Source organism: Hakea prostrata, chromosome 1 (genome assembly GCF_041222555.1).
Source record: "Hakea prostrata isolate BN-2017 chromosome 1, UWA_Hpros_2, whole genome shotgun sequence".
Classification (NCBI taxonomy): domain Eukaryota; kingdom Viridiplantae; phylum Streptophyta; class Magnoliopsida; order Proteales; family Proteaceae; genus Hakea; species Hakea prostrata.
The window spans coordinates 14,836,894-14,902,574 of NC_142600.1; the positions used below are offsets into that span (position 1 = coordinate 14,836,894).

The 65,681-nt window shown below is 35.3% G+C and overlaps 8 protein-coding genes across 9 annotated transcripts; all 8 read left to right on the plus strand.

Annotated features, from left to right (window-relative positions):
• Nucleotides 1-7,609: 7,609 nt before the first annotated feature.
• On the plus strand, nt 7,610-19,798 carry LOC149027743 (peroxisomal nicotinamide adenine dinucleotide carrier-like). The gene is made up of 11 exons (XM_089165454.1): nt 7,610-7,940; nt 8,091-8,168; nt 8,270-8,344; nt 8,796-8,926; nt 9,531-9,585; nt 11,848-11,958; nt 16,752-16,820; nt 16,903-17,010; nt 17,106-17,174; nt 18,408-18,462; nt 19,094-19,798. The coding sequence occupies exons 1-11, from the start codon at nt 7,860-7,862 to the stop codon at nt 19,291-19,293; spliced, it is 1,032 nt and encodes a 343-aa protein (XP_089021580.1). The 5' UTR covers nt 7,610-7,859; the 3' UTR covers nt 19,294-19,798.
• Nucleotides 19,799-19,937: 139 nt separating this feature from the next.
• Nucleotides 19,938-22,806, plus strand: RPL4 (ribosomal protein L4). Of its 2 annotated transcripts, none has more exons than XM_089165469.1 (2): nt 19,938-20,916; nt 22,189-22,806. In XM_089165469.1, the coding sequence occupies exons 1-2, from the start codon at nt 20,016-20,018 to the stop codon at nt 22,191-22,193; spliced, it is 906 nt and encodes a 301-aa protein (XP_089021595.1). In that variant the 5' UTR covers nt 19,938-20,015; the 3' UTR covers nt 22,194-22,806. The 2 variants fall into 2 exon arrangements, with proteins under 2 accessions (XP_089021595.1, XP_089021588.1); XM_089165462.1 differs by having other exon boundaries at nt 22,177-22,804.
• A 2,525-nt stretch (nt 22,807-25,331) lies between these two features.
• Nucleotides 25,332-27,156, plus strand: LOC149027745 (7-deoxyloganetin glucosyltransferase-like). Its single transcript, XM_089165446.1, has 2 exons — nt 25,332-25,921; nt 26,025-27,156. The coding sequence occupies exons 1-2, from the start codon at nt 25,399-25,401 to the stop codon at nt 26,957-26,959; spliced, it is 1,458 nt and encodes a 485-aa protein (XP_089021572.1). The 5' UTR covers nt 25,332-25,398; the 3' UTR covers nt 26,960-27,156.
• Nucleotides 27,157-32,243: 5,087 nt separating this feature from the next.
• LOC149027746 (7-deoxyloganetin glucosyltransferase-like) lies at nt 32,244-34,124 on the plus strand. Its single transcript, XM_089147353.1, is given in 3 exon segments — nt 32,244-32,843; nt 32,933-33,468; nt 33,471-34,124. Coding segments are annotated over 3 exon segments (1,458 nt in total). The 5' UTR covers nt 32,244-32,320; the 3' UTR covers nt 33,870-34,124.
• A 9,340-nt stretch (nt 34,125-43,464) lies between these two features.
• Nucleotides 43,465-45,251, plus strand: LOC149027747 (7-deoxyloganetin glucosyltransferase-like). The gene is made up of 2 exons (XM_089147361.1): nt 43,465-44,059; nt 44,149-45,251. Exons 1-2 carry the CDS (start codon nt 43,537-43,539, stop codon nt 45,081-45,083), a joined length of 1,458 nt encoding a protein of 485 aa, XP_089003487.1. The 5' UTR covers nt 43,465-43,536; the 3' UTR covers nt 45,084-45,251.
• A 3,767-nt stretch (nt 45,252-49,018) lies between these two features.
• LOC149027748 (7-deoxyloganetin glucosyltransferase-like) lies at nt 49,019-50,587 on the plus strand. The gene is made up of 2 exons (XM_089147370.1): nt 49,019-49,541; nt 49,653-50,587. Exons 1-2 carry the CDS (start codon nt 49,019-49,021, stop codon nt 50,585-50,587), a joined length of 1,458 nt encoding a protein of 485 aa, XP_089003496.1.
• A 3,262-nt stretch (nt 50,588-53,849) lies between these two features.
• LOC149027749 (7-deoxyloganetin glucosyltransferase-like) lies at nt 53,850-55,695 on the plus strand. The gene is made up of 2 exons (XM_089147378.1): nt 53,850-54,444; nt 54,558-55,695. The coding sequence occupies exons 1-2, from the start codon at nt 53,922-53,924 to the stop codon at nt 55,490-55,492; spliced, it is 1,458 nt and encodes a 485-aa protein (XP_089003504.1). The 5' UTR covers nt 53,850-53,921; the 3' UTR covers nt 55,493-55,695.
• A 6,852-nt stretch (nt 55,696-62,547) lies between these two features.
• LOC149027750 (7-deoxyloganetin glucosyltransferase-like) lies at nt 62,548-64,164 on the plus strand. Its single transcript, XM_089147388.1, has 2 exons — nt 62,548-63,070; nt 63,182-64,164. Exons 1-2 carry the CDS (start codon nt 62,548-62,550, stop codon nt 64,114-64,116), a joined length of 1,458 nt encoding a protein of 485 aa, XP_089003514.1. The 3' UTR covers nt 64,117-64,164.
• Nucleotides 64,165-65,681: the final 1,517 nt, after the last annotated feature.

A 65,681-nucleotide genomic window follows, 5' to 3' on the forward strand; every position in this document is an offset into this window, starting at 1 on the left:
CTGCAAACATCTTTCTACTCTCATTTGAAAAATTATCTTTGGATTCCTCAAATAAATTTACTTCGCTTACTTGAAGATTTAAGGGTATTGTTGTTGTAAAAATATACTTGGAACTCCCTAGTTCATTTCTGGTTCAGTTTTGGTTTCTGAATATAAAACAAGTGTAAGAATGTGTCGCCTCTAGGGACTGGAAGCCACCTCCAATGATCAAGTCAGATTAGGTAAGAAAATCAAAGTCTCCTTCTTGATGAATAAATGCTCAAGAAAATGAAGAAGAGACTGTTGTTCAAGATTCAATGCAGAAGATTAATGGCTGGAATATTTAAGTATTATCGTTGCTCATGCGTAGAGATGATATATATAGCTGGTCCAATACTCATGTGGGCTTTGACACTTCACAACCCTACAATCATCATGGCTTGGATGAAGGGTAGAGATAGCTTATTGGAAAGGCTTGTTCATCAAGTCAACAACACAATTTGATGGACAACTGGAGATCTCATTGTGAAATCAAGGGGTCAGCATCAAGGTTGGTCTTGATGTAACATCAATCCTTAGTTGGGAGACAAAACATGAAGACATAGTACTCAAGACTGGCCTTGGAGGATGAGAAGTTTTATCGCCAGCAACGAGCATTTAATGATTCTCAGTACATTCAATGTTGAAATTAATGATCTGATTGACGTCTGGCAGAGATATACCGAATCTCCTATCAACATTATTTTTTTGGGGAAGTCACACGGACACGGTGACAGCTATGTGTCATTACAATGCCCACTTATTAGCTTCTCAGCAGACACCTCTTTCGAGAAATGCCTCATCTGAAAAGCGTTAGTTGAACTATCTTGGACCATATTTGAGCCATTGGTTTTATTCAAATGGTATGTTGTTGTTCAATGACTTGAACCATAATGAACATAACATGTATTTAATTTGATAACTCCAAAATTAAAGGAAAGGTTGATACAAAGGGTAAATCATTCACGGAATGAAGATGGATTAGCTGCACATTGATTTATTTTTATTTTATTGATTAAAACAATTATATATATATATAGTCGCTTATTTTGTTTTACCTTCTAAATAGATAATGCTATAATACATATGAAGATTAATTAAAATTATCATATCTAATTTTTATCTATTTTGATTTTTTTACATTTATGTCCGTTGTACATAGTAAAATCTTGATAAAAATATAAATATTATGATATTCTTGATATTGTTTGAAATTGAAAAAAAATGAAAGAAAAAATAAAAATATTTTACTTTATTTTGTTAAAAAAATGTTTATTATTTGATTAGATGTTTTTATTAGTGGTTTAAAGTTATGGTTGTTTCGGATTGAAAAAAATGTATCTTTTACTCTCTTTCTAAAAAGATATTTATTTATTTATTTGATTTTATGCTTTTAAAGAAAAAAATATATAAAGGGTACCAAGAATTTGTGAAAAATAAATAAAATGAGAAAAAAATAGTATAAAATATATGACATTTAAACAAAAATAATGATACAATAGTCAAGTGAAAGATTTGCAATGAAACTGGAGTACAGAATTTCTAATAGATCTCTTAATACTTTGCCTACAGAGTTCAAACATTCGATAAAACTTGTCAAAACTAAATTGGATCAACTCTCAACCAAATAAACCAATTACAATAAATATTAATATATGACATTAGTTATAAGGTTGTTGGATGTATTATGAAGGCAAATAATATTTCGAACTGTATAATCTGAAATATTTAATTAAATGAACACAATAAAATATTTAAAATTGTGATGTTTATTATAAATGCTAATCATGTGAGACGTTTTAATAGTATATCATTTATTTTTTATTGTTTCTTAGTAATTTTGAACTATTTTGTTCATACACTATGCATGATATTTATTAGAAAAACTTGAGGGACACTCCAAGATAATTGGCGAAAATCATAATACCCCAAAACTATGTCAAATTGGCAATGACTTCCTTCTTCTTCTTTTTTTTCCATTAGAAACATTGATTAATTAAAATAAATGACAAATATACCTTAGTTGTATTGTTCTATATCTTATAATATAAATAAAGAATTAAAGATAAATCAACAATATGAAATTAACGATTCAATCTTTTTGGGGGCAACATTGTAAAGTAATAAGAAATTAATAGTAATGTATGAATTATGAGATTATTTAAGGATGACTTAATGAAATTTGCTATCGGGAGTGTACCATTGTAAAATTTTAAAAGACATCTTTGGTTGTCTTTGTCAAGTTGACATCTTTTTGGGGTGTCCATCATTTTTGCAAAATGTTTTGAGGTGTCTCTTAAATTTTTTTTTTCATAAGAAATAAATTATGCATGATTGAGGATAATAAATAATAATACAAAAATCACATTAATAATCAAAATGTTTGAGGCTATTGTGTCTAGTTATTATATGCATTTAGTTATAATTCAACACAATGATTTTTAATTTATTTTTGTTTGAAGAATATGATTGACATACTGGAGGAAATTGATATACTACTAACCTGTAAGAAGAAAATATCAGGTAAATTTTTATTTATAATGTCATAACAAAATGAATTAAATTATACTATTTATTATTAATTAGTTGAATGATTTTTCAAATTCTTCAATTCTGATGGTTTAGTTGTTGTCAATTATGAGTAGAAACCAGTGAGGAAGGGTATATTGGGAGCAACTTTTGTTACGGGTGAGCAAGGTAGGTACTAATTGTTGTATTTCTTTTCTTTTTCTTATTTTCATTATAAAATGACCCTTTTAACGAAATATATATTAGATGCTTATAGCCTATTCTTTTAATTATGAATTACAGCTTAGAAGTTTACTAAGATAGAAAAAAGAACTATAATTTTGAATATTATTATATAAATTAGCTTACTAAAGTTTCAAATTTACAATTGTAGAGTAAAGTTATGTTGAAATTGTTATGGTATAAAGTTAATTTGATAAGAATACTTTATTTATATTATAGTAAAAAATTATATGTGCAACTATATATGATAAAAAAATGAAAGCAAAATATTGAAGCATAAATTTGAAAAAAATAAAGATAAGAAGACCATATAAATTTATCTATAAATTTCAAAATAATTAATTGATGTCTATAATATCATATATTCTATTTTTAATTGTATTGGTTAATCTAAATAACAACTTTTGTTGTTATTTAATTCATATCATTTTAATGGTTAGATGTTCTTTTGATATGATTTTATGTTTGTTTGCTTTTTTATATTAACTTTTAAAAATTTATCTTTTTTTAATGCTTATATTTCATTATTTATTAAGAAAAATATATATCTTACAAAATATCAAGATTCGTATCTTAACTCATATTCTATTATATAAAAAAATAAAAAGAATAAAAAAATGAAGTTGTTTGGTCAATACAATCGTAAGAAAGTTTTAAGGAAATGAATAGATTATTATAAAAAAAAACGAATGTAGAACCAAACTAAATTACTAAAGGAATGTCTCTTAAAATCAAGACATTGTTGGATTAGAATGTAAAAAAGGCAAATCGAGAACAAAAGGAAAATGACAAAAAATCTTTGCCGGCAATTTTAGTGTCATTCACTCAATAGATAATAAAACGCTTATATCGTAAAGGGAAAAAATCCTCCCACCCAACTTATGGTTTCTATATCCACCCCATGCCATTTTAAAAAAGATGTATTTTACTAAGTCGTCCTTAAATAATCCCCATTAGCGTGGAATGGGTTGGTTCTGATTGTGGCATTTGGTTGTCTTTCTAATTCAGTTATGTCATGTTCCTGCTAGTATTCAAATCAATTAAAAAAAGATGGCGCAGCAAGAAGCACTGGTAGATTCAAAATTATTATGTCATACCGAGGTCCGTTCATACTTGAAAGTTAACTTACAGCAGATCTTGGGTATTTGATTATGATACTAATAGAGTTTTGTTTGCATTACAGGACTTTATGAGACATTTGTTAATCAATTAGTACTTCCGATGCTCGGTACATTTCAATTGTAATAAAAAAATATAGGCGGCCTACTCAATTTCGTGAGCACGTGAAATCTAATCATAAAGACGCATTGAGGAATGTAAGGTAGCATCAGTGGTTGGTGGATGAGATGCAGCTAAAGAGTGAAGAATCACTCTTAACTTCTATTTCATTTATTTAACTATTCACCTTCCTTAGGAAGTCCCTGACACCATTTCCATCAACAGTCAATGAATCATCTCATTGTAACCAAAATCACAATAGACTCTATCCTAGAAGGTAGCTTATTTCGTTCATAAGTTGCTTTAAATATAGATTTTGAAAAAACTGGCTGATCATTTATCAATCTAGGAACACCAAGACCACCATCTAATCCAAGTTTCATTGGTATCTGCTTGTGCTTGACCTCAAGGCACTCATATCAAATTAAGTCTTTCCTTAGATTTTTTATTCCATTAAAAAGAGGTTAATTTGCCATTATCACTCTTTCCAAAGAAACATGCCTCCCACAATTGTCATTTGTTCATTTCTTAACGCCCTGTCACCAACTCTCTAAGGAGAGAATATTAGCGATGGGGTGGCTGTTGATATTTTTTAATCTTACCTCTCCAAGAAAACAAGTAAAGGTGTTCATTTTAAATCATCTAAAAACTGTAGTAGTTCTGTTATAAAAAAAATATGTAATTGTTATAAACTGTGATAGTGCAAAGATCAGTTATTCACATGTGGCAGTCAACAATCTATCTCATCTTTAGTTTTGTTTAGAGTTTAATTTAGGGGTTCACTCTAAAGATAATTAGGAGCAAATACAGATATCAAACAAATGTAAAAAGGTTTGTTGAGGAAAAATGTTTCTCACTCCCCTTCAAAGTCCTTTTTTTTTTTTGTCATTTTCCATTTTCTTTTTATTGTTTTCTCACTTTTTTTTGGGAGGGTAAAAGCCGAGTAGAGGGGGAGGGGAGATTATGAACCTAATAAGAATTCTTAACAGAGTGGGGAAAACATCATGAGATATGATATTTTGTACCTTTATCATAACATTAATTCTTGCTCGAAAATGTAGCTACACTTCAAAAAATGCATTAAAGAATATCGTTATAAAGCGAAAACATTTCGACCTAACTAGTCAACGTTCTAATGAATGATGCCTCTCAACAATTGTTGATGTCACAATGACTGCCGATTGCTCGTACTCTCGAGTCACTATAACATCTTCCACCCTTTAATATAAATTTTATTTATTTTTTAAATAAAAACCCTCCAATATAAAGAAAGAAAAAGATTACAAAACTAGAAGTTGTTTCTCGTAATTTCAGCCCATCTTATTAAAGAGGTTATATTTATACAATATATTTTAATGCGATTTCCAAAGGGCCTACCTCATTCTATGCTGACAGTTGTGATTTATGAAAGACATCTTTATTTTTAATCAACATTTGGGGGATAAAATGGAAATTAAGGCAATGTATACCTGTAAACTACCACACTACAAATATGACCATGGAGTCATGGAGGTGTCATGAGACATCTTTGTGAACAATTATTTTTTCTTTTCAAATTACCATGAAAATGTCATTTTTACTTAAGAAAAGTCTCATTATAAGTGAAATTTAGTAAAGAAAAAATTCTAATGGTGCAACCTCAACCCACCAACCTCAATTTGGCATTGGGCCTAAGGTGGTGGGGTAGTGCTATTGTTCAGTAGCACCACAACAATGTTTCTGCGAATACTTTTGCACTAGTGACCATACAAGTAATGGGTGTGAGTGAATGTATGGGGTCTTAATGAAAAAATGTGCAAGAGGTTCACTTAGATTGGGTAAGAGAGGGAGTCTGGATCAGCGACCTTGGCGAGGAGCACTTCATGACCACAAAGATCAGTGGGGCCCATGGTGAAAAACATTTTTTAGAAAAAATTAATTTTTATACAACTATGAGTTTTAATGCGATTTCCAAAGGCCTACGGGGAGATGATCCGGATTCTAAGAGAGGGATTGTGATGCTTAGTGAAAGACATCCTTATTTTTGAATAAAGGAGGTGGGAAAAAGGGGTAAAAATTAAAAAAGTGTATACTTTACTTCCACACTTTAAATTATAAAATGATAGATTGGAGTTCTTGGAGGTGGCATGAGAAACTTGCTAATGCGAACAAACCTTCCCTCTCCAAATTACCTTAAAACCCCACTACTTAGGGACGTTTAAAGAAAGTTGAAAATAAAAATGGGACCATCCCTCACTTTCACAACACCCTTCATTTTGGCCTTGGCCTCACCAGGTGGGGGTAGTCCTTTTGTCCACCCCACCTTTACAAACAAATACAGCCTAATAAAAATAAATTGAAAGGAAGAAGAAATATTCATTGTAGAGGTGTACCAGTCAGCACTATTTAACATTTCTATCCGTTAGCACTATTTCTTCCTTTGCTCCAGTCCGATGCTCATGGCTTTTTGAAAAACTTAGGATCTGGATTGTATGAAAGGTCAAATAAAGTCCAAGATTTAATTTGAAAATAAAACGTAAATTAAGAGGTAAAATGGTCATATCAACCCCAAAGGTTAATACAATCATTTGAAAAAAAGGTTACTTGAATCATAATGTTTGTTTTTTAATTTTTTGGTAGGAGACATAATGTTTGCTTGTTAACGCCTAATAATGGTGCCAGCGTTAAGGATCATAATGATTTATTTTTTTTTTGAAAGGATGCAATGTATTTAAGGTGATTTTTTTTTTTGTTGGTAAAAAGTGTATATAATGAGGCAGGAAAGAGGCCCAAATTTCTTTATAAATAAGAGTGTCAGTCGATACGGTTTTGGTATAGTACTAATTTTGAATATTGAAAATCAAAATCGTATCGTACCAAATTTACACGGTATGGTATGGTTTCGATATTTGCAAAACTTGATTGGTACGGTTTTGGTATAAAATTAGTGTAAAAGAATGGTTTAAACATGATATCTAGTATGATACAATTTGCGTACGAACGAACCCATGCTACTTTTGTTATTAATTCATTAAAATCCTAATGAAAATGCGATCAAACAATTGATAAATTTTGATATTAATAAAAATAAAACAAGTAAATCTAAGAAGATGGGTAAATGATGAAACAAAAAATTGAAACAGGAAATTAAGGATAAGGTAAAGGTAAAGTGTTTTTTAATTGTAAAATTACATTTTATATCCCTTAATTTGGTACAAAGATTGGTTTTAGACAGATCAACGGTATGAGTAGATAAACGTTTTGGGTACACAATAAAAATCGCTGTAATTTTGAACAGCATGATTTTGGATACACAATTTACACCCTTTATTGATAAATACATAGTTTCCTCCCCATTCATTTTTCTAATTTATTTATCAATAAAAAGAGGAGAAAAATATTTACCATGTCATTTTCCATCAGGAATCCAAAACGATGGGATTTTGAAATTTTGGTTGAATAACTGATCTTTGACCGTGGGTGGATCCGGGTATCACACGGTTGACGTGCATGTACATCGTGATTCATGAGGGCAAAATAATTTCGACATTTCGAGTCTTTGGCGAGGGTAATTTGGTCCGGTAATAACATACAATATTAATAGCGTACAAGCAAGAAAGCCAACTACACGGGTTTAATTTGATTATGAGTGGGGAAGACTAAAAGCAAAAGGACGACTCTGATAGAGAAAGGCATGTCTCGCTCTCTGATGGAGAACGAAATGAAATTACAACATTATACCCAAACTCTGAGATATTCATACTCGTTCTTCAAGAATCCTGCTTCTGCTCCTCTCCCTGTCTCCCTTTCTACCTGGTTTTCTTATTCATCTCTCACAATTGATCGATAATCTCGAGTTTCTATTCCGTTTTTCATTTATATTGTTGGGAAAGATGTCAGATGCTCTTATTAATGGCTTGGCTGGTGCTGGAGGAGGAATCTTCGCTCAGCTAATCACGTATCCCTTACAAACTGTATACTTCTGCTCTTTTTTTTTTTTTGGCATATTTTGTTTGGGTTTGGATCTTCTCGTTTCTGATTTGGTAATTGTCGCCTTCTTCTTTAATCCTTCTTCTTTAAGGTTCTATTTCGTTATTTTTCACAAAAAAGTTGCTCCAAACTAGGTTAACACTCTTCAACAAACTGACCGAGATCCAAAGAAATCGCAGGGGAACCTCGGAACGGTTGAACTAATATGCCAGGTATTGTAATGCAACAATTACTTTTACTGAATTACTGGGTTTTGGTTTTTACATATAGATTGATGTGCATTTTTCTCTTGGGTTTGATTTAATGGGTCCAGGTTGCTAAACAAGAAGGATGGGGGCGTTTATATGGAGGCCTGACACCCTCGTTGGTTGGAACTGCTGCATCGCAAGTAAGCGCATTATGCTCCCTTGTTCGTTATTCGGTGCAATTTTTACTGTTCAAGTGCTGAAAAATTAATGCTTAAAATGTGTTGTTTACCGTATAAAAATATGTAGATCAACATTGAAGACTCCATATAAGTTCTATGATAGACGGGACTGTCTTACAGTCTCATACACCAGATGGATTTCAATTACTTATAAGTACTTATTTTGGTATCTGGAAGGACACTAAATTTAAAAACTGTTCGAAAAGAAACTAAGACAAATAAGATATTGACTGAAAACTGACTCTTAAGGGATTTTCTTATTGACACTGCTTAAGGTGTGAAATAATTTAATTTGTAAACTTTTTTTTTGGCCCTTCAGTTTAATACACTCCCTTCCCCCCCCCTCTGGGTTTACATAATTTTGGAATTAAAATTTTTTTTGGGCTCATTTCATCATTTTATATTTGTACAGGGTGTTTACTACTATTTCTATCAAATATTCAGGAACAAGGCAGAAGCTTCTGCACGTGAGCGCTTTAAGAAAGGGACAGGTGATGGATCAGTTGGAATGTTGTCGTCACTTGTGGTGGCTGCATTATCTGGGTATTATTCTAATGCACTATCTTCAGAGAATTTCTTAGTCTTTTCTTCATTTGTTTCCATGTTATACCTCAACTATTCCTTACTATTATGCTATGAATTTATCTACCCTACAGTTTGAATTTTTTTTGCCACACATTGGTTATCATGGAATTCCTGTGTACACTGCAAGCAGAGTTGACACCATCCTATTCTCACTAGGCACCTCTAATACTCTTTAGTTCAAAATTAATGCAACTTATGGTTATACGATCAACACATAGGTACCTTCAACCAACTGCTCAAAGTAATGATGGATTATGATTGTATGTAGAAGATACTTGCAACTATTCTCCATAATACTGCTATGAGACTATAGATTTTATTAAATTTAACGACACCTTTGAAGGGTTATATATGGATTCCCCTGACTAGGGCTTTATGCTTTAGTTTGTTGCTTAAAGTCCTGCCTGTCTTAGCATTTCTTTTGTTCCACTAAATGGTAACTATCTTCTTCAAACCAGAGATGTTTGGTGAATACTTGATTGAAAGCTTCCAGCTTCCATTCCTCTTCATCTCATCATGTGGCTTCCTTCTTATAATATTGTGTGATATCATCTTGTTGCAGGTGTGTGAATGTGCTGTTGACCAACCCAATATGGGTAGTTGTTACACGGATGCAGGTAAAAATTTAATTGATTTTCAGACCCATTCTCCTTTAGGGCTCTAAACTTCATTGTTTGATTAGAACTGTTTATTCATTTTGATTCTCGTTTCTGCCTTCCTTATTTTGTAAACATTCTCATTTCAATTATTAGATTGATTAGGTATTCTTAAAGATCAATTTTAATAATTAACATGGCCACTGATTTTCTAGCTTGATTATTTGGTTACTAGATGATGAAGTCCCCTTTTGCTTAATGGTTTGAATGTTCATTGCTTATTTACTCAACTAGGAATAGGTTCAACTTTTTCAAACTCCCCCTCCCCGCCCTCATCTCTTTAATTGCTAAAGAAGAAGACCACATCTCTCGCTCTCTCCCTATGTTTTCATCTTTATTTTTCTTATGAACTTTGTGATAATGAGTAGCTAGTTCATTTTCTTTGGGATGTTGATGAACCATGCTTATTTCATTAATTTGATTGTTCTGTATCTTCTAGTTGATTGTGTTTGAGTTTGGCCAAAGATATTCTATAGCTCAGCAAACTAAGCATGCCAAGCTTCCGCGAAGGACAATAGTCTTGCGAAGATAGGGCATATCTAGGAAGACCATCCCTAATTTGCTTTGAAGTATAGAGTTATATCGGTTAGGGAAAAGCATTGGGGATTCGAAATCCCAAAGATCTTCACATATTCATAGTTAACGTTTTTGCATTAATTAGTAGATTTAGTTTAAATTTAGTTTTGTTGAATTCAATCTTAGTGACTTAGCCTTTTAGTTCCCCATAGTTCGACCCCGTACTTTTTGCTTGCTAGATTAGTATATGATTTTATTTTTGATTGGTTAGCGACACGATCAAATTTTGGCCCCTAGGAACCCCATAAAGAAAAAAAAGAAAAGAAAGAAAATGGAAGGTAAAATACAATGAATAGGTTCATTTCTCCAAACCCCACACAAAAAAAAAAAAAAAAAAAGAGGGAGAAACATAATGAAAAAGAAAAAAGATACAATGGGTTCAGTTATAACAAAACATCTTTTGCTCCTTGGTAAACCATTTGACCTGATAATACTCTATTACTGAGTTAAAGGTGGCCCCTACAATGAATTTCCTGAATTTTAGCCTCCAATCCCTCTTTGGTTGGATTTCTGTTTTTAATTTCAGATTGATTTCTTAATATAAGTCAATGAATGGTTTTTGGTCAAGAGACTGAAACTGTTTCGTTGCATTAATTGAAAATATTGCAAGAATAAGAAGCCCATTGGTGGTTCCGATCTTAATTGCGGAGTCTTATTTATGCTATTCTTTCTCTTCTTTCTTCACTGCTGCATCCCACCCCCTTTTCTTGAACCATCCAACTCTGAACGATCAAGCGTGTAAGCTGGGGGTCTGGAATGTGTGAAGACGGAGTAGCCACAGTGAGAAGCTGTTGCACTTCAGCATATGGTAGGGCTACAGTGGCAGGGTGGCTGAGGCTTGCAGCAAACTGGTGTGTGGGGGATTGTGTAAACGGGGTGCTACAGGGGTTCCGGGAGCTGTGGGAGGAGCGTTAGCATGGTCATGGAAGGTTGGGATGGCAGCTCAGAGAGCTGTCTTCTCCATTTTTAACCAAAATGAGATAGACAAAAAAGAGTAGATGAGGTTTGGTTGAGAGATTTAAGTTTAGTTGAATAGAAGTTGGGAATACTCTGTTCAACTTGATTCAATTTCTCAGAGACTGGGTGCAAGAATCACACCAGACAGCTTAAGAAATTGAAAAAGAATCAGAAATCCAACCAAAGAGAGCCTTAATCTGAGAAAAGCTGTAGACTAATTTGCACTAATATAAATGAGTCCCAGGTTCTGTTTTGAAATGACTCCGACACCTGACAGTTAAAAATTGTTCACATACCCTTGGATAATCCTTGACACATTTTTCTGCTTTGAGCATGTAAAAGCCCATTCCATTTTGGCAAAAGGAGCCGCTTTTCCAACTGTTGACTATTTAAATAAAAACAATGTTTATGCGTCACTACATTTGTAGGGAATATGGGTAATAATAGATTTGAACGAAGTTGGCTATGTAAGGGAATAGTGTATATGGTTAATCCAGAGGTTACCTGATTTTTGCATGATCTAAATCCTCATGTAAGCTATTCATGTGGCTCAAAATGTCCTGTCACTACATACTTCAAAGCCATTGATATGATAACATGAATATGTCTTTGTTACCAATCATTATTGTCCTGTTATTCAGCCTGGGTTGATTTATAAAATTTATTTGTGTTTCTTTTTTGCCCTTGCAGACTCACACAAAAGCCTCATCAGAACAGAAGTCTTCTGAGAATCCTTCAGGTACACTAGATGAAGCAATTCTTGCTGCAGTGGAGCCTCCTCCATATGGGACTAGCCATGCTGTACGTATAATTATTAGCTCAGTAACGACTCCATTATAAATGTGGTGGATTCATATGAAAATCATTTCTTCTTGAATACCACAAAATTGTGGTTTGTGAATGATATTCTATCTATTGGTTTGAAAGAGATTTTGTAGTTTGTTATTGTTATCATCAACAAGACTATCATTTTTGGTCAGAAAATCAGGTTTTCCTCTGAGTGCTGAAGTTTCATGGCAATTTCTTCAACAGTAATATTGAAAGAGAGATGATTATCAGAAAATTAGTTTATGATTATATACGTGATGTAGCCCTAGATTGCAAGGGAACACTGGGGTCTAGTTAGCTAATATCTTGTATAAACCAGCCAATTTCGGCTTGGCCAGAAGTGGCACTTGAGGATTAGGGTTGATGGTGGGATTTATGTCTAGTTGATTTAGGTAGAATTGATGTAAGCCCAATTTTAGGGTTAGGGTTTTGATGATGATTCCCTTAAAATTAAGGGCTGCCCAGAATCTTCCTGCAAAGAAGACTAATATTCTAGGATGCTTAGGGTGGGTTTAGGGTTCTCAAGGGTTTTGATAGGGGATCTAGGAAGGTTTGGCCAGGTTTAGGGTAAAAGGGGAAAGAGTTTTAGAGCTTGAAAATTTTCTGTAATGCTGTTTCCAGATCTGATTTTAACAAGAGGGTTTGAAAAAATAGGGCTTTAGAGTTACGGTTAGGTGGGAGAATGGACTGTTATTGCTGTTTTGTAATTTCAGATTTAGTTGTAATGATTTTAGAGTGTGGGTGAGGGTCTAGGTTGAACTAGGGTTTAGGCCTAGAGGTTGAAGAAGAGTTCCAGAAATTTAGTGAAGAAGATGCAGTGCAGAATTTTTAGAAGTTTTAGGGTTTTAGGTTTTAGATGGAATTAAGGGTAGGGATGGGGTTAGGAGTGATATGGGATCTAAATAGGAAGGAAAGGGGAGGCAAAGGAGGTGGGGATTAGAGACTTAACAGGGGAGGGAAACTTCTGCTGCTGCAGGGAAGAAGAAATGGAGAGAGGGCAGATAGGGTGGGAGAAGTGGGGAGGGTTTTGCGCCCCATATGGGAGGGCTGGGGAAGGGTTAGGTGGTCATAGGGATGACGAGAAGGGGCTGGAATGTCTACAAGGGCTGGGGGAATCTGCTGCCAGGTCACAGCAGCAAGGGGGAAGGCGAGCTAGGGTTGTGCAGGGTCAGGGGCAGGGGCAGGGGGTGGGGGTGCATTGTGTGGTAGGGAAGAGAGGGGAAGGTGCTGGAGTTGCTTTCCTAGGTTATTTGAAGAACACTTTCTGGAAATTCTGAATGTGCTGAGTATAACTTTACTAAAATCCGCCAAGTCCCCTTCAACAAGAACCCTGGTCCTCAACTCAATAATTTTTTCATTTAATAATCAGACTTAACTTACAAAGAAAGAATAGGCTTTAATTTATTGCCTACTAAGAAGAATGAGACACTAAGTGGGCCTTCATAGATTAGGATCCCTCCACATAATCTTGACCCTTAGAAATAAAAGCTAAGCACCCAAAAGTCCTTGATGGACATATGCTGAAATAAAAGTTTTAACCAACTTAAACTCTAATAAGTGCATCCTTAAATTCTGTTTTAACTAAAACTTAATTATCACATGTGCTAGAGTTTAAAATAACTAAGGACTCAATAACTAACTCAACTACTAGCTCAAAACAAGACTCTTCAACCAACTTGGACTCTAGAAATTAGACTAAAATTAAATTCCAACAACTAATTAGGGTAGAAATTGACCAAAATTCCCCTCCTAGGGTTTTGGCCAGCCTAGGGAGGCTTCTTAGAGCCATCTTGTGGGGCCCACTTAGAGTTTCAGCTGGGGTTCCAAATCGTGTTTCCATGAAGATATTATGTTGAAAGTTACAACTAAATCAGGTTATTCAATCAAAAGTTATGTTGGGTTCCTAGTAGAAATAGGATTGAAAGGTAAAAGGGTAATTCAGGCAATTGGTTTGGTGGATGGTTAGTAACACCTTGTATATGCCCTATGGTTTCCTAGGCAAAAAGGTGGTTTTTCAACCACCTTAATTGCCTTCGCTTTGTTGACATGCAGTTTTTCAGCCGCTTTTTCGTCTAATCGCTACCGCTTTGTCGCCTTACTACTACCTAGACACTAAAGTGATCGCTTTTTTGACATTTTGTACATAATAATATTTTTTTCTTGATTTTTTTGAAATCAAATTTAACTCTACAAAGCTGTTTATGAATTTAATAGTTAGTCATTTTGGAATTGGGAATCAATGGATCATTAAATGGGTAAGGCACTCATTTGGCATTACACTATCATAGAGGTAAGTAAAAATGTAAAATTACTACTTTCATTTTCATACTTACAATTTGATATAGTTCATAGTCATAGTTTATGATGCTTGATTAGATGGACTTATGTTTTTTTTTTTTTTTGGATAATTTTACACAATTGTGATTCTTGAATGCTTGTTTTTTTGGGCTGAATGTGATTCTTGAATGTTTGTTTAATTTATAATCATAGAAAAAAATTCGAGGGAAACTCAAGTTTCGACTAGGTGAAAATGGGAAAAACTGGAAAATTTCGAGGAAACTTAGGATTTTTTGTGCAAGTTTCAACAAGTTTTAGGGAGTATTTTAGGGTGGGACTGCATTTAAGCTATTTAGAGTATAAAGAACACATTGGCTGTATTTTGCTAAAAAAAGTCAATTTAGATATGTCATTTAATGTACATAACATAAATGTAGAGTTGTTCGAGAAGTACGCTATAAACTTATCTACTTTAAGTACATAACATTTAATATGTAAGTTCTAACTTCAAAACATCAAATACAAAGTAACTAACAATAAAAGGAAAGTACAACTCAGTGCTAAGAGGAGTGTCTCGGTGGATCCATCTTATGAGCCGAGTAGTACTATGTTTGTAACATCTTCTCCTCCAACCAACGAACATAGACATCCCATGACATTTTATGCATATGGTTGTTAAGGTAATCGACAACTGTAACTTTATAACTCTGATCATCAACATGCCTAAGATAACTAATTTGAGGGAATACGCAATTTGGATTGGGAAATCCTGATGGAGGGGGTATTTGAGGAAATGAACAACAACAACAACAACAACAACAAAGCCCCAACAAATGGGGCGGCACGGTCTTGCCCTCCAAGTGTCGGGCCAGCAGTACAGGCCAAGCTACTATCCTTTCTCACCACTTCTCCTAAGGTTATCTTAGGTCTACCCCTAGCTCTTCTAGTTCCTTCAATATGGATTATATCACTTCTCCGTACTATTCGAGGAAATTGAAAATATGGGAAAGCTACGAAACTTGCAAGGAAAGAGTCCTAGGTTTCCACGAAAATTTTCGAGTTTCCATGAAATTTCCCATGTTTCCCACGAAATTTGGGAATTTTTCTTCTTCTTATGAACCAGTTGGTCTAGCTGGGTTGAACCAGGTTTCAACAAGTTTTGAGGTTTTGACCAAATTTTGACGGTTTCGATTGAAACTTGGGATTTTTTTTCGGTCCCCTAGTTTTTCGTTTCGAGGTTCCCAAAATGGGAAATTTCGCAAGTTTCGAGGGAATTTTATTCTATGCATATAATAAAAATTTATTAGTTTAAAGATAGTTTTATTGTAAAAATTTGACCCAACCACTTTGGTCACCTTATTGCCACCTAGACACCGCTTTATCGCCTAATCGCCTAGGCGGAGCCCCAAGCGGTTTGGTAGCCTTGCTGCCTTGACAACCATGATATGCCCTAGAAACAAAGAGGAATAGTTGCAGTTTTTCAAAGCAGTCACTTACATGAATTTGAAACTGAATAAAAACGAGAACTTGATCAAAGAACTTGAACGAGATCTCTAAAAACTTGAATAAAAACTTGAAGTTAAAAAATTGAAAAATATTCAAACTAGTTCAAGGAGAGCTTTGGTTCGAATCTCCTTGGGCTTGATAGTCAAGGAGTTGATTGGATCACAAACCAACCCCCTAGACAAACCACCTTGGGCTTCACACCACAAGATGTCAATTGGGTCGGATACCAACTCCATCGGATTTTAGATCATAGAATAGGCTGAGTTCTCACAGAGTGGAAGAAGGAAACAACAGCTCACAAAGCAATTTCATCAGCCAAATTTGTGTTTGATAATCGATTCTTACAACCTCACATAAAAGATTAAAAAAATATACTCTTTAACCAAAACGGGATGGCCTAACCCAATCCTTCACTTATTGGGTAGCTTAAATTGACTAGGAACAGGCACATTGTGGTTACCTAGGGTTTAGATTTGCCTCTTCTTTACTTAGGCGGGTCATTGTTGGCCCCCCCCCGCTCACGCGCGGTTCTTCCATCTTGTTCTCTTTGGTTTGTTAATGTATTTTTTGTTTCACCCCCAAAAAAAATCTACTAGGAAACTAATTGGGACCCAAAACAGGATTGGATATATAAAGTCCTAATCGAGGCCCACTAAAACAATTACTTGCAACTTAAATTGAAACACATAAAACCAGTCCAATTGTACTGAACCGAAGGAACTAATAATAAACTAAGCAAAAAAGCTATTATGGTACTCGATTTAGTTAGCATATTTTAGGCCCATAAAATTGGCCTGTTAGATAGAAAAACCATGGGATGAAGGCCCAGCATGTGTACTTGTAGAATCCTAAGAAAAAAAGCCTTGTTGGGTTATAGATCTGAATCACTTCTGTGGCTTGTAACGAGATGTGGACAATCAAAAAGAATAACTGAAGATCAAACACACAGTTTCAAGACTAAATGGTTTCTACTGGGTATACAGGTGCAAGAGCTCTACAGTGAAGCTGGTGTTTTGGGTTTCTGGAAGGGTGTTCTTCCAACACTCATGATGGTAAGAACTATGAAGTTTCTCTTCTTGGCACTAAATATGACAGGCACTGAGAGGCTTCAAACTTGTCTGGTGGTGGTTACAGGTTAGCAATCCCTCCATACAGTTCATGTTGTATGAGACCTTATTAAAGAAGCTAAAGGCTAGGCGTGCCACAAATAACAAGGAAAATAAAGGGATAACTGCTTTAGAGGTGGGCTTTTCACTTGAAGTCTCACAAGTTAGAATGACCTCCTTTTTACAGCTATATGCTTCACAGACTGTAATCTTCCTTATGTTGTTTACCAGATTTTTCTTCTTGGAGCTGTTGCTAAACTTGGTGCTACTGTGGTGACTTATCCAGTCCTTGTGGTGAAGGTAATTGACATCAGCTTGTGGAAGTATGGCTGTGGTTAAAAAGCCTGTAAAGCAACTAAAACATGACCTTCTGACTAGGAGTTGCCAACCATCTCACTTGTATCTAGATTTGGGATGATACATGATGAGTGAGACTTGGTTACTCATTGAATCAAGACAACCAACAACAATGACCAAGTTCTCAGCCTTGTTCCAACTAAATGGATCCTTGGCCTTCAAACCAGTTCTATTAGAGGTCTTACTTGTTACAAGGCTTAAGTTATGCTTGTCTTTCCTAACTGTTTCTCCTAGTGTCATTTTAGGTCTGCCTCTGGCTCGTGGAGTTCTTTCAAGTTCAATCTGTGTCAAATAACTCCTCCACATTGGAGTATCCGAAACCCCCGCCACCTCAAAGGACTTCTTGTAGCTTCTCATGTACCTGAGCTACATGCAGATCAGCTGTAATCCTATCATTGTGTACTCTATTCTTCCTAGTCCACTTATCTATCTCAGCATCCTCATCTCTGATAAACTGAGTGATGCAGGTCCAGCAACATGGGCTCTTGTATATCATGCCCAACATCCTAGGCTTGCTGCCCACGAGCACTTCCTCAACTAACAGTAATTTATGCCTAGTTTTTTGAGTACTTGTAATTTTGGTGAGGAAGTGACAAACCTGTAAATTCTTCCCACTTTAAATCAGGCAGAAGACCCTTTTAGTTGTCAGCCTTTATTAACCGATATTATTAAGTACTTTTAGAGTAACTTACCATACAAGACAGTAAATTGATAAAGTGCTGCTGCGCAGCTAGCCTAAGGCTTCACCAAACTATTCAGCTCTTACTGCAGCATAAAACTCAAGTAAATTCCTTGCTCTATATGTTAATTTTGATGGAATTCATCTGTACATAAGGGAAATTAAAAAAAATGTAAATTATATTCATAATTCTAATTAACCCTGCAAATTACTTCATCAGCTTCTTCTTGTTTTAGGACTCCTTTCTGTTTATTCATACTAAATCCCTCCCCTTGTTGCTGATAGAAGCTCATGCATCTATTTGTAATGGGATGCTGTCATTGTTTAGTTCAGTTAAGATTGCTGCCAGCCACATCTCCATTTGTAAATAAATGAATTAGTTAAGTTACAACCCCAATCAAGAGAAAAACTGTTGAAAAGTTGGCTGGTCCAAAGTTTGTTTAAAATTTTTGCTGTGATATAATTTTTATGCCCTCCAACCATCCTTATTTTTGCAGTCAAGGCTTCAGGCAAAACAAATTTCTGGAGGAGACAAAAAACATCACTATAAAGGTCAGAAACAATGCTGTTTTTATCTTCTTCTATGTCAAGAAATCATGAGAATATAGAATTACCTGGAGGACTTCCATAGAGGTCCCTTGGAATCAAATAGCATCCCCTATTTTTGGGGTTGTAGATGAGGATTTTCATCCTGTTCATTTCTGACGAGGAAATTGACCATCAATTTTCTTATGGATGAGTGACACATGTCCATACGTCATATCAAAAGGTTGAGGTTAGATTTAGAAGATGATTTTTTTTTAAAATTAATCTCAACTGTTTGATGTGATTTATAGACATGTGTCAATCATCCATGGGGGAATGGACTGAATAAATTTCGGTGTAGATGGTGGGTGCTATATGTTAAGAAAGGAGGTTTCTTGATGCAGCAGGTTTTTTCCTGCTGGGATGATCATATCCATCTGCTAGCCAACATTGTAAATATCTCTACTCAAAAAGTTTTTTATACTAGTAGAGAAATTAACTTTGAAGAATAAATGGAGATTGATAAAAGACAAGTTAGAATTGCATGAAGTTACCAAGATGATAAAATGGTTTATTCCAACATATGCAAATGAACTTTAATACAACTTGGTATCCTCCCCCACCTCTTTTTCACCCTAACCCTCTTTTGTCCTTGCAGGCACACTCGATGCAATCACAAAGATGATCCAACATGAAGGCTTGTCCGGGTTTTATAAGGGGATGAGCACAAAAATTATACAGAGTGTGGTTGCTGCTGCTTTCTTGTTTACGGTTAAGGAAGAACTCGTGAAGGGGGTTCGCCTGCTCCTGAAAAAGGATACGAAACTGATCAAAGTAGTAAAATCTGTGCCTCCATGATATTTTATTGTTCACTTTTTTTCCTTTTTGTTATTTGTTTGATTTGATTGACATTCTCAGCGCCCATTGCCGGGCGAAAACGTGTACATGTGAGATGAAATGCCATCATTGGCACTGTTGTACCTGAAAATTAAAGGAAATGGGTCAAAACTCAAAACAACACATTCATTGTAAGGAAGAATTGACATAAACCCAATCATTTTTGTTAATTTAATTCTTTTTCTTTCGAGGATCATAGTTAATACCGATGAAAAAAATGGTAATTAATGAAAAAATAGTGGACAGAACTTTTCATGAAGAAAAAATAAGAACAAAGGAAACGTACCTGGCTTTTCAAAGCACCAAATATTAAGCACAAGCAGCCTAATTTTCTCTGAGAAATGGTTAAGATACAGAACAGATGACTAGCAAACCGGAACCAAAAGAACTAATACAGGCAGTGAAAATAAGTTCAAGGTGTCGACAAGTACAAAAATGCAATGCAGTTTATTGCCCCGTGATTGGCTGAGGTTGAAATGCGAGAAAGTGGATTAGACGAACCGTACCCGAGTCCGAGATCCCAAAAGTATAGAATCGGGTTTGCTCTTCCCTGGAGGCCCAGCGGCCCAGCCCATGAATCCAGTGCTTCGCATCCAAGTAGCGGTCTCTGATCTCAGAAGACCGTCGCGCGCCTCCTCTAACGGATAGTGGATAACGCTTGCAGGCTCTGCTCTCATCGAGCAATGGCGACCACTTCGTCTTCGACAACCCATTTGGTATCTTTCTTCTCTTCTTCGATCTTCCTCACTTCTCCTAATCAAAACCCTAAATTCCTTTCTCTCTCAAACCCTAATTCTCTGAAATTCGTGAGGCCGCTCTACCACTCCAGACCCGCAAGCACCGAGTTTGCTAAGACCCTAGTAATTCGTTCGGAAGCTGCCACACTTCCGGTAATCTCATTTGATGGCGACAAGGTTGGGGAAACTTATCTCGACCTCAAAACAGCTCCAACGGAGACGGCTCGAGCTGTTGTCCATAGAGGGATCATCACTGATCTACAGAACAAGCGAAGAGGAACTGCTTCGACTCTAACCAGAGGAGAAGTACGCGGAGGTGGAAGGAAACCATACCCACAGAAGAAGACTGGCCGTGCAAGGCGAGGATCCCAGAGAACTCCTCTCCGACCAGGCGGAGGTGTTGTTTTTGGTCCAAAGCCAAGAGATTGGAGCATCAAAATTAATAGGAAGGAAAAGAGATTGGCGATATCCACTGCTTTGTCAAGCGCAGCGGTCAATATGATAGTTGTAGAGGATTTCTCCGATAAATTTGAAAAGCCCAAAACCAAGGAATTTATCGCAGCAATGAAGAGGTGGGGGATCGATCCCAAGGAGAAGTCGATGTTCTTGTTCATGGAAGTGTCGGACAATGTAAGGTTGTCTAGTCGAAATATTGGGACATTGAGTTTGCTCACACCCAGGACCCTGAACCTGTTTGATATCTTGAACGCTGACAACCTAGTAGTTACTCGGCCGGTCGTTGAGTATCTGAACAAGATGTATGGGATCGATTACCAAGGGGATGAAGCCGATGATGAGATCGAAGAGGAAGAGGAAGAGGAAGAGGAGGAAGACGAACAAATTGAAGGTTAGTTTAGTTACTCTCTGCTGCATTTATTTATTTTCAGACGAACGAATGGATAAGTATTTTTTTGGCACACATCGGTATTTATGTTGGATGCAACTGTATGTGCTGACGGAGGAAAAGCTCAGGCATGCAATGAAATAATTCTAATTAAGCACATTTGGTACTCTAGGTCTCTTGTGTACTGCATATTTGATCTCCTCTCTTTATATCTTTTTGGCCTGCATGAGCTTTTCCACTATTACCATATGGAGTTGTGTTCTACATAATTTGCATGTATCTCATTTTAGTTCCATCGCATTTATCATGATCAGATGGCTGCCATCATGTAAATTGTCCCTTTGCTCCAGCTACTGCAGCAAGGGGCAGAAGTACATAGACTTGACCGTTGCACCAAATCAACTGAAAATATGAAGTTTACAGTCATGCTTACTCTGGTGTGTATCATGTGGGAAATAGACAATCTTAGTATTGGCTAATTTAGAAATGGAGTCCTGTTGAAGCTTAAGGAAGAAAATGGTATTGTAAAATGCCAAGATGCGGACTCTCTCAGTAGAAAGGCTACTCCATCTCTTCTGAGTTTACATGCATTCAATTGGGTTAGTATGGTTTGCTATTTTATGTCATCCAAGCGGATTGGGGATTAGATGTTGATTGATTAAGATGGGTTTTGAACTCTCTTATTCATATATTCATACAAGTGACCATATGGAACTAGAGAGAGTAGAATGGGTGAACAGATTACTCATTACACCCTCAGGAAGTTGGAGTGGAACAAGATTAAAGTTTGAAATGTGAGCTCTACAAGCCTCTCCAACATAAGAAGCTGCCAAAATAATATTTTGACTTTTTGACCAAGTAGTCATGCATTTTATGATAGTCTTGACAAGCGGGAGGACATTCATTCTTGTGCCACGCATGTTATCTTCCTTGATCTACATAGATTTCACCAAATTATGTATATTTGTGAACCCCTATGCAACAGTGCTGACCATGGCAACAAAATTAACTTAATCTTTCTCTTCTATAGTGGAAATCATATTCTTAAACATGTTAAAGAATATATGATCTACTTGCAAAAATTCCTTATTCCTTGTGGCATAACGTATAATAATATACTCAATATCCGATAAGGAATGAAGTGATTAATATGCTTCATAATAGAAATCTGTGTGTGGGGGGTGTCCGTGTGCCCCGGGGGGGCTGCGTATGTTTTCTTTTGCTTTTCCCTTTCTGAATTTGAATTGTGGATGAATGAGGCAGATAATGTGGCAGGATGATGGTATAGAGCTCCCAGAGGACCACCTGCATCCATCTGATTCAGTGATTGATAAAGGGATTTCAGGTTGAATGTTGATCAGCAGCCATTTTTAGGCCTCAGGCTGTAACAATTCTACATTACAGGTTGATTTCGTTGTATCTTTGTGCATTTCTCTATGTAACTTTAGCTCAAGCACACTGCTAATCTGTACCATTTGACGTGTTATATCCTACAAAAGTGTGTTATAACCTATTAGTTCTCGTTTTTCTTCAGGCCCAACTTTGCAGGTATATGTTGCTTATTATACTATTCCATTGTCTGAAGAAACATAGAATTTCTGCCACTTTATATGTTCGGTAGCCCCTTTGCCCTTTGTGTTCTCTTTTGAAGAGGTTCCATTAGAATTAGGAATGAGAAGAGAATGCCCTCTCCAGGAACTTGCCATTTTGTTCCCTGCCACTTTCTGATACAATTTTGGACGTGCCAAAGGAAAAGAAGGCGGTGATGTTTGTTTTTCAGATTGGAGGAAGGGAAATCAGTTTGGGGTGGATTACAAAATAGGCTTTAGATAAATTGGATAGGTTCACCCCTAAACAGTTCAGATGAACTCGATTCACATTAAAAATCTAAAAATATGGTGCGTGTGTCGTGAGTCCCATGTGGTCTATTAATCTTGACATGGTTTTCATAGGCATTTGGGAGGAACACATGTTAGTTAGGAAAAATGTTTTCAGATAAATGCTGTAGAATGATTCACCGTTTGCTCAGAACTCCCTAATAGTTTTACTGAAGATTATAAAGTTTGTTCTTGTTATGTCTCGTATTTCTATTAGATTTTGTTGTACAATTGGAAGCAGCAGGTTTTGGATTCCAGAGTCTCAGGATGTGTCATGACATCTTCGTGGATATTGTTGAGAATACACCTTAATATAGCCGTAGGGCATATGTATTCTTGTGTTTTGTAACCAAATCTTGTCGTAGTGTACCTCAGCTCTATAGTAATAATATACAGTTGTATTCTTCTACATGGTATCAGCCTGTCCTTTCTAGTGAATAAGATCATGCGATGGCTTCCCCTGCTATCTCCAGTGTTGATGATGGCTTCCCCTGCAATCTCCAGTTTTGATGCTCCGACTTTTTCTCTTCCTGCTGTTGCTTCACTCAATGTCGCACCCCCTCTGCCTGAATTGACGTTCTTGCTCATGACCACTGGGAGCGGCAGGATCAACACACATACTTTCTTGGCTGGTTTCTTCCTTGACTGAAGCTATGCTTCTTCATGTTGTCATTGCAACGACCTCAACGGCTGCTTGGTCTGAAAAAAAATCGGCTACTGTGCAAGGATCTGGCAATGCAATGAGTTTTCAATCGACCATCTGCCATGTGGCACAATATTGCCTACACACTGCACTGCACTGCCAGATTTTTGTACAGCAGACAATTTTTTCCTGCTTGGTCGCTCCTTGAAGGAGTCTTTGCCTCTTGCCTCAAGTTCTTGTATTATGGATCTTAAGGACTGTCTCTAGAAATTGCAAAAGGAATATGAGCATCGTGAATACTTGCACGAAGTTTGGATGGTTGTCATGCCCTAGTTGCTGTCGATTGTTTCATTGTTGACAAAGACCTAATTCTTGCGGTTCTTCGGGGACTTGGAGATGAGTGTAGTGATGTTGTCACCTCGATTCGTCTACCTGTTGAACCACTTACTTTCTTGTATTTCTGCTATGAGTCTTTCTTGCAAAAGTACCATTCTCATTTTCTAACATTTATCATTCTTTTAATGTGTTTGGTATTTATTTTAAATTTTATTTTCTTTAAAAGAATTTAGTCCATAACTTATTTCTATTCATTTTTTGCACTAGTCATTTAAAATGGAAATGCAAAGTGAGATATAATAACAAATAAGCATAAATATATATTCTTTTTGTGAAAATTCTATTGTTTCTCTGTTTTTTCACTTCTAAACCCTAATAGTCTGTTCTCAAAATTTATTATCATTTTTAATCAAAATTTCATTTTAACATATCAAACTTATTTTTTATTTCATAATTTATTTTGGATAAAAGTTATCAAATTATATTTTATTTCTAACAAAAAATGATTTATTGTACTAATTTTCTTTAAAGCAAAATGGAAAATAAGAATTGATACCAAAAAAATCCTTAGAAGAAATGAAGTTAATTTTTTCATAAATGAATTATGTCATTCTTTGATTGAGATTGTTTGATATAATTTTGTAGAACCTCAAAATTCCAAGTTGCCACTATGCAAATCTATGATTACCCAAAAATAGGGTAGAAATCCATGGTGATCTTTATGGACTCAATTATTTTGAAAAAGGACACATTTATCCTAAGTCACATGCCTGCCTAGTCAATCGAGACACTTTTCCTTATCTTAAAAGTTGATTTCATTAAATCCATAAGAGGAAGAAAAAACAAAAAGGTCGATTTCATTGTTGTAAGGGTATTGTAAGGGCAGAACTACGACAATTGATCGTCAAGATAGAAGATGTACATCCCTTCTTTTGGGCAGTTGAAGAACTCAAGAAAGTAAGGCTTATACCTTCTCCTTTGGGCAAGAAAAAGAAAACCATCTCCCCCTTACAATCACAAATTATGTAAGGCCTACAAGTAAAAAATAATAAAACATTTAAAAAGATAAATCCCATCACCTTCACCCTGTGGGCCTGTCGGGAGAGACGATCCGGACTCTTCTCGTGACACCCCTTTCAATCTCTTTTATGATTCTTCCTAATTTAACTGTTATGAGATTTTTTTGCTGTCATCGCTAATCAATCGATAATTATACTAACATTACGACAAAAGAGTGAGAAATCTTCATATTCATCATTTTCATTAATAATATTCCCTTTTAATTTATTCTTCTCATCCTTCTCATGCGTTTTTGTATTAAGGTGTAGACGATTATGAACAACTAAATTATTTAGACCAACAACTAACATTGAGATCTCAAATGAATGGCAGGTATCATTCATGATCATTTAATTGTTGGATAAATTTATTTAGTAAACAAGGAGATCAATAAAATTAACAAACCCAACTTGCACTTTGTCAATTTCCATACAATTTGGAACTATCTATATATATATATACAGATGTAAGAGTGGAACTAATTGTACCAGAGAAGTCACCGCTGCTGCAACATCTTTGGTCTCCCAACATTCAGGGACGAGAGAGAGAGAGAGAGAGAGGGAGAGGGCGATGGGTTCCATCGGAGTTGAAGAGAAGAAGCTGCTGCAGCCTCATGTGGCTTGCATACCATTCCCAGCACAAGGCCACATAAATCCCATGCTCAAAGTGGCAAAGCTTCTTTACCACAGGGGCTTCCATGTAACTTTTGTCAACACTGAATACAATCACAAGCGAATACTCAAATCAAGAGGCCCTGATTCTCTCAAAGGCTTTCCTAACTTCCAATTCCATACCATCCCAGATGGTCTATCATCACCTGATATTGATGCTACCCAAGACATCCCAGCCCTCTGCCACTCTACCACCACCGCTTGCTTGCTTCCCTTCCGCAACCTTCTCTCCAAACTCAACTCCACACCCAACATCCCTCCCGTCACGTGCATAGTCTCTGATGGTGCCATGTCCTTCACTCTTCAAGCTGCCCAGGAAATTGGAGTCCCTGAAGTATTGTTCTGGACCATCAGCGCCTGTGGTTTCTTGGCCTACATGCACTTCCCCCATCTCATCGAAAGAGGACTTATACCTCTCAAAGGTATAGTCAGTATCTCCATACTGAAATTAATTAGAGCTCATTTCTCACTTGAACATCTCACTATAATTGAAGTCTCTACTTGTTTTTTGTTTGCACTTAACAGACGAAAGCTACTTATCCAATGGGTACTTGGACACTCCTTTGGATTGGATTCCAGGGATGAATGGTATTCGTCTCAGGGATATTCCTAGTTTTATTCGAACTACCAATCCATCCGAATTCATGCTTGGCTTTATCAAAGGAGAAGTTGGCAGAGCTTCCAAGGCTGATGCTGTAATTTTAAATACCTTTGATGACCTAGAGAAAGATGCCATGGATTCATTGTCAAGGATGTTGCCCCAAGTTTATAGCATTGGCCCTCTTCCATTGATTTTGGATCAGATTAAAGACGAGAGTTTGAAGTCTATTGGATCCAATCTGTGGAAAGAAGAATCTGGGTGTCTTAAATGGCTTGATTCTAAAGAACCCAGTTCGGTGGTTTACGTCAACTTTGGGAGCATCACAGTTATGACGCCTCAGCAACTTGTGGAGTTTGCATGGGGACTTGCTAATAGTGAGCAGACCTTTTTGTGGGTTATAAGGCCTGACCTTGTTGCCGGAGACTCGGCCGTTCTGTCAGCTGAGTTCTTGAGCCAAACCCAAGAGAGAGGCATGCTTACAAGTTGGTGTCCACAGGAGAAAGTGTTGAACCACCTTGCCATAGGTGGTTTCTTAACCCACAGTGGGTGGAACTCTACACTAGAAAGCATCTGTGGTGGTGTTCCTATGGTTTGTTGGCCATTCTTTGCAGAGCAACAAACAAACTGTAGATACTCCTGCACTCATTGGGGGATTGGTACAGAGATTGACAACAATGTGAAAAGAGATGATGTGGAGAGGCTTGTGAGAGAGTTGATGGAAGGAGAAGAAGGTAAACAGATGAAGGCTGTAGCATTGGCTTGGAAAAGCAAAGTGAAAGAGGCAAGTAGTTCTGGTGGGTCTTCTCTTGTCAATTTTGACAATTTGGTGTATGAAATTCTTCTTTCAAAGCCAAATTAATTTTCACTTCACCAAAACTTTATTTTTCCTTTAGCTCAGAACTTCTCTTGTCAATTTTGACAATTTGGTGAATGAAATTCTCCTTTCAAAGCCAAATTAATTTTCACTTCATCAAACCTTTTTCTTTTTTTCCTTTTGCTAAGAAATGTACCCAATACCAATTCAACCTTAGTAGCTTTGCTAGCTGGATGTTATAGGCAAGGTTTAAAGTATTGGTATCGAATATTATATCGGTCAGATGATTTTAAGAGACATATCGTCTTGTATCAAGTATTGTATCACTATGGCTAATGTATTTGAATGTAATTTAGTGGAGAGATGTATCGAGATGTGTCGTATCGTTTTGGTCAAATATGAATATATATTGGCTAGCATCGTATGGTATTGTCAAATACTTTAAACCTTGGGTATATAGTATACACTGATGTATATCTACCCAAAAATAAATATTACATGAAAAGGAATTGATTGTTGGCTTTATATTGGTCTTATTTTTTTGATGCTTTTTTTGGGTAAACTGCATTATCGGTCTTTTAAGTAGTTGAAACTTGAAACGAACCGAACCATTATCCTTGAATTTCGGTATTAATTCTTTTTATTTTTTATTTTGTTGTATTGGACCTTTTGAGGCAATTATAGGGCTTGGGAGACTATTCTAATTGGCCAATAAAAATATGTTTTTATGTCATTGGTTTTTTGTTTTTGCGACTGGATTCATGGCAAAGTCAATAGAATTTTTTTGTGATAATTGTTGTTGTTCTTATATTATAGATTAATTACTACATTATCTTATATATTTTTTAAATTACTAATCCAATCTTAAACTTCACCTATAATTACTCTTGCCCTCTGCTGTTAAACTCCGTTAGTTAAATGATGATGTGGCAATTTCTTTTCATTTAAAAATTTAAAAATAATCCTAATGTTTTATTCTACTTATTTATATATACTTTCTACTATATTACATTATTATTTTAGTAATTAGGAAAAATTAACCCTAATTAGGTAGCTCCTTATTTAAATTTTTTTTTTTTTATATTTATTTTTCAATTTGGTGTTACTTTTTAGTTTTTGTTATTCACTTTTCAATTTGATGCTATCAATTTTAAGAAGTTCTCATTTCTAATTTTATGTTATGTTACCAATTAGATTTTCATTTATTCATTATCTAATTTGGCATTATCAATTTTAGAAGGTTATTTTTTCTTAGCATAAAAAAATAATTTAGGCAATATATTTTTGAATTCAAAATAATACAACTTTAAAGTTGATACTTGATATGATTTCTTTTTCTTCCAAATGATGATAGTATTGTTTTTTTTACTTTAATATTAGAAGAACAAAATAGACATTAAACATTCAACTATATCCGCCTCTTAACATTTAGAATTGAAGGGGGCAACAATAATTTCATAAGAAGTAGAACTCTTTTAGTAATTAAATTATAGTATAGGAAGACAACAATAATTAGCTCATTTTTTTTGCTTTACAAGTTTTTATTATGCAACCACTATTTTGTGGGTAAAACTAGTAATCACCTACTATTATTTTTAAAATTACATGGCACCTACATGCATAATTGCAAGTTATCAACAGTTAAATTCTGTTGTTAAATGAGTAGTTAAATTACCTAAATGCTCTTTGGTTTTCATACCCAACTCCTAAGTGAGTAAAAGGAACCTTCAGCCATGGTCTTTCTATCCCTTGCTGAAAACTGCTTTCTCATTTTCAAATATTTTTCATTCTTTTAATCTGTTTGGTATCTATTTTAAAATTTATTTTTCTTTCAAAGAATTTAGTCCATAACTTATTTCTATTCATTTTTTGCACCAGTCATTTCAAATCGAAATGCAAAGTGAGGATATTATATATATTCTTTTTGTGAAAATTCTATTGTTTCTTTGTTTTCTCACTTCCGAACCCTATTAATCTGTTCTTAATTTTTATTAGAGCAAATTGCAGTGGCACCCCAAAATGGAGGTCTTAAAGCACTGGCACCCCACTTTATGTTTAAAAAGCACAAAGACCCCAAAATTGGATTTTCATTTGATATATTTGTCAAATTTATCGCTGAAAACAGTTAAATCACTGTTTTTTTTAAAAATATATGTATAATAATCAATGTCTGAAAGGTTTTCAGTGACAAATTGGACAAATATACATATAAAAAAAAAAAAGTTCAATTTTGAGGCCTATGTGCTTTTTAAACATAAAGTGTGTTAGTGCTTTAAGGCCTCCATTTTGGGGTGTCACAATTTGCTATTTTTAGTATCATTTTTAATCAAAATTTCATTTTAACATATCAAACTTATTTTTTATTTCATTTATTTTGGACAACAGTTATCAAATTATTTTTTATTTATGACAAAAAATGATTTCTTGTATTAATTTTCTTTAAAGCAAAATGAGAATTGATACCAAAAATCCTTAGAAGAAATGAAGTTAATTTTTTCATTAATGAATTATGTCATTCGATTGTTTGATATAATTTTGTAGTACCTCAAAATTCCAAGGTGCCACTATGCAAATCTATGATTACCCAAAAAAAACAAAGGGTAGAAATCCATGGTGATCTTTAAGGACTCAATTATTTTGGAAAAGGACATATTTGTTGTAAGTCACATTCCTTGTCAATCTTTGAGAAAAATATATGTATATTCTTTTTGTGAAAATTCTATTGTTTCTCTATTTTCTCATTTCTAAACTCTAATAATCTGTTCTTGGTTTTCATTTTAACATTACCAAACTTATTTTTTTATTTCATAATTTATTTTGAGCAAAAGTTATGAAATCATTTTTTATTTATGACAAAAAATGATTATTGTACTCATTTTCTTTAAAACAAATTGAAAAATAAGAATTGATAGAGTGATAAGATCTATACTACTCAGTGGAGAGGTCATGTGTTCGACCTTCGCGAAAGACAAAGTTCCCTCTGAGGATATAATCGAGGTTCATGCAAAGCTGGCCCGAATCGAATGAACTTTAGAGGAAAAAGGAAAAAAAAGAAAAAAAAAAGAAAAAAAGAAAGAAGAGAATTGATACTATAAAATCCTTAGAAGAAATGAAGTTAATTTTTTCATAAATGAATTATGTCATCTTTTATTGAGATTGTTTGATATAATTATGTAGAACCTCAAAATTCAAAAGTAGCTACTATGCAAATCTATGATTATCCAAAAAAACAGAGTAGAAATCCATGATGATTTTTATGGACTCAATTATTTTGGGAAAGGACAAATTTATCCTAAGTCACATGCCTTGTCAATTGGGACACTTTTCCTTCTGCTACAAGTTGATTTCATTAAATTCAAAAAAGGAAGAAAAAACAAAAATGTCGATTTCACTGTTGTAAGGGCAGAACTATGACAATGATGGTCAAGATAGAAAAATAAGACGCATAACCTTCTTTTGGGCAGTTGAAGAAAGTAAGACTTACACATTCTCTTTTGGGCAAGAAAAAGAAAACCAAATCACGTTTTAGGGTGAGAGTGTGGATCATCTCCTCCTGATGGCTTAACAATCACAAATTATGTGAGGCTTACAAGTAAAAAATAATAAAATATTTAAAAAGATAAATTTCATCACCCTCACCTTGTGGGTCCCCCTATAATTCGTGGTCAATAGCTGTTGGGGAGCACTCTATGCTCCCCATCGGGGGAGACGATTCGGACTCTTTTCGTGACACCCTTTTCAATTTCTATTAAGATTATTCCTAATTTAACTGTCATGAGATTTTTTGCTGTCATTGCTAGTCAATCAATAACTAGATTAAAATTACGACAAAAGATTGAGAGATCTTCGTCCTCATCATTTTCATTAATAGTGTTCCCTTTTAATTTCTTCTTCTCTTCCTTCTCATGCGTTTTTGTATTAAGGTGTACAGGATTATGAATAACAAAATTATTTAGACCAATAACTAACATTGAAATCTCAAATGAATGGTAGGTATCATTCATGATCATTTAATTGTTTGATAAATTTTATTTAGTGAACAATAAGACCAACAAAATTAAGTACCTCCAAAACCAAGATTTTAACATCTTCACTTAATGTAAAATTCAACCCACATATTCAAAAAAAAAATTTGTGGGTTCCATTTGGTTTGGTTTCACTCTAGATATTCAACTATAGTGTAATAAAAATAATTGAAGAAAATAAGGAATTTCTATTGCTTGACACACTATGTGGATGCAAAGGATGATCCAACTTGAGACATACACATTAAACAAATAATATATTTTTTTAATCTTTTTGTTTGGTGAGATATCTTTTCTAATCTTAAACAATATTGCATTAGGCCGGTCCGGAATAAAGGGCGGGGGAAAAGGGGAAAATTCTGAAAAATGTAGATTTACTTTCCTTAAATCTCAAAGGAGATTGTTTGGTTGCTTGGTTGATTCAAGGAAACTCCGGGCCCCAACTTTCCCACCCCAGCCTTTAAACCCACAATTTGGTGGGACTTGTGGGAAAGTTGGGAAAAGTAAAAGGGACCCCCCTCCTTTCCAATCCTCCTTTCCTTTCCTCCCCTCACCCCCATGGACTCATATTTTTTCCCACATCTTTTTTCCTACCCCACCTTTACAAACAAACGCAGCCTAGAGTTTGACTTTAGTTCTGCGCAACTAATATACAATACTATACTGTAAATGGTCGCAATTTTGTTTGGTACCACGTATTAATTGCGCACCTAAGCAATTTCCATTCCATTGACCTTATTACATTTGAAAGTCAGGAATTTTCATGGTGCGATAAAATATTTCACGGTTCTTAATAAATCACATGTGAATCTATCATAAGAAATTACAGCTGTTGAATCTTAATATTTCTACTCGTAGTCTTGGACTTCTTCTATTTTGTTCGTTGTTGCTGATATGGAGGCGAGTGTAAATGCAAGCTCGGAAGCTAAGGCTTCAATGGCGCGGCTTGTAGTTGGCAAATTGGACAATAATCTTTTAAGTAATATATTTGTCTCTTTATTATAAAAAATAAAATAAAAAATTGGAAAATAATCCATTCAAATTGTATGGAAATTGACCAAGTGCAAGTTGGGTTTGATAGTACTCTATTTTTTTAATCGTTACCTGTTATGAGACTGACGTACACCATGACAAATTAGACTAGCACTCCATATTTTAATATACAATATTTAAAAGTGCACGTTTTATGATTTTTATCTTTTGATGAGAGTTACATCTGAGCAAGCTATTAGCTCCTCCGGCTGCTTCTTATCTATATATATATATATAGAAATGAAGATTGGAATTCATTGCACCAGAGAAGTCACTGCTGCTAGCTGCAGCATCTTTGGTCTTCCAACATTCAGGGACGAGAGAAGCAGAGAAAGAGAGAGAGAGGGCGATGGGTTCTATCGGAGTTGAAGAGAAGAAGCTGCTGCAGCCTCATGTGGTTTGCATACCATTCCCAGCACAAGGCCACATAAATCCCATGCTCAAAGTGGCAAAGCTTCTTCACCACAGGGGCTTCCACGTTACTTTTGTCAACACTGAATACAATCACAAGCGACTACTCAAATCAAGAGGACCTGATTCTCTCAAAGGCTTGCCTGACTTCCAATTCCATACCATCCCAGATGGTCTCTCATCACCTGATATTGATGTTACCCAAGACATTCCAGCCATTTGCCACTCTACCAGCACCACTTGCTTACTTCCCTTCCGCAACCTTCTCTCCAAACTCAACTCCACACCCAACATCCCTCCCGTGACATGCATTGTCTCTGATGGTGTCATGTCCTTCACTCTTCAAGCTGCCCAGGAAATTGGAGTCCCTGAAGTATTGTTTTGGACCACCAGCGCCTGTGGTTTCTTGGCCTACATGCACTACCCCCATCTCATGGAAAGAGGATTTACACCTCTCAAAGGTATAGTAATCTCTAGACGTACTGAAATTAATTAGAACTCATTTCTCTCTTGAGCATCTCACCAATTGTTTTTTATTTGCACTGAACAGATGAAAGCTACCTATCCAATGGGTACTTGGACACTCCTTTGGATTGGATCCCAGGGATGAATGGTATCCGTCTCAGGGATATTCCTAGTTTTGTTCGAACTACCAATCCATCCGAATTCATGCTTGACTTTCTCAAAGGAGAAGTTGGCAGAGCTTACAAGGCTGATGCTGTAATTTTAAATACCTTTAATGACTTGGAGAAGGATGCCTTGGATTCACTGTCAAGGATGTTGCCTCAAGTTTACAGCATTGGCCCTCTTCCATTGATTTTGGATCAGATTAAAGACGAGAGTTTGAAGTCTATTGGATCCAATCTATGGAAAGAAGAATATGGGTGTCTTAAATGGCTTGATTCTAAAGAACCCAGTTCGGTGGTTTACGTCAACTTTGGGAGCATCACAGTTATGACGCCTCAACAACTTGTGGAGTTTGCATGGGGGCTTGCTAATAGCGAGCAAACCTTTTTGTGGGTTATAAGGCCTGACCTTGTTGCCGGTGACTCTGCCGTTTTGTCAGCTGAATTCTTGAGCCAAACCCAAGAGAGAGAGGAATGCTCACAAGTTGGTGTCCACAAGAGGAAGTGCTGAACCACCCAGCCATAGGTGGTTTCTTAACCCACAGTGGGTGGAACTCCACACTAGAAAGCATCTGTGGTGGTGTTCCCATGGTTTGCTGGCCATTCTTTGCAGAGCAGCAGACGAACTGTAGATACTCCTGCACTCACTGGAGTATTGGTGCAGAGATTGACAACAATGTGAAAAGAGATGATGTGGAGAGGCTTGTGAGAGAATTGATGGAAGGAGAAAAAGGTCAACAGATGAAGGCTGCAGCAATGGCTTGGAAAAGCAAAGCGAAAGAGGCCAGTAGTTCTGGCGGGTCTTCTCTTGTCAATTTTGACAATTTGGTGAACCAAATTCTTCTTTCAAAGCCAAATTAATTTTCACTTCAACAAACATTTTTCTTTTTCTCCTTATGCAAAGAACTGTACCAAATACCAATTAAACCTCTGTGGCTCTGCTAGTTGGACGCTATATATAGGTATATATTGATCAGTATCAACCCAAAAATAAGAAATACATGGAAAGGAATTGATTGTTAGCTTTGTATTATTGGTCTAAGTAGTTGAAACTTGCATACCATTATTCTTCAATTTCGGTATTGATTTTTTATAATTTTGTTATATTGAACCCTCTGAGGCAACTATAGTATATAGGCCTTGGGAATTGGTTAATTAAAATATGTTTTTTTTTCTCTTTTTTTTGGATTCATGCCCAAGTCAATAGAATTTTTTTTTTTTTTAATTTTTGTTGTTCCAGTACTATAGCTTAATTACTTATTTATTTTTTATATATTTTGAACATACTAATCCAATCAGACCCCAGACCCCCTCACTGCCAGCGACCACAACCTACTCCCATTAATAGTAGTAATTTAACTATAGGTAACTTGTAATTATGCATATGGGTGCTATGTAATTTTAAATATAATAGTGAGTGATCACTAGTTTCATCCAAAAAATGGTAGGTACAGTATAATTTTCTTTAGTTTAATTATATTATGTACAAGTATGCTACATCCTAGGATATTTGCTCTCACAAACGTCGTCTCGAATAAGTTTGGATGAAGCTCAATAAAATAATGAATCTTGAATAAGTTTGGATGAAGCTCAATAAAATAATGAATCCATGTAATTGAATATGTCAACTGTGCCAACAGCACAAATTTTATTTTATTTTATTATTTTATTATTTTAATTGTTTTTGTATTTTTTTTGAAAAGGTAGCTTGTTACTATGGGGTGGGATTTAATTTACTAATATACGCCGCCGAGTGGGTGCGAACCCATGACCTCCCTGTGGGAGGGCAGGACTTTATCCGCTTGACTAACCCATCATTGGCGACAGCACAAAATTTTCGTACCACCATCAAACTGGCATGAATCTCATGGTATACCTTCAATTTGGTTTGTATGCTAGTCCTCAAAACCATCCATAAAAGATGTTGATCCTGTGCTTTTTCTTTTCCTGAGCAAATTACACGGCACCCACTATAAATGGGGCAAAACTCTTGATCATCCGCTATTACCTCTTAAATTACATGACACCCTCACTCAAAATTACAAGTTACCACAATTACATTTTTAACTAAGTAGACGTGTAAAATCACCAAAATACCCTTATTGCATTCAACTAAAATATCAAAAGGTGGCATATACTGCTGGGTGTCTACCAAAAAATAAATAATACTTGGCAAGGAATTGATTGTTGGCTTTGTATTATCGGTCATAATTAGTTGAAACTTGAAACGGAACTGAACCTCTATTCCTCAATTTCGGTATTGAATTTTTATTATAAAAAAAAACCATAAAGAAACTGGATTCATGGCAAGCTCAAATGAAACGGTTTTTTTTTCCTTTATCTTTTAGAGAAAGGGTGTTTTTATGAATGAATTATATTAGGGAAAATATCACTTACCTCCCCCCTTAGTTGGACAAATAGCACTTACACCCCCTCTTAGTTGGATAATATCATTTACCTCCCCTCTTACCTGGCAAATATATCAAATACCTCCCCTCTGTTAACTTTTCCGTTAAATTTAACTTTTACATTTAAATATTTTACTAAAACCCCAAACTACCCTTGGTTAAAATATTTTTTATTTTAAACCCTAAATTATCGTAATCACCCTAATAGTAAAAATATTAAATTACCCTCAATTAAAATAATTATTAAAAACTAAAACACCATAGTTAAAACCTAAATTATCTTTAATTATTAAAAGCCTAACATACCCTTTTTTTTTTCTTTTTTTTTTATCAAACAATTAAAAAAACACATACTACTATCAACTAAAATTAAAAATGCAATTAAAAAAAAAGGTATGTTGATAAAATCAAAAACGTACTACTATTTTGGGTTTTTTAATTGTTAGATAAATTTTATTATTTTTAATAAAGGTATGTTGGGCTTTTAATAATTAATGATAATTGGATTTTAACTATGATATTTTGGTTTTTAATAATTATTTTAATTGAGGGTAATTTAGTATTTTAACTGTTAAGGCGATTACTGTAATTTAGGGTTTAATTTAAAATAAAAAATATTTTTAGTTAAGGATCGTTTGGGGTTTTAGAAAAATATTTAACGGTAAAAGTTAAATTTAACGAAAAAGTTAACCAGAGGGGAGGTGTTTGATATATTTGCTAGATAAGAGGGGATGTAAGTGATATTATCCAACTAAGAGGGGGTGTAAGTGCTATTTGTCCATCTAAGAGGGGAGGTAAGTGATATTTACCCATTATATTATGTACAAGTGTGTTATCGTTTGCTTATTATTTTTTTTGTTGATCGTTTGCTTATTATTTTTTTTCTTTTTGGGTGTGAAAGTAATGTTATGTTTGGATCTTGTGAAAGTTGTGCTTTCTCCCTTACATATATAAAGCACTGCTAAAGATTAGTCAATATATACTTAAAGTGGAGCTAATAATTTCATAACTATCTCTTATTAAAAATAATAAAAATAAGTATATTTCGATTATATTTTCAAGATGGCTTCCATCTATAATTTAATGTACCACAAAAAAGACTGAAACCCATAAAGTGTTTACTAAGAGACAGTTATTAAACGAGCTTAGCTGTCTTTATTTATCATAAACCACAGATTTGAAATATTTATTTTTGCCCCTATTGACGAATGATTCTATAATAACATTTCCTTATTTCATCTCCCCACTCAAAATTGGATAAGGGCCTATATGGTTACATGAGTCTAGAGATTTCAAATCTATGGAGTCATAATTTATAAAATTAAATGTTTGGTTGTGGAATGAAATTTGTGGATTCATCCTAAAAAACTATTTGATCGACGTGATTTTTGTGAATGTGCAAATGTATAGCTTTTTTGAAATCTTTGGATTCCATCCCTTACCCATAAATCTACAGATTCACGTTTTAAGTGTAAAAAGGTGAATCTCTATATTTCATGAATCTAAAGATTTTTACAACCAAACAGGAATAATTCTCAGATTCATGAATCCAGAGATTTCAAATCTTTAAATTCATGTAACCAAACAGGCCCTAAAGCGTTTTGAATTAAACCCCTTCCTTTAATTTTATAATGATTACTTAACAATTCAATCATCCACCATATCATTTCATATTCGGATATTAAATTTACTTGCGTTCAATTCTTTTTGAATTTTACAAAAGTTATTAAAAGTCCAAAATGTGTCACTGTGGCTACAGTTTAAAATTTAAGTAGCACAACCATAATGATTACAAAATATAAAATTTAAGTAACTTATACAATGATGATGAATACATAAATTTCCTCATTTCAATTGCCAACAAACGAGACGACAATCATGTTTGATTGCTCTGAAATTTAATTTAGGAGTTGTATGGTAATGTTTTTGACACACTTATTCTGTGTCATTTGTTTATTTTAGTATAGAAGTTGACAAAATTTTGTATGGTAAATTGGTCCAAAAAATGTGTGTTGGTTCAACAAAAGTGTGTTGAACCAAGTGTTTGGCATACATTTTGCTTGTGCACAGGAGCTTGGGAATCCATGGTGTAACAATGATAGTTGTTGTGAAAAAGTACAACGCAAGTGTACGCTGTCGTAACAAGTAATATAATGATAAAAGATCGATCCCTCGAAGACTATAGGTTAAGTATCAAATTAATTATACCAATTTTATTTGAACAAATAATAAGGAAGATAATTATTCTAGACTATATTGCAAATTGAAAGTTGAATTGAGATTATTAATTGCTAAAGACCTAGGGGTCAGATTTCACCATAACTAAGCATTCCCACCTTCTTATCCTTCTTTATAATTTGAGAAATATTTTCCTGATTGATAGTCGAGATTCCCTTCCCTATCTACTATTCTCTCTCGAGTACTAATAGAAATTCCCTCAATTGCTAACTCACTATATTTCTATGTGGGTTACAACGACTGAGAAATCATTAAACTCTATGGATTCCCATGTAACAACTACACAAACCATGTAAGTATATCTTTATCTTACATGTAATTCATGGCTTTTACTCCAATGAACTAGACACATAAATCCCCTCTCAGATCATTATGATTAACAAATCAATTGATTAGTGGCCAATTAATCAAAAGCATGAAGAATAGAAGTAAAAACTCAATCAAAGGAAATAATATTCAAAATTATATTGATGAATTCAAGAGTGAGAATTCAAAGATAGGCTACATCTGATCCCTAGAAAAACTAAATTAGTTCATACTAGAAACTAAAAACATTACAGAGGAGCTCAAGACCATTGAAAGAAGATCAAGAAAAACTTATTCCCAAGCTTCAGATCTCCAAAGCCAACCAACGTCTCCTGGTTCGATCTCTCCGCTCCTCCAAAGCTCCAAGAATGTTCTCCTTGGTGTTCCAAAGCTCCCAAAAACGTCCTCCCCGGTGTTCCAAAGCTCCCAAAAACGTCCTCTCCCTTTATGCTGGAGTTTGCTCTCCTTTTATAGATTAATTAAACTCGGAGTTTGAATCAAACTCAGAGTTCTTATCTCACTTAACCAAGGAATATTTTGATGTATAAATCGGATTAACTTAGAGATCTCCAATGCATAATCCCACCGTTGGATTTGAAGACAAAGACGTCGTGAAGCTCTCCTCCAAAAATCGGCTCGATCGGACACCATATGACCATCCGATGAAGATCTTGATCAAAATTGGACAGAGACCCTAAAAAACGGGATTCTTCTATCTTTCTTATTTGAATTGGATTCTTCTTCCTCTTTTCCCTTCTTTGATCAAATCCTAAATAGGAAATAAAATATAGAAGCATGCAAGGACTCATTCTCTCTATGTTTTTGACTTGAGGTAGGACTCTTGCAATAATACTCGGATTTCATCGATAATTTCCTATACGTAAAAGTAATAAATCTTGATTAGAATTTGTTAGGAAATATATAAAATCACCAAAATTATAGAAATTAAAGGAAAGGGTGCAACATATTCATTTTCGTATTATATTAGGGTAAATTGATATAAAACAATTGTAAATACATGGAAATATAGTAAATTAATCATATAAAATAATATGCATGAAATCAACTTATCAATAGTCTTGGTGGTTTCGGTTCATGGTGTTCAAACAGAATTTTGGTGGTTTTGGTTCATAGCGATTTTTCGATGATATCTCGCTATTTCTTACAATGTATTGCTATTTATCGGCAAAATATCAATATTTTGCCTAATTCTTGGGATTTTTAGATGATTTATCTCTCGATTCTACAGCAGAATCTTCAAGATCAATGGATAATCTTACTAATTCTATCCCAATGATTCAAGACTCAAAAGGTAATGTGCTAAATGTGATTAGGATGGAGAATCTACATAGAATAATTTATGGAAATAATTCAAATTAAGAAGACATTTTATAGCAAAATCTTCCAGATTAATGAGCAATCTTACCATAAACTTCCATCTCTGTTAGAATCTGGTAACATTCCACTATTGGCAAATGCTGTAGGTAAAGTATCTTCTCTATGGGTTATTGATTCAGGTGTCAGTCTTCATATGGTTTCCGACTTATCTTTATTTCATTCGGATAGTCTTGTTCCCCACACCCAATCTATTCGCCTTTCAAATGGTGGTTTTGCTCCCGTTACACATATTGGGAATTGCAGCCACATTCCCACTTTATCTCTCACGAACATATTACATGTTCCTTCCTTTGGTTTTAATTTATTATCTGTTACCCAACTTACCCAATAACTTCATTGTTTCATAACTTTCTATCATGATCATTGTATGATACAGGACCTACGCACGAATGAGAGGATTGGGCTAGGCAAGGCGTACAATGGACTTCATTATTTGGAGTTGGATTATCCCGTCGCTGCTGTTGTTTTACCTGCCAAAGACCTTTGGCATTCTCGTTTAGGCCATCCATCTTTAAAGGTTTCTAGTTATATTGTACATTTGGATCCTAATATTTATTTTCCTAAAGATTGTGTTTGCTCCATTTGTCCTTTAGCTAAGCAAACTCGACTTTCTTTTCCATCTAGTACAATTTCTACCACTTCTTGCTTTGAATTGATACATTGTGACATATGGGGACCTTACTTCGTTCACTCAATTTATGGTGCAAAATATTTTTTAACTATTGTGGAAGATTTTTCACGATACACCCTGGTGTTTTTGTTAAATCATAAATCTGATGCTGGGTCCCGATTAAGAAAATTTTTTGCTATGATCAAAACCCAATTTGGATACCAAATTAAACAACTCCGAACTGATAATGGTTGTGAGTTTTTTAATCATCATTCAAATGCATTTTTTTACAACCCATGGTATTATTCATCAACATAGTTGCGTTGATACACCCCAACAAAATGGGGTTGTTGAACGCAAACACCGCCATCTTCTTAATGTGGCCAGTGCTCTATCTTTTCAAACAAGTCTACCTCATAAGTTTTGGGGTCCTTGTGTTTTGACAGCCACTTACCTAATTAACCATTTACCCACCCCGTTATTACATGGTAAGTCACCACTTCAAGTTTTATTTGGCAAGATCCCTTTATATTCTCATCTTCGAACTTTTGGATGCCTTTGTTATGGTTATAACCATTCATCCATTCGTCATAAATTTGATCCCCGAGCATCTCCAGGTGTTTTTATTGGGTATCCATATGCACAAAAAGGGTATACGATTTATGATTTACAAACACATAAGGTTTACATTAGTCGTGATGTCACATTTGTTGAAGATTCTTTTCCTTTTTCAAAATTGACATCCCCATTATTGCCTGTTTTACCCATTGTAGTTTCAGATATTAATAGTTTACCCATCTTGTTAGACCCACCTTTCTCAACCACACCCTCTCCCCAACTAGTTGAAGAACCTCCTTCACCACCCTCCCATCCACTACCATCTCTCGGCCATCTCGGGTTCATCGACCGCCACCCTATCTTCAAGACTATCATTGTTACGCCATGGATTCCCAAGCTCCTCCTTCATGCACAAGTACTCTCACTCCTGAAAATTGTTTTTTTATCCTATCATAGATTATCATCACTCCATTTCAGGTATCTCAAGGTCCTCAATGCTATAACTGAACCTACAAGCTTTGCTAAGGCTATTATTTCATCCGATTGGAAGGAGTCAATGGACAATGAAATTGCAACTTTTGACCTTAACAAGACTTGGTCTCTTGTACCTTTAACCCCAAACAAGAAACCAATAGGTTGTAAATGGGTTTACAAAATTAAACGGCATTCACATGGGTCAATTAAGCATTATAAAGTGCGTTTGGTGGCAAAGGGTTATACTCAAATTGAGGGGGTTGATTTCCATGAGACATTTGCCCCAGTTGCTAAGTTGGTTACTGTCAGAACACTTCTTGCCATTGCTGCCATCAAAGGATGATCCTTGCATCAATTGGATGTAAACAACGCCTTTCTTCATGGCAATCTTGATTAAGAGGTATATATGATACTTCCACCTGGTTATCATCAAAAGGGAGAGAAATTGGTTTGTCGCTTGCACAAATCATTATATGGGCTTAAGCAAGCATCTCGTAATTGGTTTTCCAAGCTTTCTGGTGCCCTTATTAATCTTGGATATACACAATCTAAGGCAGATTACTCTCTATTTTCTACACTTACAGAGTCTTCATCTACTTTTGTACTTGTTTATGTTGATGACATTTTAATTGCTGGGTCTGACACAACTGTGATTTCCAACTTAAAAATCACTTCTTCAGCAACGTTTCCGAATTAAAGATCTTGGATTGCTTAAATATTTCCTTGGTCTTGAGGTGGCACGTTCCAAGAAAGGTATTTTCCTCAACCAACGAAAATACACATTGAACATTTTAACTGATGTTGGTTTCACAGGTGTTAATCCGACTCAAGTTCCAATGGAACAAAACCTCAAGTTAACTACTTCTAATGGTGAGCCATTACCTAATCCAACACCATACCGTCGATTATTGGGAAGACTTATTTATCTCACAATTACTCGTCCAGATATTGTTCACACTGTGAATGTTCTTAGTCAATTCATGCATAAGCCTCGTAAACCTCATATGGATGCTGCTAATCGTTTACTTCGTTACATCCATGGCACTCAAGGACAAGGGATTCTTTTATCTGCTGATAGTGAGTTATCTCTTCGTGCTTATTGTGACTCAGATTGGACAAGTTTCCCTATGACTCAAAGATCTACCACTGGATATTGTGTATTTCTTGGTTCCAGCCCTTTATCTTGGAAATCTAAAAAACAAGCTACTGTGTCCTGCTCATCTTCTGAGGCTAAATATCGGGCTATGACTGTCACTACTTGTGAACTCATGTGGTTAGTTACATTGCTAAAAGATCTTGGCGTCATGGTCCCTCGACCAATACCTTTATTTTGTGACAATCAAGCTGCTTTACATATTGCTGCGAACCCCGTCTTTCACGAGCGCACCAAGCACATTGAAATTGATTGTCATGCGGTTCGTGATCAGGTTCGACATGGTCTTATTCAACCCACCTCCACCACTAGTGCTGCTCAAGTTGCTGACATTTTCACCAAGGCCCTTGGAAAATATTTATTTCTCAGTCATAGAGGCAAGTTGGGAGTTCATGACATTCACTCTCCAACTTGAGGGGGAGTATTAGCCGTGATAAATATGATTTTTCATCCTTTCCCTAATTGTCTCTAATTTGAATTCTTTCCATATCATTTCATCCTCTCATTTGAATTGTTTCCATATCATTTCATCTTCTCATTTGAATTATTTCCATTCATCACTCCTCTCATTTGAATTCCTTCCATTCATCATTCTTTACATTTGAATTCTTTCCATACCATCTCATCCTTCAATTTCATTAATATCCTAATTTGGCTTTGGCTTGATTATGTTTCTCTACTAAATCATTTCCATACAAATATTCCTATTTATTATATTTCCATACAAACATTTCCATTTATTATATTTCCATACAAACATTTCCATGTATTGTATTTCTATGTTTTTATATCTTTCTTTTATTGTTCATGGTTACCTATTAGTAAGGGATGTATGCTGTCTATATATTTGAGGTTCTTTCATATGAAATCATTCAACTATTTTTCCCATTGAAATAGTTTCTTAATAAGGTGAGTGTAAATGCAAGCTTGGAAGGTAAGGCTTCAATAGCGCGGCATGTAGTCGGCAAATTTGACAATAATCTTTAAGTAATATATTTGTCTTTCTATTATAAAAAATAAAATAAAAAAATCGGACAATAATCCATTCAAATTGTATGGAATTGACAAAGTGCAAGTTGGGTTTGATGGTACTCTACTGTTTAATTGTTACCTGTTATGAGACTAACGTACACCATGCAAATTAGACTAGCACTCCCATATTTTAATATTCAATATTTAAAAGTGCACGCTTTAAGATTTTTATCTTTGGATGAGAGTTACATCTGAGCAAGCTATTAGATCCTCCGATTTCTTATCTATATCTACAGATGAAGATTGGAACTAATTGCTGAATTGCACCAGAGAAGTCACTGCTGCTAGCTGCAACATCTTTGGTCTTCCAACATTCAGGGACGAGAGAAGCAGAGAAAGAGAGAGAGGGCGATGGGTTCTATCGGAGTTGAAGAGAAGAAGCTGCTGCAGCCTCATGTGGTTTGCGTACCATTCCCAGCACAAGGCCACATAAATCCCATGCTCAAAGTGGCAAAGCTTCTTCACCACAGGGGCTTCCACGTTACTTTTGTCAACACTGAATACAATCACAAGCGACTACTCAAGTCAAGAGGCCCTGATTCTCTCAAAGGCTTGCCTGACTTCCAATTCCATACCATCCCAGATGGTCTCTCATCACCTGATATTGATGTTACCCAAGACATTCCAGCCATTTGCCACTCTACCAGCACCACTTGCTTACTTCCCTTCCGCAACCTTCTCTCCAGACTCAACTCCACACCCAACATCCCTCCCGTCACATGCATAGTCTCTGATGGTGTCATGTCCTTCACTCTTCAAGCTGCCCAGGAAATTGGAGTCCCTGAAGTATTGTTTTGGACCACCAGCGCCTGTGGTTTCTTGGCCTACATGCACTACCCCCATCTCATGGAAAGAGGATTTACACCTCTCAAAGGTATAGTAATCTCTAGACGTACTGAAATTAATTAGAACTCATTTCTCTCTTGAGCATCTCACCAATTGTTTTTTATTTGCACTGAACAGATGAAAGCTACCTATCCAATGGGTACTTGGACACTCCTTTGGATTGGATCCCAGGGATGAATGGTATCCGTCTCAGGGATATTCCTAGTTTTGTTCGAACTACCAATCCATCCGAATTCATGCTTGACTTTCTCAAAGGAGAAGTTGGCAGAGCTTACAAGGCTGATGCTGTAATTTTAAATACCTTTAATGACTTGGAGAAGGATGCCTTGGATTCACTGTCAAGGATGTTGCCTCAAGTTTACAGCATTGGCCCTCTTCCATTGATTTTGGATCAGATTAAAGACGAGAGTTTGAAGTCTATTGGATCCAATCTATGGAAAGAAGAGTCTGGGTGTCTTAAATGGCTTGATTCTAAAGAACCCAGTTCGGTGGTTTACGTCAACTTTGGGAGCATCACAGTTATGACGCCCCAACAACTTGTGGAGTTTGCATGGGGGCTTGCTAATAGCGAGCAAACCTTTTTGTGGGTTATAAGGCCTGACCTTGTTGCCGGTGACTCTGCCGTTTTGTCAGCTGAATTCTTGAGCCAAACCCAAGAGAGAGGAATGTTCACAAGTTGGTGTCCACAAGAGGAAGTGCTGAACCATCCAGCCATAGGTGGTTTCTTAACACACAGTGGGTGGAACTCCACACTAGAAAGCATCTGTGGTGGTGTTCCCATGGTTTGCTGGCCATTCTTTGCTGAGCAGCAGACGAACTGTAGATACTCCTGCACTCACTGGTGTATTGGTGCAGAGATTGACAACAATGTGAAAAGAGATGATGTGGAGAGGCTTGTGAGAGAATTGATGGAAGGAGAAAAAGGTCAACAGATGAAGGCTGCAGCAATGGCTTGGAAAAGCAAAGCGAAAGAGGCCAGTAGTTCTGGCGGGTCTTCTCTTGTCAATTTTGACAATTTGGTGAACCAAATTCTTCTTTCAAAGCCAAATTAATTTTCACTTCAACAAACATTTTTCTTTTTCCCCTTATGCGAAGAACTGTACCAAATACCAATTAAACCTCTGTGGCTCTGCTAGGTGGACGCTATATATAGGTATATATTGATGGGTATCTACCCAAAAATAAGAAATACATGGAAAGGAATTGATTGTTAGCTTTGTATTATGGGTCTTAAGTAGTTGAAAGTTGAAACTTGCATACAATTATTCTTCAATTTCGGTATTGATTTTTTATAATTTTGTTATATTGAACCTTCTGAGGCAACTATAGTATATAGGCCTTGGGAGACAATTCTAATTAGTAAATAAAAATATGTTTTTTTCTTTTGGATTCATGCCAAAGTCAATAGAATTTTATTTTTTTTTTATTTTTTTTTAAAAATTTTTGTTGTTCCAGTACTATAGCTCAATTACTTATTGATTTTTTATATTTTTTGAAATTACTAATCCAATCCGACCCCAGACCCCCTCACTCCCAGTGACCACAACCTACCCCATTAACAGTAGTAATTTAACTATAGGTAACTTGTAATTATGCATATGGGTGACATGTAATTTTAAATATAATAGTGAGTGATCACTAGTTTCACCCAAAAAATGACAGGTACCGTATAATTTTCTTTAGTTTAATTATATTATGTACAAGTATGCTACATCCTAGGATATTTGCTCCCACAAACGTCATCTCGAATAAGTTTGGATGAAGCTCAATAAAATAATGAATCCATGTAATTGACTATGTCAACTGTACCAACAGCACAAATTTTATGTATTTTTTTGAAGGAGCGTACTAGGGAGATAATAAATAACGCCAGGGGCAACCCAGACCCGGGAAGGCGGATCCGCTGACTAACCCATCATTGGCGACAACACAAATTTTTCGTACCACCATCAAACTGGCATGAATCTCATGGTATACCTACAATTTGGTTCGTATGCTAGTCCTCAAAACCATCCATAAAAGATGTTGATCCTGTGCTTTTTTTTTTTTCCTGAGCAAATTACACGGCACCCACTATAAATGGGGTAAAACTCTTGATCATCATCCGCTATGACCTCTTAAATTACATAACACCCTCACTCAAAATTACAAGTTACCACAATTACATTTTTTAACTAAGTATACGTGTAAAATCACCAAAATACCCTTATTCCTTGCATTCAACTAAAATATCAAAAGGTGGTACATACTGATGGGTATCTACCAAAAAATAAATAATACTTGGCTAGGAATTGATTGTTGGCTTTGTATTATCGGTCATAATTAGTTGAAACTTGAAAGGGAACTGAACCTCTATTCCTCAATTTCGGTATTGATTTTTTATTATAAAAAAAGAACAATAAAGAAACTGGATTCATGGCAAGTTCAAATGAAACGTTTTTTTCTTTCCCTTTTTCTTTTAGAGAAAGGATGTTTTCATGAATGAATTATATTATGTACAACTGTGTTGCATCATCACACGCATTGAACATGTTGATCGTTTGCTTATTATTTTTTTCTTTTTTTTTTTCTTTTTTTTTCTTTTTGGGTGTGAAAGTAATGTTATGTTTGGATCTTGTGAAGATTGTGCTTTCTCTGGTACATATATAAAGCACTGCTAAAGATTAGTCAATATATACTCAAAGTGGAGCTAATAATTTCACCACTATCTCTTATTAAAAATAATAAAAATAAGTGTATCTCAACTATATTCTCAAGATGGCTTTCAATATAATTTAATATACCACCAAAAAGAGTGAAACCCATAAAGTGTTTACTGAGAGACATTTATTAAACGTGCTTAGCTGTCTTTATTTATCATAAACCACGGATTTGAAATATTTATTTCTACCCCTATTGGCGAATGATTTTGATAATAACATTTCCCTCTTTCATCTCCCCACTCAAAATTAGATAAAAGCATTTTGAATTAAACCCTTTCCTTCAATTTTATAATGATTACTTAACAATTCAAGCATCTACCATGTCATTTCATATTCAGATATTAAATTTACTTGCGTTCAATTCTCTTTGAATTTTACAAAAGTTATTAAAAGATACATCCAAAATGTGTCACTGTAAGCTGCAGTTTAAAATTTAAGTAGCACAACCATAATGATTACAAAATATAAAATTTAAGTAACTTATACAATGATGATGAATACATAAAATAAGATGCACAACCCTTAATTTTTTTGGGCAATTGAAGAAAGTAAGACTCACACCTTCTCCTTTGGGCAAGAAAAAGAAAACCAAAGTCACGTTTTATAGTTAGGCATTCTTGTAACACCCCTTTCAATCTATATTATGATTATTCCTAATTTAACTGTCATGGGATTTTCTTACACATTCTCCTTTGGGTAAGAAAAAGAAACCAAATCACGTTTTATAGTTAAGCATTCTCGTGACACTCCTTTCAATCTCTATTATAATAATTCCTAATTTAATTGTCATGAGATTTTTTTGCTGTCATCACCAATCAAACGATAATTAGATTAGCATTACGACAAAAGAGTGAGATATCTTCCTACTCATCACTTTCATTAATAGTGTTTCCTTTTAATTTCTTCTTCTCTTCCTTCTCATGCTATTGAACAACTAAATTATTTAGGCAGATTACCAAAAAAAAAAAATAAAAAAATTTTATTTAGACTAATAACTAACATTGAAATCTCAAATGAATGGTAGGTACTTCCAATCATTCATGATCATTTAATTGTTTGATTAATTTTATTTAGTAAATTAACTACCTCCAGAACCAGAAGTTTTTGACATCTTCACTGAATATAAGAGTCAACCCAAACATTCAAATCCTCATATTCAAAAATCTTATTTGTGGGTTCGGGGTTCCATTTGGTTTGGTTTCACTCTAGATAATCAACTATGGTGTAACATAAGTAATTGAAGCAAAGGAGTTTATATTGCTTGACACACTACATTGATGCAATCAACAAGGTATAATACAACTTGAGATATACACATTAACCAAATAATATCTGTCTTAATCTTTTTGTTTGATGAGATATCTTTTTTAATTTTAAATGATGTTTCATTGAAGTTTGACTTAAGTACTACACAATTAATGCACAGCACTATGCTGCGAATGATCAAGCAATTTCCATTTTATTGACATTAATACAATTTTCATTCCATTGACCTTATTACATTTGATGAGATAAAAGAATGACTAAACCCTAAGTCAGAATTTTTATTTGTCATCATGGTGCGAGAAATATTTTCACAGTTCTGAAAAAGTGACATGTGAATATATCATAATTCAGCAATTACAATTACAGGGATAAGAAATTACATCGGTTGAATCTTAATATTTTCACTTGTTGTCTTGGAGGAATCCGAATCATCACTGCTCCTCGATAGCTATTGACCACAAATTATAGAGGCCCCACAAAATTAAGGTGTAAAAAAATTATATTATTTTTACTTATAGACTCCATATAATTTGTGGTTATAAAGTGATCGTCCCCGTCAGGGAAAATGATCCACACTCTGTCTAGGACTTCTTCTATTTTGTTACTTCTGCTGTTATGCAGGCGAGTGTTAATGCAAGCTGAGGCAAAAATGGCGCGGCATGTAGTCGGTGAATTGGACAAAAATCCACTCAAATTGTACGGTAATTGACAAAGTGCAGGTTGGGTTTGATGGTACTCCGCTTTTTTCTCGTTACCTGTTATGAGGTTGACGTACACCATGACAAAATTAGACAAGCACTCCATATTTTTATATTCAATATTTAAAAGTGCATGCACGTCTGTGATTTTTGCCTGATGAAAGTTACACCTGAGCAAGCTATTAGATCCTCCGGTTTCTTTTCTATACATACAGATGAAGATTGGAACTAATTGTACCGGAGAAGGCACGGCTGCTGCAACATGTTTGGTCTCCCAACATTTTGGGACGAGAGACGCAGAGAGATAAGAGAGAGAGGGCGATGGGTTCCATCGGAGTTGAAGAGAAGAAGCTGCTGCAGCCTCATGTGGTTTGCATACCATTCCCAGCACAAGGCCACATGAATCCGATGCTCAAAGTGGCAAAGCTTCTTCACCACAGGGGCTTCCACATAACTTTTGTCAACACTGAATACAATCAGAAGCGAATACTCAAGTCAAGAGGCCCTGATTCTCTCAAAGGCTTGCCTGACTTCCAATTCCATACCATCCCAGATGGTCTCTCATCACCTGATATTGATGCTACCCAAGAAGTTCAAGCCCTCTGCCACTCTACCAGCACCACTTGCTTATTTCCCTTCCGCAACCTTCTCTCCAAACTCAACTCCACACCCAACATGCCTCCTGTCACATGCATAGTCTCTGATGGTGTCATGTCCTTCACTCTTCAAGCTGCCCAGGAAATTGGAGTCCCTGAAGTATTGTTCTGGACCACCAGCGCCTGTGGTTTCTTGGCCTACATGCACTTCCCTCATCTCATGGAAAGAGGACTTACACCTCTCAAAGGTATAGTAATCTCCAGACGTACTGAAATTAATTAGAGCTTGTTCATTTCTCTCTCGAACAATATCTCACCAATTGAAGTCTCTCTACTTGTTTTTTGTTTGCACTGAACAGATGAAAGCTACCTGTCCAATGGGTACTTGGACACTCCTTTGGATTGGATCCCAGGGATGAATGGTATCCGTCTTAGGGATATTCCTAGTTTTGCTCGAACTACCAATCCATCTGATTTCATGCTTGGTTTTATCAAAGGAGAGGTTGGGAGAGCTTACAAGGCTGATGCTGTAATTTTAAATACCTTTCATGACCTGGAGAAGGATGCCATGGATTCATTGTCAAGGATGTTGCCTCAAGTTTACAGCATTGGCCCTCTTCCATTGATTTTGGATCAGATTAAAGATGAGAGTTTGAAGTCTATTGGATCCAATCTATGGAAAGAAGAGTCTGGGTTTCTTAAATGGCTCGATTCTAAACAACCTAGTTCGGTGGTTTACGTCAACTTTGGGAGCATCACAGTTATGACGCCTCAGCAACTTGTGGAGTTTGCATGGGGGCTTGCTAATAGCGAGCAAACCTTTTTGTGGGTTATAAGGCCTGACCTTGTTGCCGGTGACTCAGCCGTTCTATCAGCTGAGTTCTTGAGCCAAACCCAAGAGAGAGGAATGCTCACAAGTTGGTGTCCACAGGAGGAAGTGCTGGACCACCCAGCCATAGGTGGTTTCTTAACCCATAGTGGATGGAACTCCACACTAGAAAGCATTTGTGGTGGTCTTCCCATGGTTTGTTGGCCATTCTTTGCAGAGCAGCAGACGAACTGTAGATATTCCTGCACTCACTGGGGGATTGGTGCAGAGATTGACAACAATGTGAAAAGGGATGATGTGGAGACGCTTGTGAGAGAATTGATGGAAGGAGAAAAAGGTAAACAAATGAAGACTGCAGCAATGGCTTGGAAAAGGAAAGTGAAAGAGGCCAGTAGTTCTGGCGGGTCTTCTCTTGTCAATTTTGACAATTTGGTGAAACAAATTCTTCGTTCAAAGCCAAATTAATTTTCACTTCAACGAGCCTTTTTCTTTTACTTCTTTTGCGTAGAACTGTACCAAATATTAATTAAACCTCTGTGGCTCTGCTAGCTGGACACTATATGTATATACTGATGGATGTCTACACAAAAATAAATTATACATGGCGAGGAATTGATTGTTGACTTTGTATTATTGGTCTTAATTAGTTGAAACTTGAAAGGGAACTGAACCATTATTCTTCAATTTCGATATTATTTTTTATTCAAAAAAAAAAAAAAAAAAACTGTATTCATGGCAAGTTCAAAAGAAACTTTTTTTCCCCTATTTTTTTGGAGAAAGGGTGTTTTTATGAATAAATTATATTCTATAGAAGTGTGTTACATTGTTGATCGTTGATCGTTTGCTTCTTTTTTTTTAATATGTATATTTTTTGGGGTGAAAGTAATGTTATGTTTGGATCATGTGAAGGTTGCACCACTAAAGATTAGTCAATATATATCTAAAGTGGAGCTAATAATTTTACCATTATCTCTAATTAAAAATAAGTATATCTCAACTATGTTCTTAAGATGGCTTCCATGTAATATTTGAATGTACCAACAAAAAGAGTCAAACTCATAATTAACGAATGATTCGAAAATAACATTTTCCTCTTTCATCTCCCCACTCAAAATTGGATAAAGCATTGTGAATTGAACCCCTTCCTTGAAGAAATTTTATAATGATCACTTAACATTACAATCATCATCCATATCATTTCATTTCAGATATTAAATTTACTTGCATTAATTCTCTTTGAATTTTACAAAAGTTATTAAAAGATGCATCCAAAATGTGTCACTGTTAGCTACAGTTTAAAATTTAAGTAGCACAACCATAATGATTACAAAAATATAAAATTTAAGTAACTTATACAATGTTGATGAATACATAAGTTTCCTCATTTCATTGCCTACGATGAGACACGATGGTCATGCTTGATTACTCAAATTTAATTTAAGAGTTGTATGGCAACGCTCCGGACACACTTATTTTGTACCATTTGCTCATTTTAGTATAGAAGTTGGCAAAATCTTGTATGGTAAATTGGTCCAAAAAATGTGTGCTGAACCGGGTGTTTGATGCATATTTTGCTTGTGCCTAAAAAGCTCTAAGTTGGAGCTTCCTTGGCACAAGGCATGGACACACTTCTATGTGAAAAGGCAGGGCACACTGGAAGGAACGACACCATTAGAGAGCAAAGTTGGGAAATCACAATGTAAAGCTTCAAATGCCCTAACGGGTCTTTTTTCTACCATTCACACAACATTTACTGAAGAACCTCACTCCAAAAGCTCGATGATTCTCTCTCAAGATCGCTCGAAAGTGTTAGGAATCACGCAAGCATCTCTTGCTCAAACCTTATTTAGACAAACTTCTGTACAGGTGGGATATATGCTTAATAACCAAAGATAGAACTACCAAACTTACAGTGAGAGGAAAAAACACACATTATGAAAAGTGTAAGACATAATTACAAAGATGAAAATGAAGGTTATGTGATATAACAAAAAATCCAAAAAAGATAAGAAAGAACGTTGAGTAATTAACTGTAAGACCAAAGAGTGCTAAGAAGTGTATCCGTCGAAATGGAACCTTAAGCACATGACCAGATTGTTCATGAACAACTTCCCTAGATAGCAGAGAACAACGAAATATCATAAATACTTGCCTAAATATATATAAGTAGAAGAAGTAGACCAATTGGGCAAACTTAAATAAGGGAGGAACCTGATAAGAGGCAAGAAATGTCCAAAACATACCTGCATTCTTTTGTACTCTTTGGAAAGGGTAGAAATCCATGATGATCTTTATGGATTCAATTATTTTGGAAAAGGACTCAATTTTTTTTTGTAGAAGTTAAAGGTCGATTTCATTAAACCCAAAAAGGAATAAAACAAGATCAATTTCACAACAAAAGTAAGACTTGCACCCTCTCTCCTTTGGGCAAGAAAAAAAAACCAAATCACCTTCTATAGCTAGGGAGTGCCGTGACACCTCTTTCAATTTCTATTATGGTATTCATAATTTAACTATCATTAGATTTTTTTTTTTTTTAATGTTATCATTGGGACATACTTGAATACTATACATTTAACGCGCAATATTGTACTACCAACGGTTGAGATCAAACTGTTATCATTAATCAATAACTGAATTAGCATTATGACAAAAGAGTGAGACATCTTCCTACTCATCACCTTCATTAAAAGTGTTTCCTTTTAATTTCTTCTTTCTCTTTCTTCTCATGCCTTTTTGTATTATAAGGTGTACAAGGTTATGAAGAAATAAATTATTTAGACTAATAACTAACATTGAAATCTCAAATAAATGGTGGGTACTTTCAATCATTCATGATCATTTAATTGTTTGATTAATTTTATTCAATAAACAAAGAGAAAAACAAAATTAAGTACCTCTAGAACCAGAAGATTTCAACATCTTCACTTAATTTAAAATTCAACCCAGATATTCATAACCTCATATTCAAAAATCTATTTTGATGAGTTCCCCATTGGATTTGGTTTCATTCTAAATATTCAACTTGAGTGTAACCAAAATAATTGAAGAAAAGAAGGAATTTATATTGCTTGACAGTTGACACACGGATTCAAAGGAAGACACAACTTGAGACATACACATTAAACAAATAATATATTTCTTTGGTGACATATGTTTTTCTAATCTTAAACAGTGTTCTATTGACCATATTTCATTTAATGAGATAAAAAAAAATTAAAAAAAATTGGATAATCCCTATAACTCTATAAGTGTTGAATGTCGGCAATTTTATTTGTCACAGTGCAGAAAGATATTTTTAACGGTTTTCAAAAATGACATGTGAGTCTTCATAATTCAGCGATTATGATTTCAGGATAAGAAATTACAGCTGTTGAATCTTAATATTTCCACTTGTTGTCTTGGACTTCTTCTATTTGGTTAGTTCTGCTGTTATGGAGGCGAGTGTAAATGCAAGCTTGCAAGCTAAGGCAACAATGGTGCGGCGGCATTTAGTCGGTAAATTGGAGAAGAATCCATCCAAATTGACCAAGTGCAATTTGGGTTTGATGGTACTCTGCTGAGGCTGACGTACACCATGAGACACTACATCTTTTTATTTTCAATATTTAAAACAGCACATTTGTGGTTTTTGTCTTCTGATGAGAGTTGCATCTGAGCAAGCTACAGGATATCTTATCTATATATACAGATGAAGATTGGAACTAATTGTACCAGAGAAGTCACCGCTGTTGCAACATCTTTGGACTCCCAACATCAGGGACGAAAGACGCAGAGAGAGAGAGAGAGAGTGTGTGCGATGGGTTCCATCGGAGTTGAAGAGAAGAAGCTGCAGCCTGATCATGTGGTTTGCACACCATTCCCAGCACAAGGCCACATAAATCCCATGCTCAAAGTGGCAAAGCTTCTTCACCACAGGGGCTTCCACATAACTTTTGTCAACACTGAATACAATCACAAGCGAATACTCAAATCAAGAGGCCCTGATTCTCTCAAAGGCTTGCCTGACTTCCAATTCCATACTATACCAGATGGTCTCTCATCACCTGATATTGATGCTACCCAAGACATCCCAGCCCTTTGCCACTCTACAACCACCACTTGCTTACTTCCCTTTCGCAACCTTCTTTCCAAACTCAACTCCACACCCAACATCCCTCCTGTTACATGCATAGTCTCTGATGGTGCCATGGCCTTCACTCTTCAAGCTGCCCAGGAAATTGGAGTCCCTGAAGTATTGTTCTGGACCACCAGTGCTTGTGGTTTCTTGGCCTACATGCACTTCCCCCATCTCATGGAAAGAGGACTTACACCTCTCAAAGGTATAGCTAATACTCCAGACGTACTGAAATTAATTAGAGCTTGTTCATTTCTCTCTCGAACAATATCTCACCAATTGAAGTCTCTCTACTTGTTTTTTGTTTGCACTTAACAGACGAAAGCTACCTATCCAATGGGTACTTGGACACTCCTTTGGATTGGATTCCAGGGATGAATGGTATCCGTCTCAGGGATATTCCTAGTTTTGTTCGAACTACCAATCCATCCGAATTCATGCTTGGCTTTATCAAAGGAGAAGTTGGCAGAGCTTACAAGGCTAATGCTGTAATTTTAAATACCTTTGATGACTTTGAGAAAGATGCCATGGATTCATTGTCAAGGATGTTGCCTCAAGTTTATAGCATTGGCCCTCTTCCATTGATTTTGGATCAGATTAAAGACGAGAGTTTGAAGTCTATTGGATCCAATTTATGGAAAGAAGAATCTGGGTGTCTTAAATGGCTTGATTCTAAAGAACCCAGTTCGGTGGTTTACGTCAACTTTGGAAGCATCACAGTTATGACGCCTCAGCAACTTGTGGAGTTTGCATGGGGGCTTGCTAATAGCAAGCATACCTTTTTGTGGGTTATAAGGCCTGACCTTGTTGCCGGTGACTCGGCCGTTCTGTCAGCTGAGTTCGTGAGCCAAACCCAAGAGAGAGGCATGCTTACAAGTTGGTGTCCACAGGAAGAAGTGCTGAACCACCCAGCCATTGGTGGTTTTTTAACCCATAGTGGGTGGAACTCCACACTAGAAAGCATCTGTGGTGGCGTTCCCATGGTTTGTTGGCCATTCTTTGCAGAGCAGCAGACGAACTGCAGATACTCCTGCACTCATTGGGGGATTGGTGCAGAGATTGACAACAATGTGAAAAAAGATGATGTGGAGAGGCTTGTGAGAGAGTTGATGGAAGGAGAAAAAGGTAAACAAATGAAGGCTGCAGCAATGGCTTGGAAAAGCAAAGTGAAAGAGGCGAGTAGTTCTGGTGGATCTTCTCTTGTCAATTTTGACAATTTGGTGAACCAAATTCTTCTTTCAAAGCCAAATTAATTTTCACTTCACCAAACCTTTTTCTTTTCCTCCTTTTGCAGCTTTGCTAAGAACTGTACCAAATACCAATTAAACCCCTGTGGCTCTCCTAGCTGGATGCTACAGGTATATATTGATGGGTATCTACCTCAAAAATAAATAATACATGGCAAGGAATTGATTGTTGGCTTTGTATTATCGGTCTTAATTAGTTGAAACTTGAAAGGGAATTGAACCATTATTCTTCAATTTCGGTATTAATTTTTTATTATTAAAAATAAATAAACTGAATTTATGGCAAGTTCCAAAGAAACTTTTTTTTTCTTTCCTTTTTTTGGAGAAAGGGTGTTTTTATGAATAAATTATATTTTGTACAGGTGTGGTACATGTACATCGTTACACGCATAGAAGATGTTGACCGTTTGCTTTCTTTTCTTGTTTTTTGCCCTTTTCTTTTTTAATATAGATAGTTTTTTGGGTGTGAAAGTAAAGTTATGTTTGGATCATGTGAAGATTCTCCCTTATATATATAAAGCACAGCTAAAGATTAGTCAATACATACCTAAAGTGGAGTTAATAATTTCGCACTATCTCTTATTAAAAATAATAAAAACAAGTGTAGCTCGACTATGTTCTCAAGATGGCTTCCATGTATAATTTTAATGTGCCACCAAAAAGAGTGAAACCCTAAAGGTGCTTAGGATATCTTTGTTTATCATAAACCATAGATTTGAAATATTTATTTCTGCCCCATTGATGGATGATCCATAATAACATTTCCCTCTTTCATCTCCCACTCAAAAATTGGATAAAGCATTGTGAATTGAACGCCTTCCTTGAAGAAATTTTATAATGATTACTTAACATTACTTAGATATTAAATTACTTGCATTTAATTCTCTTTGAATTTTACAAAAGTTATTAAAAGATACATCCAAAATGTGTCACTGTTAGCTACAAAATTTAAAATTTAAGTAGCACGTCCATAATGATTACAAAAATATAAAATTTAAGTAACTTATACAATGATAATGAATACATAAGTTTCCTCATTTCAATTGCCTACAACGAGACGATGGTGTTGGGGAATCACTGTCAACAACCGAGTTGTACATTGCTGGAGCGGTGTTTTTGATGGGGACAATTTCAATTTGGCTAATGTTAAGGGACTGAGAGAAGGAATGGAGAAAGCACGACAATACAACATACACGTCGAATCTATTTGGACTAATTGGGACCAAATCACTGACTTCATACCACGTCCTCAAAAACCATGGCCACTGGAGTTAGTTCAAGATCTATTGATATTAGGACCATCCCTAAAAGGATATCGATTATCAAAATAAAGCCAATCTATTTGCTGGATATGGCACAAGAACTTGCCAATGAAGCCATAGGGAGACAGTGATAGGATCTTGATTGAAAGACCACTAAATGACCTCACTACATTTTAATCTTTGTTTTCTTTGTATCAACAAAAAAAAAAAAAAAAAAAACGAGACGATGGTCATGCTTAGATTGCTCTGAAATTTAATTTAGCAGTTTTATGGTAACGCTCTTGACACATTTATTATGTGCCATTTGTCCATTTTGGCATAGAAATTGGCAAAATTTTGTATGTTAAACTGGTCCAAAAAATGTGTGCTAGTTCAACAAAAGTGTATTGAACCGAGTATGTTAACACAAAAATTTTGCTTGTGCTTGAGAAGCTCCAAATTGGAAGGAACACTTCTGTGTTAAAAGGCTGGGCACACTAGAAGGAACGATACTATTTGAGGGCAAAGTTGGAAAATCACAATACAAAGCTTCAAATTCAAATGCCCTAACAAGTCTTTCTTCTCCCATTAGCACAACCTTTGCTGAAGAATCTCACTCTAAAAGCCCGACGATTCTCTCTCAATCTCACTCGATCTATCTCAAGATCGCTCAAAAGTGTTAAGAATCACGCAAGCATCTCTCACTCAAACCTTATTTCGCTTGACAATCTCTCTCTGCTGCATCTCTCGTTCAAGTATGAAACTACAGTGAAGAGGCATCGTTTGTCAAAAGCACCATTGTTCAAATCGTTCAACTCTGTTAAGCTACTTTCCCTACGACTCAGAAATTCTAGTTTCGTGGTTGAAGAGAATGAATGGAGGTTCTTGTATTTTTATTCTGTTCAGTCTATTTAACACTAGCATGTTCTTGTATAATCTTCGTCCATGATTTGAGCCTCATAGAATTTCTGCAATGAAATTACTTACAAAGTGAATTTTCTATGAAAGAACTGCCGTTGAATACTTATGGAGAACCTAACTCCTCCTAGCCGGGGAGGGGTTCTTGAAGAACTGTAATTTCCTTTTTCTCCCATTAGTTTGTTTGTTTGAAAACCCTATACATGGGCATCTTATTTTGTTTCTATGAAACCATTGGATTTAATTTACTTGAAAAAGTACAAGATTTGTCAAGAACTCTCATTTAAGAAATTGTGACTTCTCACACAATACTTAGTGGAATTTAATTTATTTTTTCTTTCATTTGAACACCAAAAGGAAGATAGCCAGATGCAAAATGATCTAGTTCTTAAGTTCAACAATTTGACAAATTAAGTCGAAAGACAGAGGCATTTGAATTTTTGCAGAATTATCTTTGCAAAAAGATCCTCGAGCATCCTGAATACTTGCACGAAGTTCGGATGGTTGTCGTTGCCCTAGTCGTGTCGATTGTCCCATTGTTGACAAAAACCAAATTCATGCGATTCTTTGGGAACTTGGAGATGAGTATAGTGACGACGTTGTCTCCTTGGTTCACCTACTTGTTGAACCACTTACTTTCTTGGATTTCTGCTCAATCATGACTTTTTCTTGCAAAATTATCATTCTCATTTTCTAACATTTTTCATTCTTTTAATCTATTTGATAACCATTTTAAATTTATTTAAAAAATAGAAAAACTCCTCAAAATCCGTAATGAACATTTTGTCGATTACGGATATTGGCTCCAAAACTTATTCTATTGATTTTTGGACAAATCATTTAAAATCTAAATGCTAAGTGAGATATAATAGTAAATATATAAATAAATTGGAAGTGAAAGTCCTATTGTTTTTTTTTTTTTTTTTTTTTGGGTGAAAGTCCTATTGTTTCTTCGTTTTCTCACTTCCAATTAAACCCTAACAATTCATTCTCAATTTTCATTATCATTTTTAATTTTAACATATCAAACTTATTTTTTATTCTATAATTTATTTTGGACAAAAGTTATCAAATCATTTTTCTTTCTAACAAAAAATTATTTGTTGTAATCATTTTCTTTAAATAGGAAAAATGGAAAATAAGAATTGTTACCAAAAAGATCCTAGAAGAAATGAAGTTAACTTTTTCTAAATGAATATGAAAAAGTTTTATATCATTTTTTTATTGAGATTTTTTGATAAATTTTGTAGAATTCAAAATTCCAAGGAGCCACTATGCAAATCTATGATAACCCAAAAAAAGGTAGAAATCCATGATGATCTTTATGGTCAATTATTTTGGAAAAATACACATTTATCTTAAGTCACTTGGTCTGTTAATCGGGACACTTCTTGTTGTGAAAAATAACAACGCAAGTAACAAGTAACAAGTGTACGCTGTCGTAACAAGTAATATAATGATAAAAAATCGATCCCTCGAGGACTATAGATTAAGTACCAAATTAATTATACCAATTTTATTTGAACAAATAATAAGAAAGAGAATTATTCTAAACTATAATGCAAATTGAAATTTAAATTGAAATTATTAATTGCTAAAAATCTAGGGGTTAGATTTCACCATAACTAAGCATTCCCACCATTTTATCCCTTTTTATAATTTGAGAAATATTTTCCTGATTGATAGTCGAGATTTCCTTCCCTATCTATTAGTCTCTCTCAAGTACTAATAGAAATTCCTCAATTGCTAACCCACTATATTTCTATATGGGTTACAACAATTGAGAAATCATTAAATTCTATGGATTCCCATGTAACAAATACACAAACCATGTAAGTATATCTCTATCCTAAATGTAATTCATGGCTTCTACTCCAATGAACTAAACACATAAATTCATTCTCAGTTCATTATGATTAACAAATCAGTTGATTAGTGCCAATTAATCAAAAGCATGAATAATAGAAGTAAAAACTCAATCAAAGGAAACAATATTCAAAATAATATTGATGAGTTCAAGAGTGAGAATTCAAAGATAGGCTACATATGATCCCTAGAAAAACTAAATTAGTTCATACTCGAAATTAAAAACATTACAGAGGAGTTCAAGAACATTGAAAGAAGATGAAGAAAAACTTATTCCCAAACTTCAGATCGCCAAAGCCAACCAACGTCTCCTGGTTCTACCTCTCCGCTCCTCCAAAGCTCCAAGAAGGTTCTCTTTGGTGTTCCAAAGCTTCCAAAAACGTCATCTCCTTCTTCCTGGAGTTTGTTCTCTTTTTATAGATTAATTAAACTTAGAGTTTGAGTCAAACTCAGAGTTCTTATCTGACTTAACCAATGAGTATTTGGATGTATGAATCGGACTAACTTAAAGATCTCCAATGCATAATCCCACCGTTGGATTTTAAGACCAAGAAGTCATGAAGCTCTCCTCCAAAAATTGGCTCGATCAGACACCAGATGACCATCCGATGAAGATCTTGATCAAAACTGGACAGAGACACTCAAAAACGGGATTTTTCTATCTTCCTTGTTTGAATTGGATTCTTCTTCCTCTTTTCTCTTATTTGATCAAATCCTAAATAGGAAATAAAACATAGAAGCATGCAAAGACTCATTCTCTCTATGTTTATGACTTGAGGTAGGACTCTTGCAATAATACCCTTATTTGATTGATAATTTCCTACACATAAAAGTAATAAATCTTAATTTGAATTTATTAAGAAATATATAAAATCACCAATGTTATATAAATAAAAGTAAACGGTATAACATATTCATTTTCATATCATATTAGGGTAAATTGATATAAAACAATTATAAATACATGGAAATATAGTAAATTAATCATATAAAATAATATGCATGAAATCAACTTATCACTTCTCCTTCCGCTAAAAGTTGATTTCATTAAACCCAAAAAAGGAAGGAAAAAACAAAAGGTCAATTTCATTATTGTAAGGGCAAAACTACAATGATGATACTCAAGATAGAAAAATAAGACCCACAACCCTTTTTTTGATGGTTGAAGAAAGTTAGACTTGCACCTTCTCTTTTGGGCAAGAAAAAGAGAAGCAATTCACGTTTTATAGTTAGGCATTCTTGTGACACCCCTTTCAATCTCTATTACGATTATTCCTAATCATGAGATTTTCTTACACCTTCTCCTTTGGATAAGAAAAAGAAAACCAAATCACGTTTTATAGTTAAGCATTCTCTTGACACTCCTTTCAATCTCTATTATGATAATTTCTAATTTAATTGTCATGAGATTCTTTTGTTGTCATTGCTAATCAATCGATAATTAGATTAGCATGAGAACAAAAGAGTGAGAGATCTTCCTACTCATCACTTTCATTAATAGTGTTCCCTTTTAATTTCTTCTTCTCTTCCTTCTCATGCTTTTTTGTATTAAAGTGTATGAACAACTAAATTGTTTAGACTAATAACTAACATTGAAATCTCAAATGAAAGGTAGGTACTTTCAATCATTCATGATCATTTAATTGTTTGATTAATTTTATTTAGTGAACAAGGAGATCAACAAAATTAAGTACCTCCAGAACCCAGAAGTTTTTGATATCTTCACTTAATATAAAATTCAACCCAGACATTCAAAACCTTATATTCAAAAATCTTATTTGTGGGTTCGGGGTTCCATTTGGTTTGGTTTCACTCTAGATATTCAACCATGGTGTAACAGAAGTAATTGAAGAAAAGGAGTTTCTATTGGTTTACACACTACATTGATGCAATCAACAAGGGATAATACAACTTGATACATACACATTAATCAAATAATATATTTCCTAATCTTTTTCTTTGGTGAGATATCTTTTCTAATTTTAAACAGTATTTTATTGAAGTTTGACTTCAGTACTGCACAATTAATGCACTACACTGTGCTGGGAATGATCAAGATCCCGTTCACTGCAGTACTATGCATTAATTAATTGCGTACCCAAGCAATTTTCATTCCATTGAACTTATTACAATTTTCATTACATTAACCTTATTACATATGATGAGATAAAATAATAATAATAATAATAATAATAATAATAATAATAATAATAATAATAATAATAATAATAATAATAATAATAATAATAATAATAATAATAATAATAATAATAATAATAATAATAAAATAATCCCTAAGTGCGAGAGATATTTTCATAGTGCGAGAGATATTTTCAGAGTTCTCAAAAGCGACATGTGAATCTATCATAATTCAGAGATTATGATTATAGGGATAAGAAATTACGACCATTGAATCTTAATATTTTCACTTCTTGTCTTGGACGAGTCCGGATCATCACGTGTTCCTCGATAGCTATTGACCACAAATTATAGAAGACTCAATAAATTAAGGTGATGATTTTTGAAAATATATATTTTTTATTTTTTACTTGTAAGCTTCACATAGTTTGTGGTTTATCTTGGACTTCTTCTATTTTGTTACTTCCGCTGTTATGCAGGCGAGTGTAAATGCAAGCTTGCAAGGTAAGGCAATCACAATGGCGCGGCATGTAGTCGGTGAATTGGACAATAATCCACTCAAATTGTATGGTAATTGACAAAGTGCAAGCTGGGTTTGATAGTACTCTGCTTTTTTCTCGTTACCTGTAATGAGGCTGACGTACACCATGACAAAATTAGAAGTGCAAGCACTCCATATTTTTATATTCAATATTTAAAAGTGCATGCACGTCTGTGATTTTTGCCTGATGAGAGTTACACCTGAGCAAGCTATTAGATCCTCCGGTTTCTTTTCTATACATACAGATGAAGATTGGAACTAATTGTACCAGAGAAGTCACTGATGCTGCAACATCTTTGGTCTCCCAACATTCAGGGACGAGAGACGTAGCGAGAGAGAGAGAGAGGGGGAGGGCGATGGGTTCCATCGGAGTTGAAGAGAAGAAACTGCTGCAGCCTCATGTGGTTTGCATACCATTCCCAGCACAAGGCCACATGAATCCCATGCTCAAAGTGGCAAAGCTTCTTCACCACAGGGGCTTCCACATAACTTTTGTCAACACTGAATACAATCACAAGCGAATACTCAAGTCAAGAGGCCCCGATTCTCTCAAAGGCTTGCCTGACTTCCAATTCCATACCATCCCAGATGGTCTCTCATCACCTGATATTGATGCTACCCAAGACATTCTAGCCCTTTGCCACTCTATCAGCACCACTTGCTTACTTCCCTTCCGCAACCTTCTCTCCAAACTCAACTCCACACCCAACATCCCTCCCGTCACATGCATAGTCTCTGATGGTGCCATGTCCTTCACTCTTCAAGCTGCCCAGGAAATTGGAGTCCCTGAAGTATTGTTCTGGACCACCAGCGCCTGTGGTTTCTTGGCCTACATGCACTTCCCCCATCTCATGGAAAGAGGACTTACACCTCTCAAAGGTATAGTAATCTCCAGACGTACTGAAATTAATTAGAGCTCGATCATTTCTCTCTCGAACAATATCTCACCAATTGAAATCTCTCTACTTGTTTTTTGTTTGCACTGAACAGACGAAAGCTACCTATCCAATGGGTACTTGGACACTCCTTTGGATTGGATCCCAGGGATGAATGGTATCCGTCTCAGGGATATTCCTAGTTTTGCTCGAACTACCAATCCATCCGATTTCATTCTTGGTTTTATCAAAGGAGAAGTTGGGAGAGCTTACAAGGCTGATGCTGTAATTTTAAATACCTTTCATGACCTGGAGAAGGATGCCATGGATTCATTGTCAAGGATGCTGCCTCAAGTTTACAGCATTGGCCCTCTTCCATTGATTTTGGACCAGATTAAAGATGAGACTTTGAAGTCTATTGGGTCCAATCTATGGAAAGAAGAGTCTGGGTGTCTTAAATGGCTTGATTCTAAAAAACACAGTTCGGTGGTTTACATCAACTTTGGGAGCATCACAGTTATGACGCCTCAACAACTTGTGGAGTTTGCATGGGGGCTTGCTAATAGCGAGCATACCTTTTTGTGGGTTATAAGGCCTGACCTTGTTGCCGGTAACTCTGCCGTTCTGTCAGCTGAGTTCGTGAGCCAAACCCAAGAGAGATGCATGCTTACAAGTTGGTGTCCACAGGAGGAAGTGCTGAACCACCCAGCCATTGGTGGTTTCTTAACCCACAGTGGGTGGAACTCCACACTAGAAAGCATCTGTGGTGGTGTTCCCATGGTTTGTTGGCCATTCTTTGCAGAGCAACAGACGAACTGCAGATACTCCTGCACTCATTGGGGGATTGGTGCAGAGATTGACAACAATGTGAAAAAAGATGATGTGGAGAGGCTTGTGAGAGAGTTGATGGAAGGAGAAAAAGGTAAACAGATGAAGGCTGCAACAATGGCTTGGAAAAGCAAAGTGAAAGAGGCGACTAGTTCTGGCGGATCTTCTCTTGTCAATTTTGACAATTTGGTGAACCAAATTCTTCTTTCAAAGCCAAATTAATTTTCACTTCACCAAACCTTTTTCTTTTCCTCCTTTTGCAGCTTTGCTAAGAACTGTATCAAATACCAATTAAACCCCAGTGGCTCTGCTGGGTGGATGCTACAGGTATATATTGATGGGTATCTTATCTACCCAAAAATAAATAATACATGGCAAGGCCGGAATTGATTGTTGGCTTTGTATTATCGGTCTTAATTAGTTGAAACTTAGAAAGGGAACTGAACCATTATTCTTTCAATTTCGGTATTGACTTTTTATTATTAAAAATAAATAAACTGGATTCATGGCAAGTTCAAAGGAAACTTTTTTTCTTTTTGTTATGAATAAATTAGGTTCTATAGAAGTATGTTACATCATTACACGCATAGAAGATGTTGATCGTTTGCTTCTTTTTATTTTTTTCTTTTTTTTTATATATATATATATATATATATGGTGTACATGAAAGTAATGTTATGTTCGGATCATGTGAAGGTTGCGCTTTCTCCCTTATATATAAAGCATCGGTAAAGATTAGTCAATATATACCTAAAGTGGAGCTAATAATTTCGCCACTATCCCTTATTATAAATAATAAAAACAAGTATACCTCGACCTATGCTCTCAAGATGGCTTCCATTTATAATTTGAATATACCATCAAAAAGAGTGAAACTCATAACGTGTTTACTAAGAGATATTTATTCAACGTGCTTAGGTGTCTTTGTTTATCATAAACCACGGATTTGAAATATTTATTTCTGCCCCCATTGACGAATGATTTGATAATAACATTTTTCTCTTTCATCTCCCCACTCAAAATTGGATAAAGCGTTGTGAATTGAACCCTTCCTTGAAAAAATTTTATAATGATTACTTAAAAATACAATCATCCTCCATATCATTTCATATTCAGATATTAAATTTACTTGCATTTAATTCTCTTTGAATTTTACAAAAGTTATTAATAGATACATCCAAAATGTGTCACTGTTAGCTACAGTTTAAAATTTAAGTAGCACAACCATAATGATTACAAAAGTATAAAATTTAAGTAACTTATACAATGTTAATGAATACATAAGTTTCCTCATTTCAATTGCCTACAACAAGACAATGTTCATGCTTGATTACTCAAATTTAATTTAAGAGTTGTATGGCAATGTTCATGACACACTTATTTTATATCTATTTAACTCTAGCGTGTTCTTCTATAATCTTCGTCCCTTATTTGAGCTCCTACAGAATTTTGCAATGAAATTACTTACAAAGTGGATTTTCTGTGAAAGACCTGTCGTTGAATACTTACGAAGAACCTCTCCTCCTAGGTGGGAAGGGGTTCTTGAAGAACTGTAATTTCCTTTTTCTCCCGTTAGTTAGTTTGTTTGAAAACCCTATACATAGGCATCTTATTTTGTTTTTATGAAACTATTAAATTTTACCTAAAATTTTAAAGATTCATGATTTAAAAAAATCTCTCATTTAAGAAATTATGACTTCTCAAACAATGCTTAGTGGAATTTAATTGTTTTTTCTTTTATTTACACCAAAAGGAGAACAGACAGATGCAAAATGATCTAGTTCTTA

Bases quoted from the DNA above. Each gene is read 5' to 3' on its own strand.
- LOC149027743 (XM_089165454.1), top strand. From the start codon at position 7,860: ATGTCAGATGCTCTTATTAATGGCTTGGCTGGTGCTGGAGGAGGAATC. The intron at 8,169-8,269 runs GTATTGTAATGC...TAATGGGTCCAG, and splicing joins CGGTTGAACTAATATGCCAG to GTTGCTAAACAAGAAGGATG. The intron at 17,175-18,407 runs GTAATTGACATC...TTATTTTTGCAG, and splicing joins ATCCAGTCCTTGTGGTGAAG to TCAAGGCTTCAGGCAAAACA.
- RPL4 (XM_089165462.1), top strand. From the start codon at position 20,016: ATGGCGACCACTTCGTCTTCGACAACCCATTTGGTATCTTTCTTCTCT.
- LOC149027745 (XM_089165446.1), top strand. From the start codon at position 25,399: ATGGGTTCCATCGGAGTTGAAGAGAAGAAGCTGCTGCAGCCTCATGTG. The intron at 25,922-26,024 runs GTATAGTCAGTA...TGCACTTAACAG, and splicing joins AGGACTTATACCTCTCAAAG to ACGAAAGCTACTTATCCAAT.
- LOC149027747 (XM_089147361.1), top strand. From the start codon at position 43,537: ATGGGTTCTATCGGAGTTGAAGAGAAGAAGCTGCTGCAGCCTCATGTG. The intron at 44,060-44,148 runs GTATAGTAATCT...TGCACTGAACAG, and splicing joins AGGATTTACACCTCTCAAAG to ATGAAAGCTACCTATCCAAT.
- LOC149027748 (XM_089147370.1), top strand. From the start codon at position 49,019: ATGGGTTCCATCGGAGTTGAAGAGAAGAAGCTGCTGCAGCCTCATGTG. The intron at 49,542-49,652 runs GTATAGTAATCT...TGCACTGAACAG, and splicing joins AGGACTTACACCTCTCAAAG to ATGAAAGCTACCTGTCCAAT.
- LOC149027749 (XM_089147378.1), top strand. From the start codon at position 53,922: ATGGGTTCCATCGGAGTTGAAGAGAAGAAGCTGCAGCCTGATCATGTG. The intron at 54,445-54,557 runs GTATAGCTAATA...TGCACTTAACAG, and splicing joins AGGACTTACACCTCTCAAAG to ACGAAAGCTACCTATCCAAT.
- LOC149027750 (XM_089147388.1), top strand. From the start codon at position 62,548: ATGGGTTCCATCGGAGTTGAAGAGAAGAAACTGCTGCAGCCTCATGTG. The intron at 63,071-63,181 runs GTATAGTAATCT...TGCACTGAACAG, and splicing joins AGGACTTACACCTCTCAAAG to ACGAAAGCTACCTATCCAAT.